The sequence below is a fragment of the Eriocheir sinensis genome, unplaced genomic scaffold (genome assembly GCF_024679095.1).
Source record: "Eriocheir sinensis breed Jianghai 21 unplaced genomic scaffold, ASM2467909v1 Scaffold588, whole genome shotgun sequence".
Lineage (NCBI taxonomy): Eukaryota > Metazoa > Arthropoda > Malacostraca > Decapoda > Varunidae > Eriocheir > Eriocheir sinensis.
Genome location: NW_026111929.1, coordinates 190,768 through 262,623, shown reverse-complemented (window position 1 = coordinate 262,623; position 71,856 = coordinate 190,768). Strand labels below are relative to the sequence as shown.

Genomic DNA, 71,856 nt, shown 5'->3' with positions numbered 1-71,856 from the left:
CTTGGTTGTTATTATGATACATTGCCTGCCAAGTTAGTAAAGACTAAAGGAGGATGATTTTTTACCAAGTAAAAAACATATGGCAAGTTGGCAACATTTCCGCAAGAGGATATAATAATGTAGGATTTTTTTAGTATATACTTTGAAGAGAATAAATAAATCATTGCACATGAATAGGTTGTTTTACTTTACCATCTTTGGAGCACATCATTTAACTTATGGAATGCTTTTAGTCAAAAATAAAATAATAATAAAAATAATGATTTTTATTAAAAAAAAATCAATGATTTAATCATATGATTAAATCAATTTGATTTAACCATTGCCAATACTGACCCCAATACACGACTCCTGACCTCTGCAGTGTCCACAACCTGACCTCATATCACCCAGGACCCCGTGATCTCAAATAACCCTCGACCTGGCTCACCAAAAGCTTAGTTAGTTACCGGAACAACAGCGACACAACCTTCCCCGCCCACCTATGGAAGCACACTGAAGCAGGTGGCCGGGCGGGAAACACCTGTGGACAGTCTCACCTTGAGGGAAGTTCGGCCGGGTTTATATTAATTTCCTATTTTCTTGGTGTTATCGCTTTTATGTTATTTATTGCTTTGTTCTTTTGTTATTATTTCTAGGTGACTTTAGTTTTCAGAGGTGTATATAGAATAAGAAGAAAAAGAAGAAGAAAAATAAAGAAGAAGAAGAAGAAGAAGAAGAAGAAGAAGAAGAAGAAGAAGAAGAAGAAGAAGATGAAAAAAAAGAACAAGAAGAGAAAGAAAAAAAAAGAAGAATAAAAATAAGAAGAAGAAGAAGAAGAAGAAGAGGACGAAGAAGAGGAAGAAGAAGAAGAAAAAAAGAAGATTATGAATACGAATAAGAAGTAAAAGTAAAAGAAAAAAATAATAATATTAAAAATAATAATAATAATAATAATAATAATAATAATAATAATAATAATAATAATGATAATAGTAGAAAGATAAGAAGAAGAAGGAAGAAGAAGAAGAAAAACATAAAAAAAGGAAGAAAAAGAAGAAGAAGAAGAAGAAGAAGAAGAAGAAGAAGAAGAAGAAGAAGAAAGAAGAAGAAGAAGAAGAAGAAGAAGAAGAAAGAAGAAGAAGAAGAAGAGGAAGAGGATGATGAAGAAGAAGAAGAAGAAGAAGAAGAAGAAGAAGAAGAAGAAGAAGAAGAAGAAGAAGAAGAAGAAGAAGAAGAAGAAGAAGAAGAAGAAGAAGAAGAAGAAGAAGAAGAAGAAGAAGAAGAAAAAGAAAAGAAAAAAAGAACAACAAGAAGAATAAAAAAGAAGAAGAAGAAGAAGAAGAAGAAGAAGAAAAAAGAAGAAGAAGAAGAAGAAAAAAAGAAGATTAAGAATAAGAAGAAGAAGTAAAAGAAAAATAATAATAATAATAATAATAACAATAATAACAATAATAATAATAATAATAATAATAATAATAATAATAATAATAATAATAATGATAATAATAATAATAACAAAAGTAATAATAACAACAACAACAATAGTAATAATAATAATAATAATAATAATAATAATAATAATAATAATAATAATAATAATAATAATAATAAATAATAATAATAATAAATAATAATAATAATAATAATAATAATAATAATAATAATAATAATAATAATAATAATAATAATAAAAAGAATAAGAAGAAGAAGAAGAAGAATAAGAAGAAGAAGAAGAAGAAGAAGAATAAGAAGAAGAAGAAGAATAATAATAATAATAATAATAATAATAATAATAATAATAATAATAAGCAGGTGAAGATAGCTACTAGATGATATTGAAACGTGAATTTTGGTCTGATACTAAAGCTTTTACCTTATTTTCCAAGCGTGTGTGTGTGTGTGTGTGTGTGTGTGTGTGTGTGTGTGTGTGTGTGTGTGAGAGAGAAATTATCTTCGAGATACCTTTTTTCCTCCCTTCTTTATTTTCCTGTCCTCACACCTCCCGTTTGATGTTTTCTCTCCTCCTTTTCCTCCGTCCCCCCCCCCCTTTTCCTCCATCCCTCCTCCCCTCTCCTTCCTCCTCCTTCTCTCCATCACTTCTTGCTACTTTCCTTTTTCAGTCCTACTTATTAATACCTTCCTATTTCCCCTCCCTACTTCCTTATTGTCTCTCTCCTTACTTCCTTCCTCCTCCTTAAACTCTTATTTCCTTCCTTCCTTCATTCCTTCTATACTCGCCTCACACTTCCTTCTCCCTTTCTTTCTTACTGTTTTCTCTCCTTTCCTTCCTTTTTCCCCCCAGTGTCTTCTTTTCCTAGTTTCTTCCTCCCTTTTCCTTTTCCTCCACTCTCAGCTTTCATCCCTCTCTCCATTATTGCCGTTCCTTCTCCTCAGTCCCCTTGTCCCGCCTCTTTTATTATCCAGCATTTAACTTTCTCTATCGTCCACTTTCTCTCTCGTCCCTACACTTTTTTTTCTCCCTCCAATCACACATTTTTCCGTAACTTTCCCAATATTTTCTCTATCTTTCTCTTCCTCCACTAACAGCTTCCTTTTTTCCTTCCCTTTCTTTCTCTTCCTCCTCGCATTTACACTTTCCTTTACCACCTTCCCTTTCAGTTTCTTCCCTCCACTTCTTCTCTCCTTCCAATTCAACTTCATTTTCTCCTTCCTTCCATTGATCTCTTCCGCCGGTGACGTCACGGCCGTAACCTCGGGACAAATACCAGTCGTATTACTCATTATTTCGCACAGTACTTAAGATGGTGGGAGTAAACAATTACTGAAGGGAGAAAATGCTCACTTCTTACCCCAAAGCGCCATTCTTTTAAACGTATCGGGCTGCCATTATGACTATTTCCCAAGGCCGCGGAGAAGCTTGGCCAAGTTGTCACGGGTGACTTTACCATTCATGATGCTGAAGGCGTGTACAGCCACCACTAGGGTCACAAAACAGTCCCCAGCAACTTCAACGACAGGCTTTTCAAACAGGTGAACCGAGGCGAAGATTACACCCAGCCAATCAGCTCCCGTAGCTAACATCTCTTTCCCTCCACCCAGCCAATCAGCTCCCGTAGCTAACATCTCTTTCCCTCCACCCAGCCAATCAGCTCCCGTAGCTAACATCTCTTTCCCTCCACCCAGCCAATCAGCTAACATCACCCTCCTTCAACCCAGCCGATCAGCTCCCGTAGCTAACATCACCCTCCCTCCACCCAGCCAATCAGCTCCCGTAGCTAACATCTCTTTCCCTCCACCCAGCCAATCAGCTCCCGTAGCTAACATCACCCTCCCTCCACCCAGCCAATCAGCTCCCGTAGCTAACATCACCCTCCCTCCACCCAGCCAATCAGCTCCCGTAGCTATCATCTCACTCCTTCCACCCAGCCAATCAGCTCCGTAGCTAACATCTCCCTCCACCCAGCCAATCAACTCCGTAGCTAACATCTCTGTCCCTCCAACCCGCCAATCAGCTAACATCACCCTCCCTCCACCCAGCCAATCAGCTCCCGTAGCTAACATCACCCTCCCTCCACCCAGCCAATCAGAGAGATGTGTGTTTGGGGCGTGAGAGGGGAGAGGTGTGTGGGTGGGACGTGAGAGGGGAGAGGTGTATCAAAGGGGCGTGAGAGGGGAGAGGTGTGTGGGTGGGGCGTGAGAGGTGAGAGGTGTATCAAAGGGGCGTGAGAGGGGAGAGGTGTGTGGGTGGGGCGTGAGAGGGGAGAGGTGTATCAAAGGGACGTGAGAGATGAGAGGTGTGTGGGTGGGGTGTGAGAGGGGAGAGATGTGTGGATGGGGCGTGAAAGGGGAGAGGTGTGTGGCTGGGGCGTGAGAGGGGAGATGTGTGTTTGGGGCGTGAGAGGGGAGAGTTGTGTGGGTGGGGCGTGAGAGGGGAGAGGTGTATCAAAGGGGCGTGGGAGGGGAGAGATGTGTGGGTGATGCGTGAGAGGGGAGAGGTGTGTGGGTGGGGCGTGAGAAGGGAGAGGTGTGTGGTTGGGGCGTGAGAGGGGAGAGGTGTGTGGGAGGCGCGTGAGAGGGGAGAGGTGTGTGGGTGGAGCGTGAGAGGGGAGAGGTGTGTGGGTGGGGCGTGAGAAGGGAGAGGTGTGTGGGTGGGGCGTGAGAGGGGAGAGGTGTATCAAAGGGGTGTGATAGGGGAGAGGTGTTTGGGTGTGGCGTGAGAGGGGAGAGGTGTATCAAAGGGGCGTGAGAGGGGACAGATGTGTGGGTGGGGCGTGAGAGGTGAGAGGTGTTTGGGTGGGGCGTGAGAGGGGAGAGTTGTGTGGGTGGGGCGTGAGAGGAGAGAGGTGTTTGGGTGGGACGTGAGAGGGGAGAGGTGTATCAAAGGGGCGTGAGAGGGGAGAAGTGTGTGGGTGGGGCGTGAGAGGGGAGAGGTGCATCAAAGGGGCGTGAGAGGGGAGAGGTGTGTGGGTGGGGCGTGAGAGAGGAGAGGTGTATCAAAGGGGCGTGAGAAGGGAGAGATGTGTGGTTGGGGCGTGAGAGGGGAGAGGTGTATCAAAGGGGCGTGAGAGGGGAGAGGTGAGTTGGTGGGGCCTGAGACGGGAGAGATTTGTGGGTGGGGCGTGAGAGGGGAGAGGTGTATCAAAGGGGCGTGAGTGGGGAGAGGTGTGTTGGTGGGGCCTGAGACGGGAGAGATGTGTGGGAGGGGCGTGAGAGGGGAGAGGTGTATCAAAGGGGCGTGAGAGGGAGAGTTGTGTGTTGGTGGGGCCTGAGAGGGGAGAGATGTGTGGGTGGGGCGTGAGAGGGGAGAGGTGTATCAAAGGGGCGTGAGAGGGGAGAGGTGTGTGGGTGGGGTGTGAGAGGGGAGAGATGTGTGGGTGGGTCGTGAGAGGGGAAAGGTGTGTGGGTGGGGCGTGAGAGGGAGATGTGTGGGTGGTGCGTGAGTGGGGAGAGGGGTGTGGGGGGGGCGTGAGAGGGTAGAGGTGTATAATAGGGGCGTGAGAGGGGAGAGATGTGTGGGTGGGGCGTGAGAGGAGAGAGTTGTGTGGGTGGGGCGTGAGAGGGAGGTGTATCAAAGGAGCGTGGGAGGAGAGGTGTTCAGGTGGGGCGTGAGAGGGAGAGGTGTGTGGAGTGGGCCGTGAGAGGGAGAGGTGTGTGGGTGGGGCGTGAGAGGGAGAGGTATATCAAAGGAGCGTGAGAGGGGAGAGGTGTGTGGGTGGGGCGTGAGAGGGGAGAGGTGTGTGAGTGGGGCGTGAGAGGGGAGAGGTGTGTGGGTGGGGCGTGAGAGGGAAGAGGTGTATCAAAGGAGCTTGGGAGGGGAGAGGTGTGCGGGTGGGGCGTGAGAGGGAGAGGTGTGTGAGTGGGGCGTGAGAGGGAGTGGTGGGTGGGTGGGGCGTGAGAGGGTAGAGGTGTGTGGGTGAGGCGTGAGAGGAAGGTGTGTGGGTGGGGCGTGAGAGGGAAAGGTGTATCAAAGGGGCGTGAGAGGGGAGAGATGTGTGGGTGGAGCGTGAGAGGAGAGGTGTGGGTGGGGCGTGAGAGGGGAGAGGTGTATCAAAGGGGCGTGAGAGGTGAGAGATGTGTGGGTGGGGTGTTAGAGGGGAGAGGTGTATCAAGGGGCGTGAGACAGGAGAGGTGTGTGGGTGGGGCGTGAGAGGGAGAGGTATATCAAAGGGGCGTGAGAGGGGAGAGGTGTGGGTGGGGCGTGAGAGGGAGAGGTGTATCAATGGGGCGTGAGAGGGAGAGATGGATGGGTGGGGCATGAGAGGGGAGAGGTGTGTGGGTGGGACGTGAGAGGGGAGAGGTGTGTAAGTGGGGCGTGAGAGGGGAGAGGTGTATCAAAGGGGCGTGAGAGGGGAGAGGTGTGTGGGTGGGGCGTGAGAGGGGAGAGGTGTATGAAAGGGGCGTCAGAGGGGAGAGATGTGTGGGTGGGGCGTGAGAGGGGAGAGGTGTGTGGGTGGGACGTGAGAGGGGAGAGGTGTATCAAAGGGGCGTGAGAGGGGAGAGGTGTGTGGGTGGGGCGTGAGAGGAGAGAGGTGTATCAAAGGGGCGTGAGAGGGGAGAGGTGTGTGGGTGGGGCGTGAGAGGGGAGAGGGGTATCAAAGGGGCGTGAGAGGGAGGTGGGTGGGTGGGGCGTGTGAGGGAGAGAGATGTGGGTGGGGTGTGAGAGAGAGGTGTGTGGGTGGGGCGTGAGAGGGAGATGTGGGTGGGGCGTGAGAGGGGAGAGGTGTGTGGGTGGGGCGTGAGGGGAGAGGTGTATCAAAGGGGCGTAGGAGGGGAGAGATGTGTGGGTGGGGCGTGAGAGGGGAGAGGTGTGTGTTTGGGGCGTGAGAAGGGAGAGGTGTGTGGTTGGGGCGTGAGAGGGGAGAGGTGTGTGGGTGGCGCGTGAGAGGGGAGAGGTGTGTGGGTGGCGCGTAAGAGGGGAGAGGTGTGTGGGTGGAGCGTGAGAGGAGAGAGGTGTGTGGGTGTGGCGTGAGAGGGGAGAGGTGTGTGGGTGGGGCATGATAGGGGAGAGGTGTGTGGGTGGGGCGTGAGAGGGGAGAGGTGTATCAAAGGGGCGTGAGAGGGGAGAGATGTGTGGGTTGGCGTGAGGGGAGAGGTGTGTGGGTGGGACGTGAGAGGGGAGAGGTGTATCAAAGGGGCGTGAGAGAGGAGAAGTGTGTGGGAGGGCCGTCAGAGGGGAGAGGTGTATCAAAGGGGCGTGAGAGGGGAGAGGTGTGTGGGTGGGGCGTGAAAGGGGAGAGGTGTATCAAAGGGGCGTGAGAGGGGAGAGGTGTGTGGGTGGGTCGTGAGAGGGGAGAGGTGTGTGGGTGGGACGTGAGAGGGGAGAGGTGTATCAAAGGGGCGTGAGAGGGGAGAGGGGTGTGGGTGGGGCGTGAGAGGGGAGAGGTGTGTGGGTGGGGCGTGAGAGGAGGTGTATCAAAGGGTCGTGAGAGGGGAGAGGTGTGTGGGTGATGCGTGAGAGGGGAGAGGTGTATTAAAGGGGCGTGAGAGATGAGAGGTGTGTGGGTGGGGCGTGAGAGGGGAGAGATGTGTGGGTGGGGCGTGAAAGGGGAGAGGTGTGTGGGTGGGGCGTGAGAGGGGAGAGATGTGTGGGTGTGGCGTGAGAGTGGAGAGGTGTGTGGGTGGGGCGTGAGAGGGGAGAGGTGTATCAAAGGGGCGTGGGAGGGGAGAGATGTTTGGGAGGTGCGTGAGAGGGAGAGGTGTGTGTGGGTGGGGCGGGAGAGGTGAGAGGTGTGGGTGGGGCGTGAGAGGGGAGAGGTGTGTGGGTGGCGCGTGAGAGGGGAGAGGTGTGTGGGTGGAGCGTGAGAGGGGAGAGGTGTGGGTGGGGCGTGAGAAGGGAGAGGTGTGTGGGTGGGGCGTGAGAGGGGAGAGGTGTGTGGGTGGGGCGTGAGAGGGGAGAGGTGTATCAAAGGGGCGTGAGAGGGGAGAGATGTGTGGGTGGGGCGTGAGAGGGGAGAGATGTGTGGGTGGGGCGTGAGAGGGGAGAGGTGTATCAAAGGGGCGTGAGAGGGGAGAGGTGTGTGGGTGGGGCGTGAGAGGGGAGAGGTGTATCAAAGGGGCGTGAGAGGAGAGAGATGTGTGGGTGGGGCGTGAGAGGGGAGAGATGTGTGGGTGGGGCGTGAGAGGGGAGAGGTGTATCAAAGGGGCGTGAGAGGGGAGAGATGTGTGGGTGGGGCGTGAGAGGAGAGGTGTGTGGGTGGGGCGTGAGAGGGGAGAGGTGTATCAAAGGGGCGTGAGAGGGGAGAGATGTGTGGGTGGGGCGTGAGAGCGGAGAGGTGTATCAAAGGGGCGTGAGAGGGGAGAGATGTGTGGGTGGGGCGTGAGATTGGAGAGGTGAGGGTGAGGGTGAGGGTGAGGGTGTGGGTGAGGAGTGAGAGAGATGTGTGAGTGGGGCGTGAGAGGGGAGAGGTGTATCAAAGGGGCGTGGGAGGGGAGAGGGTAGTAATAATAATAATAATAATAATAATAATAATAATAATAATAATAATAATAATAATGATAATGACAATAATAGCACTCACCCAAGCCTTGACGTAGATGCTATAATTCTTTATCTCTTTGTTCTTCCTGTTCTTGCGATAACAAACTTGGTGATAACATGGACTTGATCAATCTTACCATATATAATTATATAGCCGCAGACACATCTACGCACGCACGCACGCGCACACAAATTTCAAGGCCTTTTCTCACCTTCTTCTCTTTTACTTTCCTAACTCTCTCCATCACCACGTCCAGCACCACTTGGTCACCGGCACCTTCCCTGCACCGCGACGCTCCGGCAAACACGTAATTCGAGGTAAATTGAAAAATCCACCATTAACACTCACTCCCGCCATTCCCCCCTTCACTTTTCTCTTATTTCCAGCCTTTTATATGCTTTTCCACACGCTAGGATTGCCACTATAAGATCACTGGCACCTTTGCTTTCCTTTCCTCGCACTCGGCACTTTGGGATACACGTAAATCGCACGAAAACACGAAAAATAACGTTGGCACATCGGGTTAAGATCTTCCCTTCCCCCGCCATCTTCCCTTCCTCCCCACAATACGCCTTTACCTCCTTTTCTAAGCCTTCCCGCGGAAAAGGAATGGCACCCAAGTAATCTCTGGCACTTGTTATACTTGCTGTGGCGCCATGGCTCGCTGGCACCGCGTATTTACAGTAAAATGAACAAAAATGATTCGCGGGATCACACCGTCACGAGCAACGGGACGCCAAGCGGGAACTGCCGAGCCGAGCCGAGCCGAGTCGAAGGTTCTTCTTCTTCTTCTTCTTCTTCTTCTAATTCTCTCTCCTCCTTCTCCTTTTTCCTACTGTTACTATAATTCTTGCTTCTACTTACTATTTTCTCCTCCTCATTCTTCTTCTTCGCTGTTCATTTTTTTTTCCTCCTCTTTTATCTTATTTTCCTCCTCCTTCTCCTCCTCCTCATCCTCCTCCTTCTCCTTCTTCTTCATCTTCATCTTCTTCGCTGTTTTTCATCTTTTTTTCTCCTTCTCTTTCTCATTCGTCTTCTTCGCTGTTCATCTTTTTTCTCCTCCTCCTTTATCTTCTTTTCCTCCTCTTCCTCCTCCTCCTCCTCCTTCTCTTTCTTCTTCTTCTTCTTCTTCATCTCCTTCTTCTTCGCTGTTCTTCATTTTTTTCTCCTTCTCTTTCTCATTCGTCTTCTTCTCTGTTCATCTTTCTTTTCTCCTTCTCTTTTATCTTGTCCTCCTCCTCCTCCTCCTCCTTCTCCTTCTTCTTCTTCTTCATCATCATCTTCGCTGTTCTTCATTTTTTTCTCTTTCTCCTTCTCATTCGTCTTCTTCTCTGTTCATCTTTTTTCTCCTCCTCCTTTATCTTCTTTTCCTCCTCCTCCTCCTCCTCCTCCTCCTCCTCCTTTGCCCCAAAATTCTTATATTCATCAGGATCATAAAAGTACAAGGAGGAAAAACGTAAAAAAATATATATGCTGTGACTTTTCAAGCTTTCTTTCACCTCACTACGGCAACAATATTATTACCACTGTTATTATCATTATTTTTACTGTTATTGTTATTGTTATTAAGATTCGTCAAGGGAAAAGACGAGAGAAACATACATGGCCAACGTGAACAGATCGAGTCCCAATGGTAAGAAAGTGAAGACATTCCTCTTAAAAATGGTCGAGGTAAACACTTAACTCTCTCTCTCTCTCTCTCTCTCTCTCTCTCTCTCTCTCCGTGAAGGAAAACAAGGAAAGAAGAAAAAGCAAGAATATAGGTAAATAGAGAGAGAGAGAGAGAGAGAGAGAGAGAGAGAGAGAGAGAGAGAGAGAGAGAGATCGAAAGACAGAGGAAATAAATATATAAATAAATCGAGAGAGAGAGTAATAACTGGCATAAAGAGAGAGAGAGAGAGAGAGAGAGAGAGAGATTTACATAGATTTACATAGAAAATCAGACCACAGACCCATGGTCCAGACTTGGTGGTCTGTCCTTAAACCTAAGTGATTTTACATTAATCAGAAGACTCCAAAACGTTGCATTTCTACTCTAGTTGATATTAAGTTGAAGGAAGTGACGGTCGAGCTTATTTTGAAGGAGTCAATCGTGTTACACTGGACCACTGACGGTGGAAGCTTATTCCATTCTCGCACTACAACGTTGGTGAAGAAAAATTTGGTGCAGTCTGAATTTACTTGTCTACATCTGAGTTTTACGCCATTGTTCCTCGTGCGCAAAGTGTCATCGATCATAAACAATGTTGATCTGTCTACATTCGTGAAACCATTAAGTATTTTAAAACATTCGATCAGTTTTCCTCAGGCGACGTTTCTCAAGAGAGAACATGTTAAGGGTAGAAAGCCTTTCTTCGTAGGATTTGTTGCGCAAGGAAGGGATCATTTTCGTTGCCCGACGCTGAACACCTTCTAATTTAGCAATATCCTTTGCATGGTGGGGAGACCAAAACTGTACCGCATATTCAAGTGGGGTCTGACTAAACTGTTGTAGAGCGGGAGTATTACATCTTTATTCTTGAATACAAAGTTTCTTTTAATGAAGCCCAACATTCTGTTCGCTTTATTTGCTGCATCGATGCATTGCTGTGAGAATTTGAGGTTTGACGCGATTTTGACCCCCCAAGTCTTTGACGCATTGAACGCTTTTGAGTTTAACGCCGCGCATTTCGTATTCGAACTTCTTATTCCTCGTTCCAACTTGAAGGACCTGGCACTTGTCTACGTTAAAGGGCATCTCCCATCTATCCGACCAAGCTGAAATTTTGTGCAAATCCTCTTGGAGGCTTTGCCTGTCTTCGTCAGTGAGAACCGAGTTGCCAATCTTTGTGTCGTCTGCAAATTTACTAATGCGGTTATTGAGTCCAACATCCACGTCGTTGATGTAAATAATGAAGAGCACTGGGCCAGGACCGAGCCCTGAGGGACGCCACTAGTGACAGGCGCCCACTCTGAGTTAAATCCGTCAATCACTACTCTTTGTTGTCTGTTGCTCAACCAATTCGCGATCCATTGGTTTACTTGACCGTCAATACCTATTTGCTTTAATTTGTAAAGTAATTTATGATGCGGGACTTTATCAAACGCTTTCTGGAAATCAAGATAGACTACGTCCAGTGATTTGGTTACGTCATAAACAGTGAAGAGGTCGTTATAAAAGGTTAATAGGTTTGATAGGCAGGATCTTTTGTTTCGGAAGCCATGTTGTGAGTCCCCAATCAATGAGTGGCTTTCAAGGTAATTCACAATTTGTCTCTAATTATGCCCTCAAGTAGCTTACCTACAACCGAAGTTAGACTAATGGGCCTGTAATTACCTGGTACTTTTTGTCTCCTTTCTTGAAAATCGGTGTCACGTTAGACTTTCCAATCTGAAGGGACGATGCCTTGTCGCAAGGACATATTGAATACGGTTGTGAGGAGGAGGAGAGTATTTCGCTCTTTGTTTCTTTCAGCAGAGTTGGATATACTTTGTCAGGTCCAGGACTTTATTTGTTTTAAGTGAATGGAGAGCTTTAAGGACTTCATCGGTTGTTATTTCAAAATTAGGCAATGCATGCTCGAGATTTACAATAGTACTGGTGTTGGTGGTAGCGAGAGGAAGACTGTTAGTATTAAACACCGAGGAAAAGTAATTGTTTAAGAGGTTTGCAATGTGTTGGCTGTCAGTCACTAGTGCACCGTCGCTGTTTGTTCAAGGTCCAATACCCCTTTTGATCGCCTGTCTGGTGTGGATGTAACTGAAGAAAGATTTCGGATTATTTTACAGTTGGCTGCAATATTTTCTTCGTATCTACGCTTTGCCTGACCTACTAGTCTTTTTACTCGTCGCCTGGCATCATTATAAAGTCTAATGTTTTCGGGCGTGCTTTGTTCTTTCTTTAACCTGTAAAACAATTTTCTCTCATTGACTGATTGTTTAATTTCGCTATTAAACCACGGTGGGCTTTTATTAGTGTTAATTCGCTTCTCGCACAAGGGGACGAATGTGTTCTGCTGAGTGAGTAAGTGATTTTTAAGGCTTAGCCAGGCTTCCTCTACGTTGCCGTCATCTGATAGTTGTATTTCTGTTAGTTTTTGTCGGATTTCTACGAAGTTAGCTCTTTTGAAATTGGGCACCTTTACTTTATTTTCAGTCACTTATGATTGAGCTTTAATGTCGAGAGAGAGAGAGAAAGCAACGGACAGCTTTATTGGGGTTAAGAAGGGCACACCTCCAAGGTCAGGAGGAGGCGCCTCCCTTCCCTTCCTTTCCCATCCCTTCCCTCCCATTCCTCTCCTTTCCTTACCTTTTTTTCCTTTCCTTTCCCTTCCCAACCCTTCCCTACCCCTCTCTTCCATTCCTTTCCGTTCCCTACCCTTTTTCCCTGATCCCTTCCCTTCCCATCCTTCCTTCCTTTCCCTTCCTTTCTCATCCCTTCCCTTCCATTCCGTTTCCTTTCCCTTCCTTCCTTTATCATCCCATCTGTTCCCTTCCCTTCCCAACCTTATGCCCTTGCCTTCCTAACCCTTTCCTCCCTTTCCCTTCCCGACCCGTTTCTTGCCTTCCCTTTGCTTCCTCTCCCCTCCCTGCCTTTCCTTTTCCTCCCTTCTCATCCTCCCTTCCCATCCGTTCCCATCCCCTCGTCCCTTCCCCTTCTTCCTTCCCTTCTCAACCTATCCCAACTCATATACCTTCCCCTTCCCTTTGCTTCCCTTCCCTTTCATCCATCCTTTCTTCCTTCTCATCCCATTCCTTTCCTTTCTCATCCCATTCATTCCTTCTCTTCCCAATCCTTCCTTTCTCAACCTTTCCTTACCTTCCCTTACTAACCCTTTCTTTCCTCTCTCTCTCTCTCTCTCTCTCTCTCTCTCTCTCTCTCTCTCTCTCTCTCTCTCTCTCTTGTCCCAACAAACCGTTACGCTCTAGCCAATGTCATGAACCGACACACACTTTTGTCTATTTTTAGCTCTCCCAAACCACCTCCCTCCCTCTCCCCCCCTCTAGTGTAGCCTATTTAATAAGTAGGGGAGAGCGGTGATAATTCGGAGAGTGGGATGGTCCGGCCATAGCACTTATTGTAAAGTGTATGGGACTGAGTGCCGCGAGATTTTGTGTGAATGTGCAAAACTTTGTTGCCTTGGCCCACAAAGGGACAACCACGCCCTCAGAGCTGTTATTTTCGATGCAAGTCCTATTTTATGTTTTTTTGCATGTCGTATGTAATATTGTCAGGGTGTATCGTAAGCTCTCGCTTCAAAAACGTGCCAATTAGCGAGATGTAAATTATTTCGGTGACGCAGCGATGCCCGGCGAAGGTGTTGCCGTGTATCACCCGTGAAGCCTCGTGCTGGAAAAGGACGTGACCACACATTTGCTTTTTACAGAGTCGTGATGATTCGGACGGTTGATTTTTTCATGATTTTTATTAAATTTATATCAATTTAAACATTATAGGTGTTGCAACGATTATAAAAAGGTTAATTTGGTTGATTTATATTCAGATATTATGCTTGTGAAAAGAGAAGGAAGACATAATACCAAATTTCTTGAGATATTTCTTGTAGTTCTCCTTTTATTTTTTTCCCCTCTAAATATTGAGAGGATACTTTTGTCCTTATACAAATGTTTTGTAGAAGATATAATCTTGTTTATTAGCCAATCAAGCTTAAGTTATATTAATATTATGGCGAGTATTGTGAGTGTCCGTACCACCCACCTCCCTGGCCGAACCATCGCCGCGGGTGGGGATGGCTCGCACGATTTAGAGACTTGTCTCTCGTCGCCTACATCTGAAAACTGGAAATAGCTACGAGCGTCATATTAGCAGCCTAAAGAGCCAAATGATGGAGGAACATTTTGAGATCAACAAAATTACACTACTTCTTAAACTTCTTTTTATAAAAAATATTTTTATAAAAAGAGAAATGGAGAGAAAGAAAGGAAGAAAAGGAAACAAAATGGAGGAGATAAAAGAAGAGAAAAAGAGAGAAAGGAAGAAGAGAAAAGATACGAAGGGAAGAATTAAAGAGGAGAGAAAGGATAAGAAAGGAAGGAAGCGAAACATAAAGAGAGAAGGAGAGGAAAGAGAAACGGAAAAGACAGAGAGAAAAGAGAAAAACGATGCCATAATTAAGGTCTGATTATATTATCTTTATATTTAAACTAACTTAATATTCCTTGATTCAACCTTAAAAGTCATAATAAAAGATAATTAAGAGAAAAAATACATATAAAAATGAACCGCTAGAACGAGGAGAGGGATAGGAACGGAGGAAAAGAAGAGAAAGGAAGAAAGGAAGGAAGAAGAAAGCCAGAGAGAAAGGAGGAGAAAGAGAAAAGAGAAAGGAAGAAAGAAGAGAAAAAAAAATAGAACCGCTAGAACGAAGAGAGATATACGAACGGAGGAAAAGAAGAAAAGGGATGAAAAAAGAAAGAGCAAGGAAGATAAGGAGACAAAAGAGGAAGAGAAAATGCAAAGAGAAAGAAAGAAAAGAGGAAGAGACAAAAGAAAAAGGAAAAAGGAAACCGCTAGAACGAAGAGAGATACGAACGGAGGATAAGAAGAAAAGGGATGAAAAAAGAAAGAGCAAGGAAGATAAGGAGACAAAAGAGGAAGAGAAAAGGCGAAGAGAAAGAAAGAAAAGAGGAAGAGACAAGGGAAAAGAAAAAAAGGAGCCGCTAGAACGCGTCGACTCGGTTTGTTTACGTTTTGCCGCGGGGAGCTGCACGTGTGGGCGGCGTTCAAAAAGATCTACGTTTATTTTACGTTCCTGACCTCGCCCGCCTTTAAAAGTAAGTAGGCCTATGGGAGAGACCTTGGGGCATCGGTAAGCCTATAGTAGGGCGGTTTTGTGGAGTGGTAGGCCTATAAATATGGGTGCTAGGTGAGGGTAAAATTTTCTACCACGTTATTCTCTTCCTCCTCCTCCTCCTCTTCCTCTCTCTTTCCTCTTCTGCAGACCTTAAATTTGAGTGTAAGGTCAAGTTTAGGGCTTATGCTATAGCTGCTGCTACTACTACTACAGGTGCGCGTCGCCTCAGAGGTGGCACTGGAGCAGGCGAGCAGCCCTGTGTAGGCCATGCACCCGGCCTCTTGCAGTTTCCCTATGTTCTTATGTTCTTATGTTATGTTTGTCACATCCTGCGTGGCCGGCCTGAGGGGTTGTAACAGGGCGGGCGTGACATTAGCACAGTGTGCCTTCCCCAGGTCCTCGTTGCTCCAGAGCGTAGCTCCGTTACCCTGGGGGGGCTATAGGGGTGCGGGGTAGAGGCACCCATCGCTCCCCTTACCCAGGGGTCCTGAGGGAGGTACATCTTTAAACCCCAGGGAGGATGAACAGCTCAATACTAAGTTACATGAAGAGAGGAGGAAGGAAGTGAAAGAAAAGTTGAAATATATAAACGGATGATTGAAACAGCAGTCAATTGATAAGATTGACTTTGCGTAATACTGAGGAAAGCATACACAGCCACCTCTGGCCAAGATAATACTTACAACATGGATTAATTTTAGTCCCTGAAAGCAGTGCATTAACAAGGGACTTCCTAGAAATAAAAGGGGGTTGAGAGGGGGCAAAGTCCCCCTGTTTGCTAGGTTACGTAAAGTAAGGTTTGGTTAGTTTAAACATACTAGGCAGGCAGCGAGGGGTGGCGGGAATACACAGTGCAGGGCAGGGGTGGCCCACTATTCGGGCCAGTGTTGTGAGAAATGCCTGCTGCAGAAATGAGTGGCTCTGGTGTCCACCATGCATGGGGCAATACACAGCAGAAAACATTAATATGCCTGGTTTTGTTCTGGTTTGTCCACTTTTTTCCTTAATAAGCTTGGGTGTGATTCTAGAGATTTTGGATAAGTAAGTCGCTGACGTCCAACGCTCACTGGGGGAACACACACACAGCAGCAAAAAACAATAATTTGCCTGGTTTTGTTCTGGTTTGTCCACTTGTGATCTTGGTGAGCGCTGAGTATAATCAGTAAGCAAATTGAACCTCTCTGTCAGCTATGTTGAGGCAGTGGGAGGTGACGGGTGTACAACAGGCATTGAAAAGTCAATCAAATAGTGATATCTGGATATGAATACTATCTCCATAATAAACAGCATCATATTTTGTCCAGAAATAAGCAGTCAGCATCTCAAAATTAGTAGGCGACCCTCTCGTGAATAATCCCACCTGAGGTTTTGTGCCCCGGGAGGCCTGGAATGCCTGTAAATATGAGTTGATGGTGGCAGGAATGCATATTCCTGAAGTCTGTATGGGTGTGTTCCGCCTACCCTTGAACAGGGCAGGATAGATTAGTTTTTTTTTTTTTTTTTTTTTTACATCTCCGCCTGTAACTCCGTTAGGCTATCTTCAGGGGCCTGGATGGTGGTCGGCCCAAGGCTGTCATGGCGCAGGCAATTTTTATAGTGGCGCCAGTTATGCTTGGCTCATGCTGCCCCCTTGAACTCATTCTTGATTCACTGGGCGGTTTCTTCTAGAGTCTGGATTGATGGGTGGCCTTCTGGACAGCATGTGGGTAGTCTGTTGCCACTTGGCGGTTAGGCTATGTAAGGTTAGGTAGGAAGTATTACAGGTAATGTTGAGCGGGAATCACAATGAAAGTATTTTCCAGAATGGCCCGTGGTTAGTTTTCAAGTTATAGCCGAGCGTCTTCACTCAGGAACCACATACCTGCAGAGACTTCAGGAATATGCGGCCCGGCGGTGTGTTTAGGCAGGAAGGCAAGGCAGACAGACTGGTTACATTGATAGCACTGTGTCTCCTGATGCAGGCAATGCTATTTTGTTCCTGGTGGCTCCCCTGTCTCTCTGTTGGCACCTTTTGTTCTTACTTACACTAAATATAAAGTAAGAAAGAAGAAAGAAAAGCAAATGTGGTAAATGTATAGTTTAGTTCTGCCACCTCAAAATATCACCATGATGTGAGAAGGCACACAAAACTAACTTAATAAAGTAATGGTAAATAAATGACAGTAATAATTGATAAATAAATAATTGCTAATGAATTAAATCTTAGTTATGTCATAAGTGCCATGCCAATTATTATTATCATTATTATTATTATTATCATCATTATTATTATTATTATTATTATTATTATTATTATTATTATTATTATCATTATTATTGTTATCATTATTATTATCATTATTATTATCATTATTGAAGGAAAGAATATAAGGTTCTAGTCTTTGGCAATTGTTGCTACTACTTCTACTACTACTACTGTTACTAACTAACCTAAAGTAACCTTGATAGTTTTGTTTTCTCCCTTGAAACAGTGATTGCCCCAAAATAATCATAAAGGAAAAAAGGAAAAAGAAAAGTCAGTCCAGGTATATAAATGTGTAGCATTGTTCAGCCACCTCAGAAAGCCACAACAAAACTAACCTAACCTAACCTGGATAGTTTCGTTCTCTCTCTCTCCTGAAACTCTGAGAAGTTGTGCGTCAGTAAAACAGCCTTGCAAGCCTCCCTGCCTCATGTAACTGCCATGATGGGAAGGTTCACAAAACTAACGTAGCCTTACCTGGATACATTTTCTCTCTGTCTCTTTAAACTCAGAATCTTGGCATCAGTAACACAGCTTTCCTGCCTCCTGTAACTCATAACACCGCCATGGTGGGAAGGTTCACAAAACTAATGTTACCTAACCTGGATAAGTTTTATTTTCCTTCTCTCTGGAAAATAAACAATTGAAATACCTAAACAGAAATAAAGAAAGATGGCAGTGTGACCCTTCTGGTGTACCATGAACCTATAGGAAAGTATTATCATTATAACTCTGTGCCCTGTGTCCCCAGCTGTGTGAAGAAGCTGAGCAGCGTCTCCCTGGCCTGGGCGTGGAGTGAGCTGGTCCCTTCATCACCAGCACCATAGACCAGGGGATGAGGTGCTCCTGGCCCTCAGCACACCCTCCTGGGCGGACCAGAGGATGTCCACTGTGCTGGTGAGTGGCCTGACCCTTGCATCTCTCTGGGTCATTGTAGTGCTCCAAACTTGCTCTTTTTCTGTGGCCTGACCCTTGCATCTCTCTGGGTCATTGTAGTGCTCCAAACTTGCTCTTTTTCTGTGGCCTGACCCTTGCATCTCTCTGGGTCATTGTAGTGCTCCAAACTTGCTCTTTTTCTGTGGCCTGACCCTTGCATCTCTCTGGGTCATTGTAGTGCTCCAAACTTGCTCTTTTACAGTGGCCTGACCCTGCATCTCTGGGTCATTATAGTCCTCAAACTTGCTCTTTTTCTGTGGCCTGACCCTTGCATCTCTCTGGGTCATTGTAGTGCTCAAACTTGCTCTTTTCTGTGGCCTGACCCTTGCATCCCTCTGGGTCATTGTAGTGCTCAAACTTGCTCTTTTTCTGTGGCCTGACCCTGCATCTCTCTGGGTCATTGTCTCTCTCTCTCTCTCTCTCTCTCTCTCTCTCTCTCTCTCTCTCTCTCTCTCTCTCTCTCTCTCTCTCTCTCTCTCTCTCTCTCTCTCTCTTTTCCCCTTAAAAACAAGCTTGACCAACACTTCCTTCACCTCAGTATCACTAAAGTAGAAATGCAAAGTCTTGGTGCCATTTGATTAATATAATTTCACTCAGGGCAGGTTTAAGGGCAGACCGCCCAGTGTGGACCATAAGGTGTGTGTGTGTGGTTTGAATATCTGTGTAAATCTCTCTCTCCCTGAGATCAGCAGCAGCAGCAGGCAAGGTCAAGGAGGGTAAGGTCAAGGACTTCTGCCAAAATGTGTGACCCCAGCACGCAGTAAACTGTGATGAGGAACAATGTTTTGCCCTGTGTGTGTGTGCGTGTGTGTGTGTGTATTTACCTAGTTGTAGTTCTACAGGGCCTGGGCTTACGCTCGTGTGGTCCCGTCTCCATATCCATAATTATCCAACTTTTCCTTGAAACTTTGCACACTCTTCGCCGATACTATTTCTTCACTTAATCTGTTCCAAACCTCTATATTTCTTTGTGGGAAGTTATGTTTCTTTATGTCTCTTGAGCATCTTCCCTTCCTCAACTTTTTACTATGTCCTCTAGTATTCCTGCTGGAAGGTTCCTTTCTTAGTAGCAATTTCTCGTTATCTACTTCTTCCATTTTACTCAATAGCCTATATATTTGTATTAGGTCTCTTTCTCTTCTTCCAGTGTTGGCAAGTCCATTTCCTTTAGTCTTTCTTCATATGTCAGTCCCTCCAGTTCTGGAACCATTTTTGTTGCCATCCTCTGTATTCTTTCTTGTTTTACTATGTGTTTCTTCATATGTGGAGACCACACTGTTTCCGCGTATTCTAGTTTAGGTCTGATCATAGTAGTTATTAATTTTTTCATCATTTCTTTGTCCATGTAGTGGAATGCTATGTCTATATTTCTCACCATGTTATATGTATCACCGAAGATCCGATTTATATGACTTCCTGGTTCCATATAAACTTGCATTATTACTCCCAGGTCTCTCTCTTCATTTACTTTCTTTAATATTTCACCATCTCTCATTTTATATGTGTGTGTGTCTGTGTGTGTATTTAGCTATTAGTAGTCTAGGTGGCCCGAGCTAAGCTCTAGTAGTCCTGTCTCCATGTCTACATTCATCCAGCCTTTCGTTCATTTGCTGGACACTGCTTGCCTCCACCACCTCTTCCTGCAAGCTGTTCCATGTGTTAACACTTCTATGTGGAAAACTATACCTACTTTTTCAAGTCACTCAAACAGGTTCCTTTATGAAGTTTCTTTCCATGTCCTCTCAGCCCCTGCGTTCTGGCAGTAGAGAAGAGATCATCCCTATCCACCTCATCAAACTTATTTACCAACTTATACAGTGTGATCAGATCTCTCTCCCTTCTTTCTTCCAGTGTCGTCAAGTCCATCTCCCTCAGTCTGTCTTCATGCGTCATATTCCAGAGTTCTGGGACCATTTTAGTTGCAATTCTATATCATTTATTTGTCTGTAAAATGGAATGAACTTGAGAATGTAAGGAGTCTGCAAGAGGCCAGTTGGCCTATACAAGGCAGCTCCTGTTATATTTTGCATCTTGTAGGTTTTTCCAAACAGCTTGTTTATGTGCTTTTCTGGGGATAGTGTGTCTTGCATCGTTACTCCCAAATCCTTTTCTTCATGTACCACCTTTAAGTTGTCTCCTCCCATCCTGTATGTTTTCCTCAGTCTTTTTTTACTTTGCCCAATTTCCATAACATGGCATTTGTTTGCATTAAATTCCACCTCCCATAACTGGCTCCATCTGTACACTCTATCCAAGTCTTTTTGCAGCTCCTCACAGTCTTCCTCCGTCCTCACTTTTCTCATTAACTTTGCATCGTCTGCAAAAAGGCTCATATAACTTTTATAGCCATGGGCATATCATTTATATATATCATGAACATTATTGGTGCCAGAACTGAGCCTTGAGGAACTCCACTCTCTACTCTCCTCCAATTTGATTTCTCTTCTCTAATCACCGTCCTCATTTCTCTTCCCGTTATGTAATCCTTCATCCACTCTATAACCTTTCCGCCCATTCCTCCCCACAGTTGTAGTTTCCAGGTTAACCTTTTGTGCATAACCTTGTCAAAATCTTTTTTCAAATTGAGATACACACAATCAGCCCACCCTTCTCTTTCTTGCACCATGTCTGTTGCTCCTGAGTAGAAACACAGTAAGTTGGTGACACACGATTTTCCTTTTCTAAATCCAAACTGTCCTTCATTTATCATGTTTTCCTTTTCTAAATGATCAACATATTGTTTTTTATTATACTTTCACAAATCTTGCACATTACACTTGTCAAAGAGACTGGCCTATAATTTAGTGGTTCAGTTTTATCTCCACTTTTATAAATTGGTACAATGTTCGCTCTCTTCCACTCTAAAGGCACTTTTCCTGTATTCATAGAGCATGTAATTATGTCATGAAGTGGCTCCAGTAATTCATTTCTACACTCTTTTAGCACTTGACCGGAGATGTCATCCAGTCCCGTAGCTTTCCTTTCCTCTAAGGTTTTCATCAGGTGCAACAGTTCCCCTTTCTCAACCTTTACAGGATTTAATTTCCCTTCATTGCAATTTCCGAGCCCCAGTCAAAGTCAGTTTCTTTCGTAAACACTTTATGAATTTTTTATTTAATATTTCTGCAATTTCTTTGTCTGTTTCGTAGAATACATTTTTTTCTTTTAGCCTTTCCACTCCTTCATTTCTTTTCAACTTCCCGTTTACTAATTTATAAAACATTTTTGGTTCTTCTTTACATATAAAAACTATTCTTCTTTCAAATTTAGCTTCCTCCTCTCTCCTTATTTTCACGTAATCATTTCTTGCTATTTATATTTGTCCCTATTGTTCTTATTTGGTCTTTTCTTTAAATTCCTCCTTGCCTTATTGATATTTCTTCTTGCTGTTCCACACCTCCATCCAAACCATGTTTTCTCTCCTTTAGTTTTTACTGTGTAGTATGGAACATATATCTCTGTTCCTCTGTTGTAAATATTCATAAAAAAGTCATATTTCTCTTGAATATCAGTACTCCTCTTCATATCAGTCCAGTCTACCCCGCCGAAGAAAGTCTTGAGTCCAACGTAATCTGCCTTAACGTAGTTTTTCCTTTTTTCCTTATAAGCCTCATCTCAATATTCACATCCTTCCAAAGTTTTCATCTCCAATAGTTCATGGTCACTCTTTCCTAAGGGGCACTCGTGACTGACTCCTTCATCCAACTCCACGTTTTTTGTGAAAATTAGGTCAAGTCTTGATGGTTGGTGATCCCCTCTCAGCCTTGTTTCTCCTTGCACCCACTGCGTCACCAGGTTATCTGTTGCCAGCCTCAATAGTTTACTTCCCCAGGTATTTCCACCACCCTCTGTTGTCTAATTTTCACATTTCATTTATCTGCAATTTAAGTCTCCTGTTAATAATACCTTTTTAATATTTTTTATTTCATCTGTCAGTGCCTGTATTGTGTCTTCCAGCATAGTGTTATATCTTGCCTCATTCCAACCTTTGGTTTTAGGGGAGACATTGGCTGTTATTATGTGTATTTACCTAGTTGTGGCTTTACAGGGCCTGGGCTTACGCTCGTGTGGTCCCGTCTCCGTATCTGTATTTGTCTAACTTATCCTTAAAGCTTTGCACACTCTTTGCCGATACTACATCCTCACTTAGTCTTTTCCAAACCTCTATATTTCTTTACAGTAAGCTATTTTTCTTTATGTCTCCCAAGCATCTTCCTCTCCTAAATTTTTTACTGTGTCCTCTTGTGTTCCTGGTGTTTATTCCTTCTTTTAGTAGTAACTCCTCATTATCTACTTCTTCCATTTTGCTCAATAATTTATAAATTAGTGTTAGGTCTCCCCTTTCCTCTTTGGTCTAGTGTTGGTAGGTCCATCTCCTTTAGTCTTTCCTTATAATTATGTCAATCTCTCCAGCCCTGGAACCATATTTGTTGCCATTCTTTGTATTCTTTCTAGTTTTTTTGTGTTTCTTATGGGAGACCACACTGCCTCCGCATATTCCAATTTTGGCCTAATCATATTGGTTACTAACTTTTTCTTCATATCCTTATCCATGTAGTGGAATGCTAATCCTATATTTCTCACCATATTATACGTATCACTGAATATCCAATTTACATGACTTTCAGGCTGTTGATTATCTTGTATTGTCACTCCCAGATCTCTCTCTTCTTGAACTCTCTTTAGCCCGTGTTCTTCGGCTATGGGAAAGCCGAGAGGTGGCCGAGAAACGGCAACATTACACTGCATTTTGAGACTAAGAAAAGAGCATGGAACGTACATCAGAGTACTCCTCTCATAACCATAAAGCTGTTAAAAATGTTTACTTTTACTCCATTGTTATGGGCAGTGTTTGTTACAAAACAAGCAGTCGTGACGCGTGGCATCTAGCCGAGAGTCGCTTGTTGTCTACTTTAGAGAATTTAACAAGTGATTACTGTATGGGTAGCTAATTCAGTCTGCCATAACCCTACAACACAACCTGTGACAAATAAGCCCACCTCAAGATCACTCACCCACCACAATGACCATGCATGGTGGGTTGCACTATGCCGCCACCACCTACAGTTAGCTGGAATTAGGGGTCCATTTTGGTCTCCCTTCACTCTTTCCCATTTCCATTACATGACATTTCTTCACATTGAATTTCATCTCCCATTAAATACTCCATTTCCAAATCTTGTTCAGGTCATCTTAGAGAATTTTACAGTCTTTACTGTTTCTAGTATGTCTTAGCAATGCTGCATCATCTGCAAACAGGCTCGTATAACTGTCTGCCAGAGGTGGCGCGGTACTGAAAAATCATCAGTGTGGTTGTGGTGGTGCGGTAACTTGAAATTTGATTCTATTGTAAAAACTTGCTGGAACTTTTTGTTTTGCTCAGTCATGTCTTAAGGATCTTCAATTATCACATTCCCATTGCTCAGTCTTTCCATTGTTTCCCTTGGTGTGATCTTTCCATTTATGAATCTGTAAAACAGTTTAGGTTGTTCCTTGCACCTTCCACAATATCCTTTTCATGTCCCTTCTCTTCTTCCTTCCTTATTTTCACTTATTCATTTCTCGCTACCTTAAAATCTTCTTTATTCCTTTGGTTTTTATTTCTTTTGAATCTTTTCCAAGCTTTGTCTCTTTTCTCTTGCCTCAGCACACCTTGCATTAAACCAGTCCTTTTTTCCTTTTTCTTCAGGTTTGTATTCTGGTACAAATTTCATAACCCCTGGTTTATACGCCTCCATGAAAATGTCATACTTTCCTTGCACTTCACTTGTTCTCTTTAACTCATCCCAGTCCAGCTCTCCATAGTACTTCCTGAGGTTTTCCGCATCTGCCTTCCTATAGTTTAACCTGTTTCTTTTATAGGATTCATCCCCTTCACCTCCTTCCTCCTCTGTTACCATCTCTAGGATCATGTGGTCACTCTTACCCAGAGGGCATCCATACCTTAATTCACTCATCAAGTGCATTCCCTTTGTTAACACCAGGTCCAGTCTCGCTGGTTCGTCGTCACTTCTGTATCTTGTGTTTTCCTTCACCCATTGCATCATCAAGTCTACCATCGTCAATCTTAAAAACCTTTCCCCCCATGCTGTATTACCACCTACACTTTCAGAAATCTCCCAATCTACCTCCTTATACTTACAATCACCTCCTAGCAGAAGTCTTTTGTTTGTCTTGAGTAGTCTACTTAAACTCTGAATGGTATCCTCAATCATGGCCTCATATTCATCTCTACTCCATGAGCTAGTTCTTGGTGGTACATACGTTGCTATAATCGTCATCCTTTCTCTGTTTTTGTTCTCCAGATTAACGCTCACTATTTCTGCCTCTCCTTCTCCATATACGACTGATTTTACTAATACCTCCTTCCTCGTCATTACCACCACTCCTCCAGCACCTTTGCCCTTTCTGTCTCTCCTCCATACATTGTAGTTATTATCAAACACTATTTGGATGTCTTCACTTAGTTTAGTTTTTGTTAAGCATACTATCTTGGGCTCCTTTTCCTGTGGGTAGTCTTGTAATTCCAGTTTACTAGACAGTGTCCCGTCTACATTTGTATACATCCATTATTAGTTGCAATCTCGTCTAGCTTCTGTTGTCTTTCGGCTTTTCCCTTATGTACCATTTCCTCACCTGATCTTCCAGAACTCTCCCAAAAAATACCTCTTTTTTCCTCTTCAGATTTTACATTATTCCTGTCTTTTCCCTCTGCTAGAAGTTTGTTTCATTTCTTCCTTTCTTCTTCCTTTCTATTTTTCTTTATATATATTTCCTTGCATCCCTCTGTTTCCCTTAACTTAGTTGTCCTGTACAATAATTCCTCTGTTGCCTTCTGTGATCTTAATCTCACTTTGACTGGCCTGGTCTTCCCTTCCATGTAGGGGCCCATCCTATAGATTTCCTCCACCTCCTCCTCAGTGTTTTGCCGTTCTTCATCATTTAAGCTCTTAAGTAAGTCTTTTACAGATTTCCGTTCCTCCTTTTCCCTTCTTGGTGTGTATGTTATGTTCCTTTCCTTCATGCCAAACATCAGCACACTCTTGGTCTTGTCTGCCGCCTCTCACACCAGCTCCTCATGTTTCTTCAAGGCCTTAACCACCTCCTTCTCTACCCTTTCCTTGTCTTCTTACAATTGTTGTTTGATCACTTCTTTAAAAGGACTACATTTGCTTTTTCATTTTCCACCTTCCAAGTCCTTATTTCACCCACCACTTCCTCTTATAGTGTGTGTGTGTGTGTGTGTGTGTGTGTGTGTCGTCTCTCTCTCTCTCTCTCTCTCTCTCTCTCTCTCTCTCTCTCTCTCTCTCTCTCTCTCTCTCTCTCTCTCTCTCTCTCTCTCTCTCTCTCTCTCTCTCTCTCAAAATAACTACTCTATAGTACATAAAAAAAGTGAGACATTTTTCACTCCTTATATTCTTCTTCTTTTTCTTCTTCTTCTTTTTCTTCTTCTTTTTATTATTTCTAAGACAGTTTTTACCTCTCCTCTCCTGTCCCTTCATCTTTTTCTGCTTCTACTTTTTTTCTTCATCTCCTTCCTCCTCTTCATCAATGGTTTTGTTTCCCCTTCTCTTCCTTCCTGTGCTGTGAAATATAAAACAAGTAATGGTTTCTAAGGCACTTTTTTCCCTTCCCTCCTCCTGAACAGCTTCCCTCCATCCTAACACAGCCCTGCCTCCCTTTCCTAAATGTGCTATTTCTGTTTCTGTTTTCTAAGGCAGCGTTTACCTATCCTTCATATTCTCAGGCAATTTTTACTTATCTCTGTGAATTTCTAATACAATTTTTCCCTTCCCTCCTCCTGAACAGCTTCCCTCCACCCTAACACAGCCCTGCCTCCCTTTCCTAAATGTGCTATTTCTGTTTCTGTTTTCTAAGGCAGCGTTTACCTATTCTTTGTATTTCTTAGGCAATTTTTACTTATCTCTGTGAATTTCTTATACAATTTTTCCCTTCCCTCTTCCTGAATAGCTTCCTTCCACCCTAACACAGCCCTGCCTCCCTTTCCTAAACTTTTTACTTCTATTTCTGTTTTCTAAGGCAGCATTGACCTTTCCTTGAATTTCTTTGGCAATTTTTATTTATCTGTGAATTTCTAATACAATTTTTCCCTTCCCTCTTCCTGAGAAGCTTCCTTCCACCTAACGCAGCCCTGCCTACCTCTCCTAAACTTGCTATTTCTATATATGTTTCTATTTTCTAAGGCAGCGTTTATCTACCCGTGAACTTCTTAGACAATTTTTACTCATCTTGGTCAATTTCTACGGCAATTTTTACTTCTTGAATTTGTAAGGCAATTTTTACTTCTTGAATTTGTAAGGCAAATTTTACTTCTTGAATTTGTAAGGCAATTTTTACTTGTTGAATTTGTAAGGCAAATTTTACTTCTTGAATTTGTAAGGCAATTTTTACTTCTTGAATTTGTAAGGCAATTTTTATTTCTTGAATTTGTAAGGCAATTTTTACTTATCTTTGAATTTCTACAACAATTTCTACTTATCTTTGAATTTCTATAACAATTTTTACTTATCTTTGAATTTCTACAGCAATTTTTACTTATCTTTGAATTTCTACTTATCTTTGAATTTCTACGGCAATTTTTGCTTATCTTTGAATTTCTACAGCAATTTTTACTTATCTTTGAATTTCTACGGTAATTTTTACTTATCTTTGAATTTTTACAGCAATTTTTACTTATCTTTGAATTTCTACGGCAATTTTTGCTTATCTTTGAATTTCTACAGCAATTTTTACTTATCTTTGAATTTCTACGGCAATTTTTACTTATCTTTGAATTTCTACGGCAATTTTTACTTATCTCTGAATTTCTACGGCAATTTTTACTTCTTGAATTTCTACGGCAATTTTTACTTATCTTTGAATTTCTACGGCAATTTTTACTTATCTTTGAATTTCTACGACAATTTTTACTTATCTCTGAATTTCTACGGCAATTTTTACTTATCTCTGAATTTCTACAACAATTTTTACTTATCTTTGAATTTCTACGGCAATTTTTACTTATCTCTGAATTTCTACGACAATTTTTACTTATCTTTGAATTTCTACGGCAATTTTTACTTATCTTTGAATTTCTACGACAATTTTTACTTATCTCTGAATTTCTACGGCAATTTTTACTTATCTTTGAATTTCTACGACAATTTTTACTAATCTGAATTTCTACGGCAATTTTTACTTCTTGAATTTCTATGGCAATTTTTACTAATCTGAATTTCTACGACAATTTTTACTTATCTCTGAATTTCTATGACAATTTTTACTTATCTTTGAATTTCTACGGCAATTTTTACTTATCTTTGAATTTATATGGCAATTTTTACTAATCTCTGAATTTCTACGGCAATTTTTACTTATCTTTGAATTTCTACGGCAATTTTTACTAATCTCTGAATTTCTACGACAATTTTTACTTATCTCTGAATTTCTACGACAATTTTTACTTATCTTTGAATTTCTACGGCAATTTTTACTTATCTTTGAATTTCTACGGCAATTTTTACTAATCTCTGAATTTCTACGGCAATTTTTACTTATCTTTGAATTTCCGCGGCAATTTTTACTAATCTCTGAATTTCTACGACAATTTTTACTTATCTCTGAATTTCTACGACAATTTTTACTTATCTTTGAATTTCTACGACAATTTTTACTTATCTTTGAATTTCTACGACAATTTTTACTTATCTTTGAATTTCTACGACAATTTTTACTTATCTTTGAATTTCTACGGCAATTTTTACTTATCTCTGAATTTCTACGGCAATTTTTACTTCTTGAATTTCTACGGCAATTTTTACTTATCTTTGAATTTCTACGACAATTTTTACTTATCTTTGAATTTCTACGACAATTTTTACTTATCTTTGAATTTCTACGGCAATTTTTACTTATCTTTGAATTTCTACGGCAATTTTTACTTATCTTTGAATTTCTACGGCAATTTCTACTTATTTTTGAATTTTTACGGCAATTTTTACTTATCTCTGAATTTCTACGGCAATTTTTACTTATCTTTGAATTTCTACTGCAATTTTTACTTATCTCTGAATTTTTACGGCAATTTTTACTTATCTTTGAATTTCTACGACAATTTTTACTTATCTTTGAATTTCTACGACAATTTTTACTTATCTTTGAATTTCTACGACAATTTTTACTTATCCTTGAATTTCTACGACAATTTTTACTTATCTTTGAATTTCTACGACAATTTTTACTTATCCTTGAATTTCTACGACAATTTTTACTTATCTTTGAATTTCTACGACAATTTTTACTTATCCTTGAATTTCTACGACAATTTTTACTTATCTTTGAATTTCTACGACAATTTTTACTTATCCTTGAATTTCTACGACAATTTTTACTTATCTTTGAATTTTTACGACAATTTTTACTTATCTTTGAATTTCTACGACAATTTTTACTTATCCTTGAATCTCTACGGCAATTTTTACTTATCCTTGAATTTCTACGGCAGTTTTTACTTATCCTTGAATTTCTACGGCAATTTTTACTTATCCTTGAATCTCTACGGCAATTTTTACTTATCCTTGAATTTCTACGGCAGTTTTTACTTATCCTTGAATTTCTACGGCAATTTTTACTTATCCTTGAATCTCTACGGCAATTTTTACTTATCCTTGAATTTCTACGGCAGTTTTTACTTATCCTTGAATTTCTACGACAATTTTTACTTATCCTTGAATCTCTACGGCAATTTTTACTTATCCTTGAATTTCTACGACAATTTTTACTTATCTTTGAATTTCTACGGCAATTTTTACTTATCTTTGAATTTCTTAGGCAATTTTTACTTATCTTTGAATTTCTTAATCAATTTTTACTTATCTTTGAATTTCTTAGGCAATTTTTACTTATCCTTGAATTTCTTAATCAATTTTTACTTATCTTTGAATTTCTTAGGCAATTTTTACTTATCTTTGAATTTCTTAATCAATTTTTACTTATCTTTGAATTTCTTAGGCAATTTTTACTTATCCTTGAATTTCTACGGCAATTTTTACTTATCCTTGAATTTCTACGGCAATTTTTACTTATCTTTGAATTTCTTAATCAATTTTTACTTATCCTTGAATTTCTACGGCAATTTTTACTTATCTTTGAATTTCTTAATCAATTTTTACTTATCCTTGAATTTCTACGGCAATTTTTACTTATCTTTGAATTTCTTAATCAATTTTTACTTATCTTTGAATTTCTTAGGCAATTTTTACTTATCTTTGAATTTCTTAATCAATTTTTACTTATCCTTGAATTTCTACGGCAATTTTTACTTATCTTTGAATTTCTTAATCAATTTTTACTTATCTTTGAATTTCTTAGGCAATTTTTACTTATCCTTGAATTTCTACGGCAATTTTTACTTATCCTTGAATTTCTTAATCAATTTTTACCAGAGCTGGGACTACCGATTGACATTTGGGATCGGTACTACCGGCGGTAGATTACTGCTACCGATACCGATCATTCGGTATTTTGAAGAAACTACCGAATACCGCTACCGATCGCATGATTGGCAGTCAATCGGTATCGGTAGATTGAAAAAGCGAGCGCGGGACTTTTTTGTTAAGACTTAAGAGAAGACGACCCCGGCAAAATGAAACGGACAAGTTTCAACACGTTCGAGCGCATCTATGGGAAGCAGTTAGCAGGAAATTCCAGGTATTACTTTGACGTCATCACGCTTAGCCAATCACCGGCCGTTCTGGGCGTTCTCAGCCAATCAGAGGCAGCCACGACCTAGCAGATTCTCGCTCCCGCCAAAAGTTTTGGCGAGCCCCTTGTTTGGCCTGCCGACGCGAGAAGCCTACACCTACGCTCTAGCTCCTACGCTCTCGACAACGTGCTCAGCCTCATCGCCTAGTGTTTTAAGTGGCAGTGTTTTTAAGTCCACCGAAGTTAACCGAAATAAGAGAGAAATAACTTAAAAAGTGTGTTATGGGCCTTTAAAAGCATTTTTTTATTAGTATATAATTATAGAGTTTTTTAATCTACCGATACCGAATCTATACCGATCGGTAGATTTCTGAAAAATCTACCGATCTACCGATACCGATTGGACGCGGCTCGCTACCGACTACCGATACCGGTAGATTTTTTCCAGAATCCCAGCTCTGATTTTTTCTTTGAATTTTTGAATTTTACTTATCCTTGAATTTCTGAATTTTACTTATCCTTGAATTTCTTAATCAATTTTTACTTATCTTTGAATTTCTTAGGCAATTTTTACTTATCCTTGAATTTCTACGGCAATTTTTACTTATCCTTGAATTTCTACGACAATTTTTACTTATCCTTGAATTTCTACGACAATTTTTACTTATCCTTGAATTTCTACGACAATTTTTACTTATCCTTGAATTTCTACGGCAATTTTTACTTATCCTTGAATTTCTACGGCAATTTTTACTTATCTTTGAATTTCTTAGGCAATTTTTACTTATCTTTGAATTTCTTAGGCAATTTTTACTTATCTTTGAATTTCTACGGCAATTTTTACTTATCCTTGAATTTCTACGGCAATTTTTACTTATCTTTGAATTTCTACGGCAATTTTTACTTATCTTTGAATTTTTACAGCAATTTTAACTCCTTTAATTTTATACGGCAATTTTTACTTATCCTTGAATTTCTACAGTACTTTTTACTTCTTGAGTTTCTACGGCAATTTTTACTTATCCTTGAATTTCTACAGTACTTTTTACTTCTTGAGTTTCTACGGCAATTTTTACTTATCCTTGAATTTCTACAGTACTTTTTACTTCTTGAGTTTCTACGGCAATTTTTACTTATCCTTGAATTTCTAGGGCAATTTTTACTTATCTTTGAATTTTTACAGCAATTTTAACTCCTTTAATTTCTACGGCAATTTTTACTTATCTCTGAATTTCTACAGTACTTTTTATTTCTTGAGTTTCTACGGCAATTTTTACTTATCTCCGAAATTCTATGGCACTTTTTACTTCTTGAATTTCTACAGCAATTTTTACTTATCTTTGAATTTCTATGACAATTTTTACTTATCTTTGAATTTCTACGGCAATTTTTACTTATCTTTGAATTTCTATGACAATTTTTACTTATCCTTGAATTTCTACGACAGTTTTTACTTATCTTTGAATTTCTACGACAATTTTTACTTATATTTGAATTTCTACGACAATTTTTACTTATCTTTGAATTTCTACGACAATTTTTACTTATCTTTGAATTTCTACGACAATTTTTACTTATCTGAATTTCTACGACATCTTTAACTCCATGAATCTCTATGTCAATTTTTACTTATCTTTGGATTTCAACGGCAATTTCTACTTCTTGAATTTCTACGGCAATTTCTACTTCTTGAATTTCATCGGCAATTTCTACTTCTTGAATTTCTACGGCAATTTCTACTTCTTGAATTTCAACGGCAATTTCTACTTCTTGAATTTCTATGGCAATTTCTGCTTCTTGAATTTCAACGGCAATTTCTACTTCTTGAATTTCAACGGCAATTTCTACTTCTTGAATTTCTATGGCAATTTCTACTTCTTGAATTTCTACGGCAATTTCTACTTCTTGAATTTCTACGGCAATTTCTACTTCTTGAATTTCTACGGCAATTTCTACTTCTTGAATTTCTACGGCAATTTCTACTTCTTGAATTTCTATGGCAATTTCTACTTCTTGAATTTCTACGGCAATTTCTACTTCTTGAATTTCTACGGCAATTTCTACTTCTTGAATTTCTACGGCAATTTCTACTTCTTGAATTTCTACTTCAATTTCTACTTCTTGAATTTCTACGGCAATTTCTACTTCTTGAATTTCTACGGCAATTTCTACTTCTTGAATTTCTACGGCAATTTCTACTTCTTGAATTTCTACGGCAATTTCTACTTCTTGAATTTCTACGGCAATTTCAACTTCTTGAATTTCTACGGCAATTTTTACTTCTTGAATTTTTAGGACAATTTTTACTTTTTGAATTTCTACGACAGTTTTTACTTCTTGAATTTCTAGGACAATTTTTACTTCTTGAATTTCTAGGACAAATTTTACTTCTTGAATTTCTAGGACAATTTTTACTTCTTGAATTTCTACGGCAATTTTTACTTCTTGAATTTCTACGGCAATTTTTACTTCTTGAATTTCTAGGACAATTTTTACTTCTTGAATTTCTAGGACAATTTTTACTTCTTGAATTTCTACGGCAATTTTTACTTCTTGAATTTCTATGGCAATTTTTACTTCTTGAATTTCTAGGACAATTTTTACTTCTTGAATTTCTACGGCAATTTTTACTTCTTGAATTTCTACGGCAATTTTTACTTCTTGAATTTCTACGGATATTTTTACTTCTTGAATTTCTACGGATATTTTTACTTCTTGAATTTCTAAGGCAATTTCCCCTGCTCCTCTCCTGCTCAGCCTCTCCCCCTAACCAAGCCTTGTGTCCGCAGAGCCTGGACTACGACACATGCGTCACCTCTGCCTGGCTGGACGAGGAGCGCACGCAGGGCTACACGTTTGTGGTGAAGAAGGACGCGGCGCGCTGGCTGGTGGTGCTGCTCATGGTTCTTGTTGTGTGTGGGATTGACATTGCCATCAAGTCACTCTCCAAATGCAAATACTCCTGGCTCCAGATGTGTATCCTTGCTGCTGCTGCTGCTGGTGTGTGGGGTGGGGGGGGCGGGTAGGCTAGGCTAGGTTGGGAAGGGGGACAGAAGGGGGGTGCTGTAGGCTAGGTTAGGTGTGGGAGTTTGGCTAGGCTAGGTTGGGAAGGGAGATGGGTTAGGCTGGTTTAGGTGTGGGAGCTTGGCTAGGCTAGGTTGGGAAGGGGGACAGAAGGGGTTTAGGCTGTTAGGTGTGGGGGAGCTTGGCTAGGCAAGGTTGGGACGGGGGACAGAAGGGGGAGGGGTAAGGTGTGGGAGCTGGGCTAGGGTCGGTTGGGAAGGAAAGGGGAGGAGGGGCTACACGAGGCTCGGTTAGCTGTGGCACGGAGGTTCGGTTAGGTAAGGGGAGTGAGGGGATGGGAAAGATTAAAGATGCTGGTTACTCTTGCATTAGGGATTTGGACAGCTTAGGGATGAGCTAGAGTAGAAAGAAAGTTTGCAGGATGGGTCAGGCCAGGCTGGGTTAGGTTAGGAATGGGATGTTAGAATGAAGATGCTGGTTCACTCTGTATGGAGTACGCATCTCATGTGTGGGGGGGTCCACTCACACAGCTCTCCTTGACAGAGTCGAGTCAAAGGCTCTTCGTCTCATCAGCTCTCCTCCTCATACTTATAGTCTTTTACCTCTCAAATTCCGCCGCCATGTTGCCTCTCTTTCTATCTTCTATCGATATTTTTATGGTGACTGCTCTTCTGAACTTGCTAACTGCATGCCACCCCCCCTCCCGCGGCCCCGCTGCACACGACTTTCTACTTATGCTCATCCCTATACTGTCCAAACCCCTTATGCAGAAGTCAACCAGCATCTTCACTCCTTCATCCCTCATGCTGGTAAACTCTGGAACAATCTTCCTTCATCTGTATTTCCTCCTGCCTACGACTTGAACTCTTTCAAGAGGAGGGTATCAGGACACCTCTCCTCCCGAAATTGACCTCTCGCTTTGGACACTCCTTTGACCTCTGTTCAGGAGCAGTGAGTAGCGGGCTTTATTTTATATTTTTCTTTACGCCCTTGAACTGTCTCCTTAGCTGTAAAAAAAATAAAAATAAAAAATAAGGGATTTGGACAGCATTGGGATGAGCTTGAGTAGAACAAAAGTTTGAAGGCTGGGTCAAGCCAGGCTGGGTCAGGTGTGGCATCTTTGGATAGGTTGGGACGGGGAGTGGAGGGTGATGAAAAGAATTATGATGCTAGTAAATGATTAACAAATGAATACTGTCTTAAGCTTCCCGCCAACTTTCCTTAGCCGGGCCTCAGACAGTGACTGCGGGGTGCAGCAGGAGGCGCTAACTCTCCCCTACCTGCTGTTTGTCGCGCTGAACATTGGCCCGGCGCTTGTGGCTGCCTTCCTCGGCTCTTATGTGGAGGTGAGTGTGTCCGGATATGCCTTGTTGGAGTAGACACAAGTTGAGTTAAGTCTTGTGTTGATCTTTTGAGTTTTATGTGAGGGTTTGTGTGTCTGTATTTCTCTGTTTTACACTAACTCATCCCTGTGCTGCCAAATCCCGTATGCAAGAGTTAACCAGCTTCTTCATTCTTTCCTGCCCTTATTAAACCAACCAATCCCACTGTCCCCTCCTCTTCCTAACCTAACTCAGCCCCCCACACCTAACCCAGCCTGGCCTGACCCATCCTGCAAACTTTTTTTCTACCTCATCCCTATGCTGTCCAAATCCCTTATGCAAGAGTTGGCTAGCTTCCTCACTCTCTCACCCCCTTCCTAACCTAACCTAGCCTGGCCTGACCCATCCTACAAACTTTCCTCTGTAGCTCATCCCTATCCTGTCCAAATCCCTCATGCAAAAGTTAACCAGCTTCTTCATTCTTTCACCCCCTTCCTAACCTAACCCAGCCCCCCCCACACCTAAGCTAGCCTGGCCTGACCCATCCTACAAACTCTTTTTCTACTCTAGCTCATCCCAATGCTGTCCAAATCCCTTATGCAAGAGTTAACTAGCTTCTTCATTCTTTCACCCCCTTTCTAACCAAACCCAGCCTGGCCTGACCCATCCTACAAACTCTTTTTCTACTTTAGTTCTTCCCTATGCTGTCCAAGTCCCTTATGCAAGAGTAAGCAGCTTCTTCATTCCTTCATCCCCTTGCAGCAGTACACAGGCTTTGAGTCAATGCTGTGTGATGCTGTTGCTCTCATGTGCCCAGCGATATCAAAAAGTAAGAAAACGTCACTAGCTCTGAAGCCACTATTTTGGGGACCATTCTGCGGCCCTCACTGACACTCCTTCCCTCCTCCCCTCCGCCTCACAGCCCGTGGCTGCCGGCAGTGGCATCCCGCAGGTCAAGTGTTACCTGAATGGCGCCAAGGTGTCCTGCGTGGTGAGGATCAAGACCCTGATGAGCAAGGCCGTGGGGGTGACCTTCTCTGTGCTGGGAGGCCGGGCCGTGGGAAAGGTGGGTGACTGAGCCGCAGAGAGAGAGAGAGAGAGAGAGAGAGAGAGAGAGAGAGAGAGTGTGTGTGTGTGTGTGTGTGTGTGTGTGTGGATGAATGTAAAGTCTCAGTTGAGTGTTCCTGATAGCAGACTAGCTCCATGGTTTGAGGCCAAAGGTCAAGTGATCCTTTCAGGTACCTGCAAATCATACTTAATTTCTTCCTAAACAAGAGCAAAGTGTTAAACCTGGCCCACATAATTTTGTTAATTATTATTATTATTATTATTATTATTATGAAAAAATAGATTGCAGCACTTATGAGCCTCCATCGGCACACTTGTATTCATATTAGCTAATACAACACCCAAAAGGAACTCCTACAAACACTGATATACATTTACTAGGTTTATGACAGACAAATATGAGAAGATTTCTGTACTGTCTCTTAACATCCATTAGTTGTGAACAGCATGCAAATAATATTTTCCACCACGGACAAGTGTCCACTTTTCCAGTCAGTCCCTGTCTGTCACGCTGCCAAACACTGAGGACCACACGGAGGCTGAGAGGTCTGTGTCTGGCAGGCTTTCCAGGGTGTCAGGATAATCAGCAGGGTTGTTGTGGGGGCGTTGTGGAGACACATTGTCACTCCTATATTAAAACATTTTGTTAACCAAGTTCACATATTTGGCAAGGCTTTCCTAGGAGTTGTGAGCATTTCCAGGGGTGGTTTTATGAGCCCGGTGTTAGTTTGATCCTTCTTCTGTAGCATGAACCTTAAAAACACTCATTAGAACCTGAGTGACCCCCTCTTTGACCTTCAGAAATAGCCGATGTGAGAAGCCAAAGTGTCTTATAATACCGAGCACAATGAGATGGCTTGGTGCTCACAGGAGGTGGATCTACGGCATCATGCCTTGGATACATTGCTTGTGGAGCACTGGGCTAAGATTCCCCTGACGTGCCCTGCTGCTGGGATGTTAAGAATTAGATGAGGCTTGACACACCCATTGTTGGCTGTGGTGTAGTACTTGCTGCTCTTTAGGTTCAGGTACAGGACGAATTGAAGGTCTGCTATAGCACATGCCCCAGACTGTACCTTAGCACCTCACCCAGCGGACAAAGGAGTTACTGGTACAAGGCTGGAGCGGGAATACCTGCCTCTGAACACAGTCTTTAGTGGTGTCTTCCATGTCATATTGCCTCCCCCAACTTCTGAGTCAGAGAAGCGCAGGAGCCCTAGGCTTGGAGTTTTTTTATCATTTCCTCAGCCTGCGGGTGTCCCACAAAGCCCAAGGCTCTAAGGCTGTGCTCCTTGGTGACCTTCAAAGAACCACTCCCAAAAAGTTAAGTTCCGTCCTGACAGAGGCTCCTTGCAGAACCATGACCATGACATGTTAGTGAAATCTTGTACTTGAGGACTCCTGAATGCCTTTCCAGCTAAGAACTTTAGGTTGTCTTCTGTCAAGCCTCTTCCTGTGTCAGATTGGAATTTGGCATCAAACACGTCCAAAACCTGTGGCCATGGAACCTTCTGAGGCAGTGTGTGCGCCCTTGCTTGGCAAATGCATCATCCCAGCAGACTGTGGGCCAAGCATGAGGCTCCTGGCTGCCATGAACACTGCAGGCAGTGACACACTTGGAACACCACCTCACCAACACTGAACTGTGCCTGGAAGAGTAGGGAAAACTTGTCATCCAGAACTGAGTCCGCGTCCTTCTTCTCAGCTCTCTTTATTTTCATGTCTCGGAAACTAAGGGAGAGCTGCCTTGAGCCCTGGTGATGCTCCATGCTGCCAGTATTGTTGAGAATTTCCCCTGACATTTCAGCTTTGCTCATTGTTGAGGAGAGCATTGGCCGGGGCCTCACTCATGATGGGCAGCCTCACCTGAGGTGGGTCGTGGTCACCTGCCACCCACCACTAGACGCACACTTGATGAGAATCTGGTGTTTGGCTTCATGACGTGATGTTTGTTCAGTACTGGAGAGCAAAGGACTCACTCCTGTTCTTGACACAACGGCCTGAGGTAATCTGATGTTTCTTGGTGCGGCGAGGCAGGATGTGTGTGTGTGTGTGTGTGTGTGTGTGTGTGTGTGTGTGTGTGTGTGTGTGTGTGTGTGTGTGTGTGTGTGTGTGTGTGTGTGTGTGTGTGTGTGTGAGAGAGAGAGAGAGAGAGAGAGAGAGAGAGAGAGAGAGAGAGAGAGAGAGAGAATATCCCATATCATAGTTTATACTTTTTCAGTTAATTTTTTTCAGATTAATCTCTATATATATATATATATATATATATATATATAGAGAGAGAGAGAGAGAGAGAGAGAGAGAGAGAGAGAGAGAGAGAGAGAATATCCCATATCATAGTTTATACTTTTTTAGTTAATTTTTTTTCAGATTAATCTCTTATATATATATATATATATATATATATATAGATATATATATATATATATATATATATATATATATATATATATATATATATATATATATATATAGAGAGAGAGAGAGAGAGAGAGAGAGAGAGAGTTACATAGATTTACATAGAAAATCAGACCACACAGACCCCATGGTCCAGACTTGGTGGTCTGTCCTTAAACCTAAGTGATTTTACATTAATCAGAAGACTCCAAAACGTTGCATTTCTACTCTAGTTGATATTAAGTTGAAGGAAGTGACGGTCGAGCTTATTTTTGAAGGAGTCAGTCGTGTTACACTGGACCACTGATGATGGGAGCTTATTCCATTCTCGCACTACAACGTTGGTGAAGAAAAATTTGGTGCAGTCTGAATTTACTTGTCTACATCTGAGTTTTACGCCATTGTTCCTCGTGCGCAAAGTGTCATCGATCATAAACAATGTTGATCTGTCTACATTCGTGAAACCATTAAGTATTTTAAAACATTCGATCAGTTTTCCTCGGAGGCGACGTTTCTCAGAGAGAACATGTTAAGGGTGAAAAGCCTTTCTTCGTAGGATTTGTTGCGCAAGGAAGGGATCATTTTCGTTGCCCGACGCTGAACACCTTCTAATTTAGCAATATCCTTTGCATGGTGGGAGACCAAACTGTACCGCATATTCCAAGTGGGGTCTGACTAAACTGTTGTAGAGCGGGAGTATTACATCTTTATTCTTAAATAAAAAGTTTCTTTTAATGAAGCCCAACATTCTGTTCGCTTTATTTGCTGCATCGATGCATTGCTGTGAGAATTTGAGGTTTGACGCGATTTTGACCTTTAAGTCCTTGACGCATTGAACGCTTTTGAGTTTAACGCCGCGCATTTCGTAATCAAACTTTTTATTCCTCGTTCAACTTGAAGGACCTGGCACTTGTCTACGTTAAGGCATCTCCCATCTATCCGACCAAGCTGAAATTTTGTGCAAATCCTCTTGGAGGCTTTGCCTGTCTTCGTCAGTGAGAACCGAGTTTCCAATCTTTGTGTCGTCTGCAAATTTACTAATGCGGTTATTGAGTCCAACATCCACGTCGTTGATGTAGATAATTAAGAGCACTGGGCCAAGAACCGAGCCTGAGGGACGCCACTAGTGACAGGCGCCCACTCTGAGTTAAATCCGTCAATCACTACTCTTTGTTGTCTGTTGCTCAACCAATTCGCGATCCATTGGTTTACCTGACCGTCAATACCTATTTGTTTTAATTTGTAAAGTAATTTATGATGCGGGACTTTATCAAACGCTTTCTGGAAATCAAGATAGACTACGTCCAGTGATTTGGTTACGTCATAAACAGTGAAGAGGTCGTTATAAAGGTTAATAGATTTGATAGGCAGGATCTTTTATTTCGGAAGCCATGTTGTGAGTCCCCAATTAATGAGTGGCTTTCAAGGTAACTCACAATTTTGTCTCTAATTATGCCCTCAAGTAGCTTACCTACAACCGAAGTTAGACTAATGGGCCTGTAATTACCTGGTACTTTTGTCTCCTTTCTTAAAATCGGTGTCACGTTAGCCTTTTTCCAATCTGAAGGACAATGCCTTGTCGCAGGACATATTGAATACGGTTGTGAGGGAGGAGAGTATTTCGCTCTTTGTTTCTTTCAGCAGAGTTGGATATACTTTATCAGGTCCAGGACTTTTATTTGTTTTAAGTGATTTGAGGGCTTTAAGGACTTCATCGGGTTTTATTTCAAAGTTAGACAATGCATGCTCAGGATTTACATTAGTACTGGTGTTGGTGGTGGTGGTGAGGACTGTTATTATTAAACACCGAGGAAAAGTAATTATTTAATAGGTTTGCAACGTGTTGGCTGTCAGTCACTAGTGCACCGTCGCTGTTTATTAAAGGTCCAATTCCACTTATGATCGCCTTCCTGTTGTTTATATAACTGAAGAATTTCGGATTTTTTTTTTTTTTCAGTTGGCTGCAATATTTACTTTATATCCACGCTTTTCCTGATGCAGTAATCTTTTTACTCGTCGCCTTGCATCATTGTAAAGTCTAATGTTTTCAGGCGTGCTTTGGTCTTTCTTTAACCTGTAAGACAATTTTCCTTGACTGAGTGTTTAATTTCGCTATTAAACCAAGGTGGACTTTATTAGTGTTAATTCGTTTCTCACAGGGGCCAAATGTGTCCTGCTGGTGAGTAAGTGATTTTAAAGTTTAGCCAGGCGTCCTCTGCATTGCCGTCATCTGATAGTTGCATATCTATTAGTTTTCGTCAGATTTCTACGAAGTTGGCTCTTTTGAAATTGGGCACCTTAACTTTATTTTCAGTCACCGATGTTTGAGCTCTAATGTCAACGCACTAGTTTATGATCGCAGGAACCGGTGTTCTCCTACCGTGAGAGAGAGAGAGAGAGAGAGAGAGAGAGAGAGAGAGAATATCCCATATCATAGTTTATACTTTTTAGTTAATTTTTTCAGATTAATCTCTTATATATATATATATATATATATATATATATATAGAGAGAGAGAGAGAGAGAGAATATCATATCATAGTTTATACTTTTTAGTTAATTTTTTTTCAGATTAATCTCTTATATATATATATATATATATAGAGAGAGAGAGAGAGAGAGAGAGAGAGAGAGAGAGAGAGAGAGAGAGAGAGAGAGAGAGAGAGAGAGAGAGAGAGAGAGAGAGAGAGTTAGATAGAGAGAGAGAGAGAGAGAGAGAGAGAATATCATATCATAGATTATACTTTTTAGTTAATTTTTTTCAGATTAATCTCTTATATATATATATATATATATATATATATATATATATATATATATAGAGAGAGAGAGAGAGAGAGAGAGATTTTTTTTTTTTTGAGATCTTGCTATTAAAGCAGCGTAGTGGATTAAACTTGAGCCTTGCCCCTTCCTGGCCAATTAGTTATCAGTGGTATTTGCTGGAAATCACCTCCATTCTTTTTCCAAAGGTCAGGTCGTGGGCAGGTATGTGGCGTGAGCTGACCACCAAGATGCTGCTGCCCACGGTGCCAGCCATGGCCAAGGCAGGGGCAGGACTACAGATGATGGGCCACTCCTAGACAAAGTGTAAGAGGGAGCATGAAGGGCTGCAAGGGTTTGTTCAGGATGGAAGGCGAGGGAGAGAGAGAGAGTGAAGGGAAGGACAGCTTAGGGAAGACTAACACAGGAAGATCAAAGAGAAGGATAACATGTGTGTGTGTGTGTGTGTGTGTGTGTGTGTGTGTGTGTGTGTGTGTGTGTGTGTGTGTATTTACCTAGTTGTAGTTTTACAGGCCTGGGCTTTACGCTGGTGTGGTCCCGTCTCCGTATCTACATTTATCCAACTTTTCCTTAGCACACTCCTCGCCAATACTACATCCTCACTTAGTCTGTTCCAAAGCTCTATATTTCTTTGCAGGAAGCTATGTTTCTTTATGTCTCTCAAGCATCTTCCTTTCCTCAATTTTTTACTGTCCTCTTGTGTTCCTGGCAGTAATTCCTTCTTTTAGTAGTAACTCCTCGTTGTCTACTTCTTCCATTTTGCTCAATAATTTGTAGGTTTGTATTAGGTCTCCCCTTTCTCTTCTTTGTTCTAGTGTTGGTAGGTCCATTTCCTTTAGTCTTTCCTCATGTGTCAATCCCTCCAGCTCTGGAACCATTTTTGTCTTTTTAGTTTCTTTATGTGTTTCTTCTTATGAGGAGACCACACTGCCTCCACAATTCCAACTTTGGTCTGATCATGGTGGTAATTAACCTTCTCATCATATCCATGTAGTGGAATGCTATTCCTATATTTCTCACCATGTTATACGTATCACCGAATATCCGATTAACATGACTCTCTGGCTGTTTGTTATCTTGCATTGTTACTCCCAGATCTCTCTCTTCGTGTACTTTCTTTAATGTTTCACCATCTTCCATTTTATATGTCCATTTTGGTCTTCCTTCACTTTTTCCCATTTCCATAACATGACATTTTTTCACATTTAATTTCATCTCCCATTCCATAGTCCACTTCCAAATCTTGTTTAGGTCTTCTTGCAGAATTACAGTCTTTATTGTTTCTTACATGTGTGTGGGTGTGGGTGTGGGTGTGGATGTGGGTGTGTCTGTCTGTGTGTGTGTGTGTGTGTGTGTGTGTAATTCACCTCTTGGTCTGCTGCGGGTCTCTCTCGAGACAGCCAGCCGTTCCCCTACGGAGGAACACAGAGCTCATAGTACTGATCTTTGGGTAGGACTGAGACCACTCACACACAACACACCGCGACAACGAGGTCACAACTCCTTGCCTGACGTCGCGTACCTACTCACTGCTAGGTGAACAGGGGCTACACGTGAAAGAAGATAAACCCAACTTATCTTAACCCGGCCGGGGAATTGAACCCCGGTCCTTCTGGGCCAGACGCTCTACCCCTGAGCTACCGGGCCGTGTGGGTGTGGGTGTGTCTGTCTGTGTGTGTGTGTGTGTGTGTGTGTGTGTGTGTGTGTGTGTGTGTGTGTGTGTTTACCTAGTTGTGACACAGGAAAAGAGCTACCCTCGCGCTGTCCCATCTCCATATCCTCTTATCCAACTTTTTCTTAAAATCATGAATGTTTCTTGCACAAACCACCTCCTCCTCCACTCCATTCCACAGCTCAATGCTTCTGTTTGGGAAGCTAAACTTTTTCACATCTCGCCTACACGTGGTCGCCCTCAACTCTCCATGTTCTCTCGTTTCTCTCTCGCTCCACACACACAGGTCCTCTCTGTCCAGATTCTCCACCCCACTCACCACCCTGTACACCGCTATCAGGTCTCCTCTCTCTCTCTCTTCTTCTCTCCAGGGTTGTGAGCCCCATGCTATTGAGTCTCCTCGTAAGTCCGATCCCTAAGTTCCGGTACTACCTTAGTTGCCACTCTGCACTCTTTCCAGCTTTCTTATGTTCTTCTTTTCATGAGGAGACCAGACCACTGCTGCATACTCCAACCTTGGCCTTATCATTGTAACTATTATTTTCTTCATCATCTCCTCGTCCAAAATACACAAATGCTGTCCTTATGTTATCCTGTTGATGTGTTTGTCCGGTCACATGTTCTCTGAGACAGTCACTCCCAAATCTTTTTCTTCCATTCCTCTGCATATTATCTCACTTCCCATCTTATAATTGTATTCACATCTTCTACCACTCCTACCAAACTCTTTTTTTTTTACATATCCCAAGGTTGTTCTATCTGCCATGTACCACTCCACTCCCATATTTTGTCCAGGTCCCTCTGCAATGCCTCACAGTCCTTCACATCATTGACTCGTCTCAATAGCTTTGCATCATCTGCAAACAAACTCACATAGCTGGTCACTCCCTCCACCATATCATTTATATAAACAGCAAACATTATTGGCGCCAGCACTGAACCTTGTGGGACCCCACTCCTCACTGGGCACCAGTTGGAAACCTTGTCCTTGATTATTGTCCTCATTTCCCTGTTAGTTAGAAATGTGTGTGTGTGTGTGTGTGTGTGTGTGTGTGTGTAATTCACCATGATCTCATCACACAATAGACTCAGGATTGTCCGTCACTACCTTCCCCGAGAAGGCATGAAGCTCATAAGTGACAGATCTCTGCATAGAGTTTAGAGCCCCCCCTGGGGAGGAAGGGCACAGCCCCCGTTGATACGTGATACCCATTCAGTGGTGGGTGTAGAGGAGACTCAGGTTAGGGGAGGCTGCCCATGGTGCCCACTCTGGCCAGGACTTGGCCCTGGAGAGAGCCCTGGAGCTGGTCAGCCAGTCTGTGGGCAGTGCTGAGCCTTACTCCCCCAGCCTCGTGGCTCAAGAGGCAGGAAATGGAGAATTCTGGACTAGTTTCATATACATTAAAAAGTGGTTATGCTACTAAGTATCTCTGTAGTATCTTGTACAGGGAAGGTGTCCTTAGTTTTCAAGGCATTACAATAAAACTCAACATCAGCTGTTTGCCTTAGTAACAACAAGGAAGAATGGTTTTGCTGCATGTGATGAACCTGTAAATATTCCCACAAGCAGTGTATGGCATGACAAATAGCATTGACCAATTCCCTGCCCGGCTGACAAGACTCATGCTTGGTTTCTCTCCTCACAGGCGGCGGGGAAGAGGATGGTTAAGACACCTTGTGCATGTTAATACTCTCTCATACTTGTGCCAAGGCCTAACACTGTGTGGCCAACACTCTCAGCAGGGGCTTTGTCTTGTGATGTATGTTGTTCATTTTGTATTTTATTCTTTGTAGCTGTGTGAACTGCCTTAAAGTGAGTATTTATGCTCACTTTCATGACAAGAAAATGTTTTATGTTGCTGGCTGCCACAGGCTCTATACAATCATGAGTTGTTCATCAATCCACAGGAATATTTTATTGGCTTTACATTTTTACATTATAGTTTGCTGGAATGTTCTCTTCCCTGCCTGGTGCTCAGCCTTCATCATTTCACAGGCGGACTGATTGAGGGACGGCAGTGGGTACTGAATTCAGTAATGTTTTCTGTTGACACGGTGCTCATTGCAGAAAATGAAAGTGACCTACAAAACTTGGTCACTGTTTTTGACAGTGTCTGTAACAAGAGCAAGAAAGCTGAAAGTAAATGTCAACAAAAGTAAAGTGATGGTTTCTGAAAAGCGAGGTTGTAGATTTTGTATGCCCATATAGAGTGGAATTGAATGTGAAAAAGAATGCAAAATAATTTTGAATTTTGAAGAACACAAAGACACAAAGGAAGAACAAACAACAGCAGACCTGCTGGTCCTTACGAGGCTGTTTGTGACAAGCTACACTAACTATCTAATCAGAGGTGGAAGATGAAGGACAGCAAAGGCGAAGGCTCCCTCCAGCCAAAGCTGGCAGTAAAAGAAAAAGAACCATGCAGCATGGAAAAACTGCATGGAAATTATGTAGGAAAGAGGAAAGAACTACCATTACTGCTACCACTAACCGGGCGATAAAAGCGGACAAGGACACCAGTATTCGAAAGAACTTAACGTTATTACGACAATGAGTAATATCTTAGTTGCTGGTTGGATTCAAAACACTTGTCTAATCTATTATTGAAGGCCATAACTGTTGTACTATCAACGACATCACAGGGTAGAGAGTTCCAACCTTAACAACTCGATTGAAGAAGAAGTGTTTAGCTTCGTGTGACGAGAATCTTTTACCACTTATCTTCAAATTGTGATTTCTTCTTGTTCTATTTGATCGATCAACTGTAAAGTAATCTTCCGCATTAAATGGTGAAGGTCAATGAGTTTAAGTACCTTGGATCAGTTATGTGTAAGCATGGTGGTACGGAGGGAGAGACAAGAGAAAGGGCATTGCAAGGAAGAAGGGTGGTAGGGTCTTTGGGACGAATCATGAATGGCAGAAGTGTGAGCATGGAGGTAAAGAGGGATTTGAGAGATACAATAATAGTACCAACCCTCACATATGAAACGTGGGCCTGGAATGAAAGTCTAGAGTGCAGGCAGTGGAAATGAGTTATTTGAGGAGTGCTTGTGGTGTGAGTAGAATGGATGGAATGAGTAATGAAAGTGTGTACAAACGTTTTGGAATGTGTCACAGGGGTTAAGGGAAGAAGTGTGGAGTGGTGGAGGAAGTGAAGCGACAGACCTTAAAGTGGTTTGGCCACATGGAGCGAATGGAGGAGAGTAAGATGACCAGAAGGGTGTATGTGAGTGAGATAGAGGGAGGGAATGCTAGAGGACGACCTCCAGTGAAATGGAGGGATAGGGTGCAAGAGTACGTTAGGAAGAGGGGGGGAATATCTTTGATAAACTTTGAGCAGGCAAGGAGGGAGTGTCTGGATAGAGAAAGGTGGAAGCTCTTCTGCTGTCGCCATCCCCTGCTGGGAGCTCCTAGGAGCAGGCGTCGATGAAATGATGATGATGACTGAGAGGGGTATTTTGATGTGTCTTGAGAGCTTGGATAACAGTGACTGAGGGAGAGATTTCAGAATCAAATAAATATATACCCATTACTTTTTTTTTTAGTGTGTGTGTGTGTGTGTGTGTGTGTGTGTGTTGCAGTTATTGCTGTATATAAGGTAAGTGTTGCAGCAGGCTTATTGTAATGGACTGTTTTTGTTGGTATTTATTTTTTCCCTTGAGCTGCTTCCTCTACTGTAAAAAAAGAAAAATTGTGACAAACAGCAATTAGATACAAAACTCACCTGCTTACCGTACCTTTCTGCCTTTCCTCAGGGACCTGGACACACTGTTCTGCGGCACCAGCAGCAGCAGCCTGCACATCCATGGCCTGCAGGAGGAGGACGAGGGGACGTACAGGTGCCGGGCGGAGAACAGGGACCTGGACACACTGTTCTGCGGCACCAGCAGCAGCAGCCTGCACATCCATGGCCTGCAGGAGGAGGACAAGGGGACGTACAGGTGCCGGGCGGAGAACAGGGAGGACTCGCTCGACGCCGTGGCCCACATACAGGTCCAAGGTGAGACAAAACTATGACATATATATTTTTTTACAGCAATGAAAGCGTTCAAAGGCAAAAAAACAATGAAAACAATAAAGCACTGCTCCTATAAAGAAAAAAATGAGAGGTTAATATTGGGTGTAGAGGTCATAGGCAGGAGGAAATACAGACACATGATGGCTGTTCCAGAGTTTACCAGTGAAAGGGATGAAAGAATGAAGATGCTGGTTAACTCTTGTGCTTTGTGTGAATAAAGTTTGGCATGGTAAAAATCTTTGTGAATTATATGTTTGTCATAGGAGATGAAGTCGTGAAATGGATGGTCAAGATATGTGAAGTAGCATGGGGGGGGGGCAGCAGACTGGACGAAAGCCATCACTGTCCCAGTTTACAAGGCGAAGGGCAGGAGAGGGGAATGTGGGAGCTATAGAGGTATAGGTCTCCTGAGTATACCCGGAAAGGTATATGGAAAAATCATAATAGAGAGGGTACAAAGACTTACAGAAGAGAAAATCAGTGAAGAGCAAGGAGGCTTCAGGAAGGGAAGAGGATGTGTGGATCAGATATTTGCCTTCAGGATGGAAGTAGAAAAAATAATAGTAAAAGGAAAGAAACTATACGCTGCCTTCATGAATATGGAAAAAGCTAGAGCTAATACAGTCTCTCTATATGATGATGCATCTGCATGTGTCAAAATTACTGGAGAAACAAGTGAACATTTTGAGATAAAAGTGGGCTTAAGACAAGGGTGCATCATGTCACCAGGGTTATTCAATATTTATATGGATGGTGTCATTAGAGAAATGAAGGGCAAAGTTGGAGAAGATGGAGTAAGACTGTTCGATGAGGGAAGGAAGTGGGTACTGAATTCGATACTGTTTGCTGATGACACGGTGCTCATTGCAGAAAATGAAAGTGACCTACAAAATTTGGTCAGTGTTTTTGATAGTGTCTGTAACAGGAGAAAGCTGAAAGTAAATGTCAACAGAAGTGAAGTGATGGTTTGTGAGCGAAATAGAAGTGAGGTTGTAGATTTTGTATGCCCATATAGAGTGAGAATTTAATGTGAAAAAGAATGCAAAATAATTTTGAATGGTGAAGAAATGGAGGAGGTCAATGAGTTTAAGTACCTTGGATCAGTTATGTGTAAGCATGGTGGTATGGAGGGAGAGACAAGAGAAAGGGCATTGCAAGGAAGAAGGGTGGTAGGGTCTTTGGGACGAATCATGAATGGCAGAAGTGTGAGCATGGAGGTAAAGAGGGATTTGAGAAATACAATAATAGTACCAACCCTCACATATGAAACGTGGGCCTGGAATGAAAGTCAGAGGTCTAGAGTGCAGGCAGTGGAAATGAGTTATTTGAGGAGTGCTTGTGGTGTGAGTAGAATGGATGGAATGAGTAATGAAAGTGTGTACGAGCATTTTGGAATGTGTCACAGGGGTGAAGGGAAGAAGTGTGGAGTGGTGGAAGAAGTGAAGCGACAGACTTTAAAGTGGTTTGGCCACATGGAGCGAATGGAGGAGAGTAAGATGACCAGAAGGGTATATGTGAGTGAGATAGAGGGAGGGAATGCTAGAGGACGACCTCCAGTGAAATGGAGGGATAGGGTGCAAGAGCACGTTGGGGAGAGGGGGGAAAGATCTTTGAGAAACTTTGAGCAGGCAAGGAGGGAGTGTCTGGATAGAGAAAGATGGAAGCTCTTCTGCCATGGCCATCCCCTGCTGGGAGCTCCTAGGAGCAGGCATCCAGGAAATGATGATCATATGTTTGTCTCCGTTACTAGTATTGAAAATGGTATAAGAAAGACTATTCATATCTTTGTGGTTTGAGTATATAAAGTTTGGCATTGTGAAAGGTTAGCATTTGCCAGTTATCGTTAAGTTAGGTTAGGTTAGATGTTTGTCTCAGTACTAAAGTGTTTTCAGTGATATAACAAAGACTGCATATTTTTTTGTGATTTGTGTGGATAAATTTTGCCATTGTAAAAATCTTAAGTGTTTGTCAATCATTAAGTTCCTCTCAGTTACTAGAGTGGTAAAATGTTGAAAATGGAATAACAAAGACTAGCGATATTTTGCGGTTTGAGTATAAAGTTTGGCATAGTAAAAATCTTAGTGTTCTTCAGTCATCATGTTTCTCTCAGTTACTAAAGCTTGAAAATTGTGTGACAGTTGCTCCGAGGTTTCTGAGGCAGCCGGCCAACGCTCTCGCCTATGAGAAGGAGAACGTGGAGCTGGAGTGCAGCGTGTACGGCCAGCCAGAGCCCTCGCTCCACTGGCTCAAGAACGGCGAGCTGCTGGTGGAGACGGAAAACCTTCAGGTGAGCCGGACTTCTGTGGCAGTGTGGAAATTTATCGCTGTTACAGGTTTAAAAGGACAGAGATATGTAGATTCATAAGATAGATAGATTGGTGTATACATACATACATACATACATACATAAGGGAAAGGAATGTAAGGCCCTAAATCAGTGGTTCTTAACCTGGGGGTGCACCCTCTGAGGGGGCACAGTAATTTCAGGGGGTGCGAGCCCTAGGGGAAAACTAGGAATTTCTCTAATTATATTTGCTATTCTCTTACCAAGAGCGTGGGCTAATATTGAGAAGTTTATGAACAAATGCAAAAGTATCGCCATTACTTCAGTTTCCTATAGTCTACTTAGGGCTTGCCAGTTTCTTTAACATCTGTAAGGAAATTTTATTGCTAGATGCAAGGGGGCGTGGAGGGACGGACTACTTCCTGGAAGGGGCGGGGAAGTAAAAAGGTTAAGAACCACTGCTCTAAATGGATGCATAAGGTATGTAAAGAGATACATTAGAATCCATAAGGTTCCATGCATAAGGTTCTAAAGAGATAAGTAAAGGAAAAGGGATACAAGGTTCTAAGTAGATACATAAGGGATTTCAGTAGATAAGGGATATAAGGCTCTATGCAGGGAGATAAATATAATGCTGTCAATAGCTACACAAAACACAGCTGTGTTGTGTTAGGTGTGTGTAATGCCAAGCCTCCCTGTAGAGTGTGAGCGGCAACAACCTGTAGATCCTTGGCCTGGTGCGCCAGGAGTACACTGGGATGTACCAGTGTGTGGCGCACAGCTCGCCGGGGACGCCCAGCTGTGTGTCCTTGAGTCAAGTAAGCAGCGGTGCCGTGGGGCAGACACTGTTCACACTGTAGCCCTTTGTTTGCATTCATGAGTACTGATGTATTGTTGTCTGCATTGGACACAGGCAGTGACTAGTCCAGATAATTCCAGGTTGCTAATAAGCCCAGACGCAAACATTTACAAGGTTACTGAATGTATTCCAATGTTTCTGGCGGGCAGCTGCAGCCGCTGGTACAGACGCTGCAGTTTTAAAAAGTGTACATTACCCAAGTTATTGATGTTGATGCATGTGATTTTCTTAGCATGGCTGTAAGCATAACCCTTTGTTGTGTTTATTATTCCTTGAAGACTGAATAAAATGCATAGATTACACTGTGGGCAAAGCACACGTCTCCAGTAATGTGTTCATATTTGATTGTCCTGAAGTTTGGAAATATCAAAGCCGGTGCTGAGTGTTACTGACTCACTAAAATGTGATTTACCCGAGAATGACTATTTTGTTGTGGTATTTTGATAATACGTTGTCTGGGCTCACCTCCAGGGAGGAGCAGCATGCCCCCACCCACGCACAAGGCAGGTCACAGACACAGTAAGTGGGGCAGCTCAGGCACACCACTACTACTACTACTCCTTGTTTTCAATACTTAGAATGTCTGCTCATTGTTGACACAGCTTGTTTACATCATTTGCCTTCTCTTGGTGTGGGCCTTGACAGTCACTGTGCCTACTAGTCTTTATGCTGTTCACAATAATTATTCCTGGGATACTCAGTCGTCTACAAGCAGGAAGGATCACTCAGGTCAGAACCAAAGGACACAACCTGGGAATATTTATTGCATAAAAAATTCAACACAATACTACTACTGTTAAGATGTATTTAGCAAATACAGAGTTATCCAACTGCCATTCCAGTGATTATAAAGAAATAATAACATTTTAGCGAGTACATATACAACATTTCATCAAAAGTAAGTAATTCTCACATCACTTTCCTCACTTCTCTGCAGAGAACGCGTCCAGAACGTGAGTGCAGCTCCTCCAGCGAGGGACGGGATGAATACAAGACCCAGATCAGCGACCTAAGTCCCGGGAGTAACTACATGGTGCGGGTGGCGGCCCACACCTCCGGCGGCCTGGTGGGCGCCTCCATACACGAGGTGCGGGTGTTCACCAAGCCGGACCTGGACCTGCCCTCCGCCTCAGAGTCTGAAAGTTGTCTCCACCTCACCCACCAGTCTGGAGGCCACTTGGTCGCCGCCCGTACTGGCCAAAACGCCCATCACGGGATACACCATGTTCTATACGCAGGTGTGGACGGCCTTATAGAACTGTGTGCTAAATGTGGAGTCCCTGTTGCCTAACAAAAGTCTCCCCATATCCTTGTGTGTCATTAGTGACCTTCCTTTGAGTAGAGGGTGACCATAGCCGTGTGTTTGTACAAGTCCCAGTGTGTATCTTAACCATTGTCTCCCTTGTAGTTTTCTCCTCAGGTTGGGTCAGCAGAAGAACACGAAGTAAAGGTCACTGGTACGTCACATGACCTCCAAGGCCTGGACCAGTTCACTGAGCACAGCGTGTGGCTCACCGCCGTCAACAGTAATGGCGGGGGAGACGCCACCCCGGAGGTCACTGCCAGAACCTTCTCAGACGTGCCCTCAAAGGAGCCTCAGAATGTGAGCGTTGAGGCTGCCAGCTCAAGGGTGAGTTGTGGAAGGCTTCCAAGGCAAAGATACATTGTGAAACTCGTTTTTAAATAGCTTTCTGCTCTGTTCGTTTCCTTCACATCATCTCTACAAGTTGCACATTCATTGTTTCAGTATTTTTAACCCTTGCACATTTATTATATTTGACCCGTCCGCTGCGATTGGCACGGATTTGGCCTTCACTGGTAGCCTGAAAACATTTACTCCCATGTCTTTCCCTGGCTCTGTGGTGGATAGTGGAGTGTATCCAATGTGGCATTGGTGCGCAGGATATCCCCTCCCAAGCTGCAGGACTTTACATTTTTCTCCACTGAATTGTAGCAGCCGGTTTGTGTTCCATTCCTGTAGCTTGGTGAGGTCTTCTGGTAGGAAATCCACAGTCAGGGGGTTAAGTTGAAGCATTCATGGCCTCACACAATGTTCAAACTTTTTAAGATTGTATTTTGATAATTTATCGTATAACTTTTTTCCCTCACACGGCCTTTCCCTTCAGAGCCTCATCATCTGCTGGGAGCCTCCGCTGGCCGAGCACCAGAATGGGATCATCACCAGCTGCAAGATCCGCTACAAAGAGCGCGGCGAGTCAGGTTCCTCCAAGACCAAAGCCACAGACGGAAACAGACGACTCTTTGCCCTCAAGAAAAGCACCACATACTCCATAAAGGTTTAACCCGTCTGCTGCGATTGGCACAGATTTCACATTCACTGGCAGCCTGATAACATACAGTCCCTGGTCTTTCTCTGCCTCTGTGGTGGATAATGGAGTGTTTCCCATGTGGTATTGGTGTGCTGGATATCTCTTCACTGGTAGCCTGATAACATACAGTCCCTGGTCTTTCTCTGCCTCTGTGGTGGATAGTGGAGTGTTTCCCATGTGGTATTGGTGTGCTGGATATCCCCTCCCATGGTGCAGGACTTACCTTTTCTTCATTGAATTGTAGCCACAGATACTTTTTGTTCTCGCTGTTCATTTCCCATTTCCTTCTGGTTCTCCTCCTCCTCCTCCTGTAACCCTCTCTTTCCTGTCCCTACTGATCATGTTCTCTTTTTTCCTCTTGCTGTTCCTGTGTCCCCGCCCTGCCAAATATTCTCCCGCGTCCTGCTTCTCGGCATTTCCTTGAGCAGGTTAGTGCAGAGAGCGTACACAGCTTAGGGTCGGAGAGGCTTTGACGGAGCTCAACCAACGTAATGTACAGACTGAAGCGAAACAGCGCCACAAAGAGAGCCCACGAGACCACAATTACACACTGTACACATATAACATAAACTTGGGCGAGGCTGTGGATTTTGATGCAGCGGATGTACATTTTGATCCAATGACCCTGATAACCTAAAACCGGTGAATGTATAGGAGGCGAAGCTACACACGCACACGCACACACACACACACACACACACACACACACACACACACACACACAATAATACAATACCCGTCAACATTACAAAGAGAAAGTATTCTTCCCATGATAAATACTGATTAAAAAGTCTTGTGTGTGTGTGTGTGTGTGTGTGTGTGTGTGTGTAATTCACCTCGGCCTGATCACGAGTTGGACTCGGTCCCGCCAGCAGGTACCCTCCCGACGTGAACAAGTGCTCATCATCATCGATCTCTGGGTACTGCCAGGACCTCACACACCACACCCCCCATCCCCCTTGCTCAAGGGAGGACAGTAACCACTCCTTGTCAACAGAAAGAATCCGGCCTGATGGGGGCTCAAACCGCTGCCTGTTTGGCCGTAAAGCCTTGCAGCGCAGCGCTCTACCGATTGAGCTGTGTGTGTGTGTGCATGTGTGTGTGTGTGTGTGTGTGTGTGTAGCCTCGCCTCCTATACATTCACTCTGGTTTAGATTAGCAGCTGCTGCAGTCTGACTCGACTCGCTCTCCTGATCATTACTGCCGCAGGAAATGACATAACTGTCTTCTCCCACACTCTACCTTCTCTTCCTCGCTTTATTCTTCATTATTACCATTACCAGAAGCTTTATTACTCTGTTCCCCGCATAAGGAGGACGAGGGGACAGACACATGCGTTTGGCTTCCTGATCCAATACATATTATCAAGGGAAGCATGATAGCAAGAGAATATTGAGCTACACACAACTTTTACTACCATTATTATTGCCAAGATTGTCACGTGTAAGGAGGACGGGGAGCCAGGGACATGGGTTTGGCTTCCTGACACAACACGCATCATCAGAGGAAGCAAGGCAGCAAGCGAATAATGAGCAGCACACAACTATACGCATACAATTCCAGCACTGCCGCCAGGTAAGACCACGAGAGACTAACAATGAGGAGCCCAACAACATCGTTACGTCCGCATTGCATCGCTCCACATCTTATCCGCCCCCAGTTACCAGCGCATAGAAGCTCCTGCCCTTCCCCATTACGCGTATATCATTAGCCAAGCGAAAAAGCCACTCCTCCATCCCTTCAACTCCGGATACTTGTGATTGGGGGATTTTTTGGGAAAAGATGGTGCTGGTTAATGGTATTTCCTTGGCTGGGGATATCCGCCAAGGTAACCTGAAGAGTTTTTAGTGAAGGTACCATAAGGTTGAAGGCGGATTTTCTAATGGTAACAACAATAAGACTGACACTCGTTTACTCCTTTTCCTTCTGCCTCACCAACTACTTCTGTGAGAGTCTATCAATTGCCATATGTGTTTCTACCCCTCAATCTACATTCTATCTCACGTTAGTTCACCGCAGTATCACCAACGCCATCACCACATATATCAACAAACGCCACAACATACCAACATACCACACACCAACACATTCACTAAACACAAACCAGAAACTTCAAACCATCAACACACGTAATGACAGACTTACTCCCTCATAAATGGACACTCGGCCTCGATTCATTATACAAATACGCTCATTATTCTAAGAAGCCTAAATTATTGGTAACGTTAAACCCGGTGTGTGTGTGTGTGTGTGTGTGTGTGTGTGTGTGTGTGTGTGTGTGTGTGTGTGTGTGTGTGTGTGTGTGTGATATATATATATATATATATATATATATATATATATATATATATATATATATATATATATATATATATATATATATATATTGATATATATATATATATATCTATATATATATATATATATATATATATATATATATATATATATATATATATATCTATATATATATATATATATATATATATATATATATATATATATATATATATATATATATATATATATATATATATATATATATATATATATATATATATAGATATATATATTTTTGGCTTAATAGTTATATACATATTGGTAAATTACAAATGTAGTTTTTATTTTAAGCCAGGGCCATTAAGCCGAGGCTTTCTTAGGACCTGAAGACTCGTAAAGAAAGTACATAACAAGGGACAGGTTTAGGCCACATAAAGCATAATAACTTACATATATTTCAACAATGTATAAATGTATAGGTCAGTCGAAGTGAAAAATGTATACAATACGAACATGTGAAAAAAAACTTAGATGACATCACTCTAGCAGTAAACAAGTGTACATGTGAAATAAAAACTTGAAAATAGCCTGATTATTATTGAAATAATGAAATTTACAGCAATCAGTCGGAGTTTGCAAAAATAATGTGAGAAAAAAAAACGCAATGAACCATTCAAAAACACTATAAAATAAATTCAAAAATCAATGTGACCATAAGTTCTCATAGGTACTAAGAAGCCTTTTTATTAATTTGGTTTGAACAATCTTATATTCTCATCAGTTTTTAAGTGTTGTGGTAAGTCATTCCAGATTTTAGCTCCTCTTGATAGGATGCCCTTTTTTTTTTTTTTTTTTACAACAAAGGAGGCAGCTCAAGGGCACACACAAAAACAATAATAAAAAAAAGCCCGCTACTCGCTGCTCCTAAAAAAGAAACAAAAGAGGTGGCCGAAAGGAAGATCAAATACGGGAGGAGAGGTGTCCTGATACCCTCCTCTTGAAAGAGTTCAAGTCGTAGGCAGGAGGAAATACAGATGAAGGAAGATTGTTCCAGAGTTTACCAGCGTGAGGGATGAAAGAGTGAAGATGCTGGTTAACTCTTGCATAAGGGGTTTGGACAGTATAGGGATGAGCATGAGTAGAAAGTCGAGTGCAGCGGGGCCGCGGGAGGGGAAGAGGCATGCAGTTAGCAAGTTCAGAAGAGCAGTCAGCGTGGAAATATCGATAGAAGATAGAAAGAGAGGCAACATTGCGGCGGAATTTAAGAGGTAGAAGACTATCAGTATGAGGAGGAGAGCTGATGAGACGAAGAGCCTTAGCCTCCACTCTGTCCAGAAGAGCTGTGTGAGTGGAGCCTCCCCACACATGAGATGCATACTCCATACGATGTGATGTCCTGCACAATGGTATTAATAGGTCATGAGGTCTCCGGGTAACATTGCCAGGCATTGCTGTAAAGCCAGAGTCTATGGAGAGAGAGAGAGAGAGAGAGAGAGAGAGAGAGAGAGAGAGAGATTGTCGCTATGTAGTACGGTTCTTATGGGCCAAAGTCTTTCGCTCCACCAGACGTGATGCAAGTGTGGATAAATTATGGCCTTATCTTACGTAATTTAGGGCACTGATGTCAGAAATCACCCGTCCAAGCATCCTTCTCCTGTCAGAGAGGCGCTATACGACAACATAAGCGTGGATAGCCTTGGCTTGAGTTTTAAATTTTCCGCAAAAAAAAAAAAATATTAAGCATTTAATGACCAAATATACTCAGGACTTAAATAATTCACAAAGAGTTTTTCAAGTCACTTAGTTATTTTACATGCAATCTATTGCTTAACATTCATGATTTCATTAATATATTTTTTCTCTACTTCTACAAATTTGTTTACCGACAACACGATTTGAAGAAGTAAATAACGAAGAAAACGTATTTTAAGGATAGACTCGTATTAAAAACTCGTGTTGAAGCGCTGCGACTGTTTACATAATCATATCTACCTCAATGACGACGCAAAGGCTGTCAGTGAGTTATAGCAATATTGCCAATATATGTGTGGAAAGCTTAGACTTGAGTTATTCATTTCATGCTTATTATTTACCGGCAGTTTAAGAGAACATCATGTAGATATATGGAAACTTACACTATAGCAAGACCTTTAATTTAACATTAATCAATATATATATATATATATATATATATATATATATATATATATATATATATATATATATATATATATATATATATATATATATATATATATATATATATATATATATACAACATAGGAAACAGAGCACGGGCACCCAAAAAAGGAAACAATAATAAAAATGCCTCTACTTACCTCTCCTAAATATAATCAAGAGGAGGCCGAAAGAGAGGTCAATATCGGAAGGAGAGGTGTCCAAATACCCTTCTCTTGAAAGAGTTCAAGTCGTAGGCAGGATGAAATACAGATGCAGGAAGATTGTTCCAGAGTTTACCAGCGTGAGGGATGAAAGAGTGAAGATGCTGGTTATCTCTTGCATAAAGGGTTTGGATAGTATAGGGATGAGCATGAGTAGAAAGTCGCTTGCAGCGGGGCCGCGGGAGGAGGGGAGGCATGCAGTTAGCAAGTTCAGAAGAGCAGTCAGCGTGGAAATATCGATAGAAGAGAGAAAGAGAGGCAGCATGGCGGCGGTAATTAAGAGGTAGAAGACTATCAGTATGAGGAGGAGAGCTGATGAGACGAAGAGCCATATATTTAGTAGGAGTAGGTAGGAAGACACCTACCGAACGGGCGTGAGCTACTTCCGGTGAGGATATATGAGAAGCGAGGAGGGTGCTGAAGCCCTACAAAGACCCTTCCCATAGCCTCACTAACCGTTTCCCTTTTGTCTCATTAACACCAGAGAGCAGTTCAGCATGCTCTCTAAAGACAGTTCCTCTCTCTTTCTACACCACACTACATTCACAAAACACAAACACCTTTTCCCAAAATTCAAAATTCAAAATGGCTAACGAAAACACTACCTCGGAGTCCCCACCTGGGGGGGGGGACCATAAATTCCCCCAGGGAGGACTCCCCTTCTGGCTGCCGACTTGAGAGGTGTCCTGATAACTCCTCGAACCTCCTCCTTATCAATTTCTGCAACATTTGCGGCCTCCGTTCTAATTTTCATTCTGTGGAACACCATCTCTCCTCCTCTAAACCTCATCTACTCTTCCTCACCGAGACACAGGTTTCTGAGGCTACTGACAGCAATCTCTACTCTGTTCCCTCCTACTATCTCAATCCTAAATTTCAATCCAAAGCTGGATGTTGCGCCTACGTGCGCAACGACATCACTTGCTCTCGTGCCCACGACCTTGACTCTTCTGAATTTTCCACCATCTGGCTAAGACTTCATTGTCATTCTATTACTAAATACATCTGTGCTGTTTATCTTTCACCTAACTCTACTAACTATGTAAAACTCTTTGACTATTTGAACTTTAAAGTGGAGCACATCTTGACCCACTCTCCCTTCGCTGAAATCTCCATCTTGGGAGATTTCAATGTTCACCACCAGCTTTGGCTTTCATCCTCTTTCACTGACCAGCCTGGTGAACAAGCATACAACTTTGCTCTCCTCAACGACCTGGAGCAGTTGGTTCAGCACCCTACTCGTATTCCCGACCGTCTTGGAGACAGGCCCAACATTCTAGACCTCTTCCTTACCTCTAATCCTTCTGCTTACTCTGTCAACCTGTTCTCTCCGTTGGGCTCCTCCGATCACAACCTTATTTCTGTATCCTGTCCTATCACTCCTGTACACCCTCTGGACCCTCCAAAGAGGCAATGCTTCTGGCATTTTGCTTCAACTCGGTGAGACGACCTGAGGATGTACTTTTCCGATTTCCGATTTGCTTCCAGGATAGAGACCCCTCTGTGTGTGCTCAGCGCATCACAGAGGTGATTGTCTCTGGAATGGAAGCATACATTCCACGTACTTTCTCTACTCCCCATGCTAAAAAACCTTGGTTTAATCACGCTTGTTCTCGTGCTGTCAAAGATAGAGAGGCAGCTAACAAAATGTACCAAGGCCCTCGAACTCCCTCTAACCATGATCATTACATTTCCGCCCGGAATCGTGCCAAATATATTCTTCGACTTATCAAAAAAACTCCTTTATCCATAGAAAATGTCAACACCTTGTTTTCTCTATTTCTTCCAGAGAGTTCTGGCACTTAGCCAAAAATATCTCCTCCAATTTCACTTCTTCCTCTTTCCCGCCTCATCTTAACCCAGACAGCAGCACTGCCGTCTCATCTATCTCTAAGGCTGAACTCTTCGCTCAAACTTTCTGTAAGAACTCCACTCTGAACGATTCTGGGCATGTTTCTCCTACTCACCCCCCCTCTGACTCCTTTATGCCTGTTATTTAGATTATTAGGAATGATATTTTTTATGCCCTCTCTGGTCTCAACTCTCAGAAGGCTTATTGACATGATGGAGTGCCTCCTATTGTCCTTAAAAACTATGCTTCCGTGCTGACACCCTGCCTGGTCAAACTCTTTCGTCTCTGCCTATCAACAGCTACCTTTCCTTCCTTCTGGAAGTACGGCTTCGTACAGCTTCTGCCTAAGAAGGGTGAACGTTCCAATCGTTCAAACTACCGCCTTATAGCTTTACTTTCCTGTCTATCTAAAGCTTTTGAATCAATCCTTAACCGGAAGATTCAAAAGCACCTTTCCACTTCTAACCTTCTATCTCATCGCCAGTATGGGTTCCGCAAGAGGCGTTCTACTGGCGATCTTCTTGCTCTCTTAACTAATTCTTGGTCATCCTCTTTTAGCCGTTTCGGTGAAACTTTCTCAGTTGCACTAGACATATCGAAAGCCTTCGATAGAGTCCGGCATAAGTCTTTGCTTTCTAAACTGCCCTCTTTCGGATTCTATCTTTCTCTCTGTTCCTTTATCTCCAGTTTCCTTTCCGACCGTTCTATCTCTGCTGTTGTAGACGGTCACTGTTCTTCCCCTAAACCTATTAACAGTGGTGTTCCACAGGGCTCCGTCCTATCACCCACTCTCTTCCTGTTATTCATCAGTGATCTTCTTTCCATAACAACCTGTCCTATCTACTCATATGCTGATGACTCCACTCTGCATTATTCAACTTCTTTGAACAGAAGACCCTCTCAACAGGAATTACATGACTCCAGGCTAGAGGCTGCAGAACGCTTAACTTTATATATATATATATATATATATATATATATATATATATATATATATATATATATATATATATATATATATATATATATATATATATATATATATATATATATATATATTTCAGATTTACGATGGCAGTGATGTCACTAATATAGGCTGTCTGGTGTAACATTAGATAGTATCCTCTGCTGTAATCAGGATCGATGCCAGACATTGTAGACATCGGGGACTTAAACCCTGTCTGGCAATGGGGAGGGGTCCGGGTGTATGCTCCCCTGGGAAAAAAAATAAAAACATCCCCATAGATTCTTCTTCTTCTTCTTCTGGAGACATAAGGGACTTTGGTATAATGACAAAATGAATTTATGATACGTCCTACACTAGAATCAAGTTACTGTATAATGAATTAAGTAAAAAAAAATATCTTAACACCTTAAAACCTTAAAGAAAGATCTGGGTCTTTTGGTGAAAGATCTGGGGCTGAAGCCCTAAAGCCACCCTCCCCCGCCGCCTATGGTTGTAGTAAATGAGTGGGCCCAAAGAGTTTTATAACTATAAATGTTGTAGTAGTAGATGTCCTACCTTATCCTCATGTTTACTGAATTATGAAACCCATATGAAGAGCAAGGAAACCATATAAGTCTATCGTTAAACCAGTTTTCCAATCTAACTTTTTATAAACGAATTGTTAAATTGATCGATTCTTGATCGTCATGAAAATTAACCTATTACCAAGTCTTCACAATAAAAAAAACTATAACATTACATTGCGTGTGGTAACAAAAATTTAATGTAAGAACTAAATAAACGTTAAAAGTTGACATTTTACTGTAGTCTCTAAACAAGCATTACTTCATCCGTTTTCTGTCATCGCTACCCCATTATACGTCACAGCTATACCTCCCATCCCTCCCTCATACTCCCTCCCCCCGATGCTCGTGTCCTGACATTCCTTATAATGACATTGACCAGCTTCATGTCACACTGGGCGGTTTCGCCGCGCGGCAGCGCCAACTTCAAGGTTGTTTGTGTCCTTGAGGCAGAGGGATTACTTAAGAGTCCACATGTCTGAGAAATTGGGTTCACCCATTTCATGCTTGGAGGAAAACAAGAGAAAAGTTTGAGAAGTTTTATGAGAATAGGGGGTGTTAGTGAGCTCTGCTCTTGGTCCAAGGGCACAATGCATTCAAGCTAGAAATCGAGCAAACAGGGTACTGGGTTTTATTTCAAGGAGCGTAATCAATAGAAGCGCTGAAGTCTTCCTCAAACTATATGTAGCATTAGTTAGACCTCATCTTTGTTATGCTGTTCAGTTATGGTCACCTTACTATAGAATGGATATCAAAATGTTAGAATCGATGCAGAGAAGGATGACTATGATGATTCAAGGGCTACGAAACTTGCCATACAAGGAAAGACTGAAACAGTTAAACATGCATTCTCTAGAAGGCGAAGGGTGCGTGATCGAGTTTTATAAATGGATGAAGGGCTTTAATAAGGGGGATATTAATAAGGTTATGTTGGTAAGAGAACCAGGTAGGACACGTAGTAATGGGTTTTAACTGGATAGATTCAGATTCAACAAGGACATAGACAAAAATTGGTTTACTAACATTGTAGATGAGAGGAACCGGCTAAGCAGTCATGTGGTGAGTGGCAATACAACTGTCGCATTAAAAAAAATAGATTAGACAAATTCTTGGACAGTGATATCAGGTGGGGTTAGATTCACTGGAGCTTAGGTTCAAAGGAGCTGCCTTGTACAGGTCTATCGGCCTCTTGCAGACTCCGACGTTCTTATGTTTCTAATTGCCGAATGACCAAGGTCATTTGATAAATTGCTGCAAGTTCTAAGGCCTCACATCTCCAAACAAAACACACAGTATTGGAGGGCAATATCTGCCGGGGAAAGATTGACAATTACACTAAATGAACTATCAAATCAACATCAAGCATGGTGGTCGACCGCGCGGCAGAACCACCTTGTGTGACCACGTGCATTGAATTGTGTGTTGTGTCCTCAATCGCGGCGGGCAACGGCAGCGCGGCAGGGCGATTCTGCCGCAGCGTGCTGCGGTGTTGGGCGGCTGCCGCGTAATACCGCGCGGCAAAACCGCCCAGTGTGACACCGGCCTTAGTAAGGGATCTATTTTCGCATTATCAACATCATCATCGTCATCATCAAACACGAAGGGTCTATTTGTCTAATTAACTCCTTCCTTGTTGTGGACGTCTCGGAGCCTCAGATCTCTCCCTAACTCGCCGGAATGTTGTTATCCCCTCAAATTATACTGAATTTCCAATTCTACACACACACACACACACACACACACACACACACACACACACACACACACACACACACACACAGGGTAGAGCGTCTGACTCACAACCAGAAGGTCCGTGGTTCAATTCCAAGGTCGGGTGAAGATAAGTTGGGTTTATCTTCCTTCACGTGTAGCCCCTGTTCACTTAGCAGTGAGTAGGTACGCGACGTCAGGCAAGGAGTTGTGACCTCGTTGTCGCGGTGTGCTGTGTGTGAGTGGTCTCAGTCCTACCCAAAGATCGGTACTACTAGCTCTGTGCTCTTCCGTAGGGGAACGGCTGTCTGTCTCGGGAGAGACCCGCAGCAGACCAAGAGGTGAATTACACACACACACACACACACACACACACACACACACACACACACACACACACAAAGGCAGGTTAATTCACAAGATGCAGAACAAGTATCCTGTGAGTGGGGACATCCATAGCTCGACTGGTTACCGACTTTGTACTTATGTTCGCGAAAGTTAAGTTCTGATGTTTTAAGGGAGTTATTTTTAAAGTAAACTGCTAAGGTTAATGACATCCTTTAGTTTATTTCTGTAATATCCAGCTTTGAACTACATACCAATGTGAGTCCAGTTTATGTACTTGCAGCAGTGTGACACGGTGAGTGCTTAAATAGGAATTTTTTTTTTTTTTTTTTATCAACTGGGGCTATGTGGAACACCCGCTGGGGCAAAGTGGAACACCCTCTGGGGGTAATGTGGAACGGGCATCTACACAATGCAAATGAACCTCCTTCAAATTTTACAGCGATAGGCACCAAACAAACAGATCCCAGTCTGCAGCCGAGCGTTGTGGGTTACCAGTAGTCACAGAGCTACACTGTTGCCATTCCAGCGAAACAACTCTCTCTCTCTCTCTCTCTCATTAGAGAGAGAGAGAGAGAGAGAGAGAGAGAGAGAGAGAGTTGTTTCACTGGGTTGGCAACAGTGTAGCTCTGCGACTACTGGCAAACCACAACGCTCGGCTGCAGATTGGGATCTGTTTTGTTGGTACCTTTCCCTGGAAAATTAGAATGAGGTTCATTTGCGTTGTGTAGATGGCCGCTCCGCATTACCCCCAGAGGGTGTTCCACATTGCCCCAGCGGGTGTTCCACATAACTAAGGTTAATAAAAAAAAATAATAACTTTCCTATTTAAGCACTCACCGTTTCACATTGCTGCAAAGGCATATCTCAGGACTACCACTGATCTGGCATCCCACAATGTCATCCCCTATACTGCTAGTATATGTGACCTGTGGTACCATTTTTTTCACTTTAAGTGTTTCCTTACAAAGGAGTTCCTTAATCCCCAGGTAGTAGCAGAGAAGGTAGGGGAGGGACCGTCCGGGGCAAGCGACTGTCTCGGGCAGGACACCCCTACCCCTCTGCTACTAACTGGGGATTAAGTAAATCCGTTGTAAAGAAACACTCAAAGTCAAGAAGGGCACCACAGGTCAAATTTATTAGCAGTATAGGTGATGACATTTTTAATGCAGGTGTCTCTACCACTTTAAGATTGATCAACATTGGGTAGGCGGTGGCTCAAGTGGTACCGTGCTGGGCCCACATTCACCGCGTGATGGACGACAAGAGTTCGAATCCTCACGCTACCACCTCGGAATTTTCAGTCACCTCCGAGTGGTTTAAAACTACCCACATGCTGTCCTGAAGACCACCCACCACCCCGGACTCTAGAGGAAGCAGTCCAAGAATCCAGAACGAGTTCCGGGGGGCAGCATGAGCCAAGAGAAGATGGCGCCACTGTAAACACCTGCCTGCGCCATGACGGGCTGGGATCGAATACCATCCAGGCCCCTCAAGCAAGCCTACTGGCGCAATAGGTACATACATTAAAACAAAACAAAAAACATTGCCCTAATTTAGCATGTCCCACATTGCCCCAATGCCTGTGGTAGAAAATGTTTTTAATTATGTTGAATTATGGAAAAAGCATTTAGAGTATCATTATTTTCAATAGATGTATATGAAAGTACATAGTTTTGTACGTCTTTTCATATGAAACAAAGCATTTCAAATGTTACAAGATTTTCATTTCAGACCCTAGTAACCCCCAAAACATGAAAAAGTGTCCCACATAGCCCCGCTCTGCAGTAATTATATATATATATATATATATATATATATATATATATATATATATATATATATATATATATATATATATATATATATATATATATATATATATATATATATATATATGCAAATATTTATAATGGAATTATAATAGCAGTAACTTTATACGCATTGATATTGGAAGCCTATGAAGGAAATCTCAGGTCTCAAGCAGGCCTAACCTGCGAATACTTTTGGCACTCCGTGACAACACACCAAAGCATTTTTGGGAAGAGATTTTTTTTTTTACGTCTACGCCTTTAGCGCTGGTAGGCTTGCTTGAAGGGCTTGGATGGTAGTCGGCCCCAGCCCGTCAGGGCGCAGGCAAGTGTTTATGGTGGCGCCAGTCCTCCCTCGCCCTAGGCCGAGGGAGCGAGCTCACTCTTGTACGAGGTATCGCCCCATGCAGGTGAGGGCAGAGCCGCTCTCAGTGTTCAATATACTTTGACTATAATATTATATATGAGGACTCTTATACGAGGTATCGCCCCATACAGAGGCGTAGAAGCAAGTCTGTCTGATAGTAGGCTGGCTGGCCGCCGTCGGGACCCAAGCCAGCATGTTGTGTGCAGCAGTGTGCGGGAGGAGGAGAGAGGGAAAAGGACAAATGGTATGTGTGTCATTCTCTGGGGTAACAACGGTGGAATGCAAATACTCACTAGTTGTAGTCAAGGCTCCGTGCTGTTAAAACCGAGTGAGCAGGTAACATGTTACCCCATGTTAGTGGGAACACTTGCTATGTTTTCTTGGTGTGTCGGTGCTACTTATTTTCGTGTTTATATGTTAGTTTAAACTGATAGTTTATCCAGTGTGTTTGTGCTGGTTTATAAGTAATTAAAGTAAGCTCTAAGTGTTACAGTGACACAATTTAGTCTCATAAGGCTGGACCCTGTCCCTTGACCCCTAGTTCACCATCAGAATCTCACAACAATTATAGTTACTGCGGTCTCCACCTCCCCTTTAAAACGCGCCACTTGTTATCCACCCAATGTCCCATACACAAAAAGACTCAGACAGTAGGTGGAAGGGAGCTTGGAGCCCGCCTAACACAGGGAATCGTACATCTCCATTTGGAAGGTATTTTGCCATGGCTTTAGTGCGGTACGACGCATCGGACAGGTGAGTACTGAGGGCATCAGGTATCAAACTGAACGACTTTCTCGCGCCGAATAGCCGATGTTTAGTCAGAAGGGCACGGGTCTCAACAGCTCCACGCAGGGGTGCGGGGCCGGAATCACGATACCCACCGGCATCCGCACCACAGAGAATCGAGTATGAGCTTTTCGACCATGGCCTGCCATAAAGGCAGCGGCAGAGTACTGCATGTTTGCTTCTAATCATACTCATAATATGGTACGCCCCGTGGCTTAAAGCAGTCAGTCTGCACCGGGTGGCGAAATGCGCGCGATTGAAAGGTCTCCGGGCGCTGAGAAAAGGAAACGAACAACGTCGTCACGGCTAGCACTCGCGGCAATCACCTCCCGGCTTAACGCAGTCCTGCTGCACCTCGGGGGGTCTGTTACTTGGGGTTGGGCAATTAGGCGCGACAACCTCTAGCCGCTAACCCATTGCTGGGGTGCCTAGCCCCGTTTTCATAGGCAGCAGCTAATGTTCCCCTGCCTGACCAATCACAGCAGCGGGGCCTGGACCCAACCCAGAAAGGCCCAGGTATTTGCGACAGCTTAACCGCCCAAGTCTGCACCATCGTGTTAACCACGTAGGCTTTTTCGCAGACCCAGCACTGCCGCAAAAAACTTTTTACGGGTCCAGTTTTACAAAACTGGAAGGCCGACACTCTGTGCTGTTTTCGGATGCGCGTCCGTGGCTTTATCGCTTCGTAGCTACCATAAGGTAACCTCGACGGCTACGAGCACCACGGACTTTACCACTCGAGTCAATTCAGAGGATGGGCAAGAGTCTTCCCCGAAGCAGCGAGGCAACAGGGAGATATTCAGAACCCTCCACAACCCGAACGCCCGGGTAGGCACCCCAGGGCGCTACCCTATACGCCCGGCGTGAGCCCGCAAGGCCACAGTGCCGGGCAACTACGCCAGGGCCCTCCCACCCTGGATGTGGGTGGGAAGGAAAACCAGGTAGGCAAAGATCTCCTGGCGCATCCGCTTTCGCGGTAAACCAGTGACTGTTTAGTCACACTGCGTTGCTCTTACGAGCCAGGGGCGGGTAGCCCCTGCGCAGTGCGTCCAGCGGGACCACGGGGAGTCCAGTCACCAGAAGTAACCATGTGTTCTAGCCAGCCCGCACCACCCAGACGAGCTGGCCCACGGGACTCTCGACCCCTGCGGGCCCCTTTACTCGCCTTACCGCAAGCATAAGTCAAACCTTCTTTCACAAGTGGGACCGAGGGCGGTACATATCCGCATTTCTTATTCCCCCCCACTCCCGCAGGAATGTTGGGCTACCCGCACGCCTTCTCCACGGGGACGGAGCCCTACTCACCTAATCCAGTCTGTGGTTCAGGCAGGCTACGAGTTAAGCTCGGGCACGCACTGTGCGCTCCGTTAACAGTTTTTTGACACTCCCGCCATTTGAACCTGCGCTGCCTTGACTCTCGTCACTTCGATATGGTCTGCAGCGCTCGGCAGGAACGTTATTTTGTCTCAGTACTGCGGGACACACAGCTTTCCTGCGAACCTTTGCACCAAGAGGCCATAAACCACGCTGCGTGCAAGCTGGGGCGCGCCTTACGGGTGGTCAAGGGGGCTGAGCGTGCTCGGTTACCCCAAGGGAGTCATAGTTATTCTCAAAGTCACGCTACCTATATTATTTGACAGATGATAATCCTGTGTTCGATAACGGTGCCTTATAAGACTTGGTAAATAAACTACTAATTTTACTTTCTGGTTTAGATGATCACTAATTTAGCTGCTTTGAAGTATAATGAGCCTACATAATTAAGGAGTGCCCATGAAAGGCACGACATCCACACACCCCAAACAGCTGCTTACAGTCAGTCCTGAGCACTCGTTGTCTTCCCCAGCCACCCACTTCTTCCCCTGCAGCCCTGCCACCCCTGTCTAGATCAATACCGGTGTGGTGTCATGAGACATCCCAGTGTTATTATTATTATTATTATTATTATTATTATTATTATTATTATTATTATTATTATTATTATTATTATTATTATTATTATTATTATTATTATTATTAATATTATTATTATTATCAGAACTAGGAGGGAGCCCCAAAGAATAGTCAAAATGACTATAACCCCAAACGTGATTGTGTCTCTAAGGAGGGCCCAGCATAGCTATGGAAATGAGATGTGATGTTTTAGAAGAAAGGAGTTAACCCTATTTTTCAATAAATTAGATGAACAGGAATTAACAACCTCTTCTGGAAGAGAGTTCCATAGTTTCTTTAGGGCAGGGATTAATGATCTTGAAAACTGATTAGTATTGCATCGTATATATATATATATATATGGTAAAGCTCTACTATTAAGGGATTATGTGAACCTAGTAGCACGAACATGGTTAAAAGGTGGGGGAAGTTTACTATGAAGGGGATGGTCATTAGTACTAACAGTTTTATATAGAAATGTCAAACTTCCTACCAACCGGCGATGCTCTAATGTAATGTTAAGATTGGGTAGTAGGAATCTAATATTATTGAAGGCCATCTCCAAAAGATGAAAATGGGGGTTTGCAGCTGAAAGCCATTCAGGGGAGCAATATTCAAAGGAAGGGAGGATGAATGAGTAAAAACTCCGTAAAATAACTGAATCATCCTGATCTATCTTCTTGCATTTACGAAACAACCCTGTTTTGGGGGAAATTGATGCCACCAACTGCCGTGTGTGTTTTTCAAAAGTTTATTTAGAGTCAAAAGTAACACCAAGCAATGTTAAGGATGTGCAATCTCTAATACGTGTATCATTAATAATAACAGGAGGATGAACAGGCTGGTAGGTCCTAGATCTACTAATAATAGACTCCGGGTCATAGACGGGTTTAATTTCACCCCCCATTGATTGCACCAGGACATGATTTTATTAATGTCATCTTGGAGAGTCTCGGGAACAATTTTTCTATGTTGGGGCGAAGATATAGGTATGTACATAGAGGCTGGTATCATCGGCATAAGCAATCATTTTTGATAAAACACCATTCCACATATCACTAGTAAAAAAGATAAAAAGCAGTTGACCCAATACACGGCCTTGGAGAACGCCTGACCTAACAGGGCGAAAAGATCCAAAAGCATCATCAATTGCAACTCATTGACTACGACCAGTCAAAAAGTCTGTTAAAATGCTTAAAAACGAACTGCCTACATCCGCGGATTGTAATTTAACTGTGAGGAAGGGGAGGGGAGGGGAAGGGAAGGGAAGGAAGGAGGGAAGGGAGGGAAGGAAGGAAGGAAGGCAGATCTGAAGGAAATAACGTAGGAATGACTGACTGGCTGACAGACTGACTGACTGATTGAAAGAATGAAAGGAGGGAAGAAAGAAAGAAAAGAAGGAAGAGAGAAAGGAAGGAAGGAAGGAAGGAGGGAATGAAAGAAAGAAGGAAGGAAAAGGTAAGAAGACAAACAGACGAGCAAACGGAAATACAAACACACAAACACAAAAAACTTACATCATAAATAACTCCTACTACTACTACTACTTCTACTATTACCACTGCTACTACTACTCCTACCACCACTACTACCCCTCCTCCTCCTCCTCCTCATCCTACCAATACTACTACTACTACCACTACTACTATCACTACAAGCATTTTACGGCGCTTCTATATTTCCCCGAGGTGTAAATTTTGTCAAGTCAAGGTTAATGGCCGTACCTGTGCTATTGTGAAACGCCTTTACGCCCCCTAAATAAGAGTGGAGGTGCTTCCTCTTGACACACGTGGAAGTGGGCCCTCACGCACACACACATACACACACACAAACACATAGTATTTCACTCTTTTTTTTTTTTTCCTTCTCTCTCCTTTTCTTCGTTTTCTCACTTTCTTTTTCCTTTTTTCTTTCTCTTCTTCTTTTGCGTTTTCCCCGTTTCTTTCTCTTTATCTCCATTTCTGTCCTATTTCTCTTCTTTTTTTCCTCTTCTCTCCTTCCTTTCTTCTTTACCCTTTCCCTTCCATTGTAACACAGGGTCAGTTTCTCCTCCTCCTCCTCCTCCTCCTCCCCCTCTTCCTCCTCCCTCTCACACCCTCTCCCCGCTGCCCGCTTCACACTCACAGACGATTAAGTTTTGGATTGCCCGGGAGAGGAGGAGGAGGAGGAGGAGGAAACATGGACTAGCAGGCAGCAGAAAGCCTGTTGGCTCAGTACTAGGCTGCCTGCGTTCAGTGATTTAATCAATCCGTTTGCCATAGGAGTGGCTTGCAGGGAAGGATTAAAGCACTTGTGTATCTACTCTTGGGTACATTCAGTTCACTCCCGATGCAGCAAAGTGACGATCAATGCGTTTCTTGAAGGAGTTGATGGTCTCTGCGCTAACCACTGCTGCAGGAAGGCTGTTCCAGTGGCGAACAACTCTATTCGATAAACAACTCCTGCCGATGTCGGTATTGCATCGCTTTGCTTGAATTGTTTTTCCGTTGTTTCTTGTTCTCAGGTTAGTTTGTAGTTGTTTCTTGTTCTCAAGTTAGTTTGTATCTCAGGTTAGTTTGTGGAGGAGGAGGAGGAGGAAGAGGAGGCGGAGGAGCACAAAGTAACACAAAGAAAGAACAAACAACAGCAGACCTGCTGGTCCTTACGAGGCTGTTTGTGACAAGTTACACTAACTATCTAATCAAGGTGGAAGATGAAGGACAGTAGAGGCGAAGCTCCTCCCCCATCCCTCCAGCCAAAGCTGGCAGGAAAGGAAAAAGAACCATGAAGCATGGAAAAACTGCATGGAAATTATGTACGAAAGAGGAAAGAACTACCATTACTGCTACCACTAACCGGGCGATAAAAGCGGACAAGGACACCAGTATTCGAAAGAACTTAACGTTATTACGACAATGAGTAATATCTTAGTTGCTGGTTGGATTCAAAACACTTGTCTAATCTATTCTTGAAGGCCGTAACTGTTGTACTATCAATGACATCACAAGGTAGAGAGTTCCAAACATTAACAACTCGATTGAAGAAGAAGTGTTTAGCTTCGTGCGACGAAAATCTTTTACCACTTATCTTCAAATGAGGAGGAGGAGGAGGAGAGATGAAGAAAAATGAAGAGGAGAAAAGAGACAAACTACTCCTCGAGGACTCTCTCTCTCTCTCTCTCTCTCTCTCTCTCTCTCTCTCTCTCTCTCTCTCTCTCTCTCTCTCTCTCTCTCTCTCTCTCTCTCTCTCTCTCTCTCTCTCTCTCTCTCTCTCTATATATATATATATATATCCATCACCCTCTATCTATCTCTATTTATCTATATATCTATCTATTCAGATTCTCACGCAGGGCTATTCTTGGGTACATCTTGAAGTAAAGGTTTTTGAGGGTCCTCACGCGGAAGGCACCCACCAAGACGCGCTTCAAGCCTCCCTCCCTCTCTCCTCGTGTCCCGCCTCAGGGCCAGCACGCACAGCCACGCGCCTCTCGCTCCCCTCCCTGGCTTGTCTATCCTACCGAGATGTGAAGAATGGGGGAAATTGTATATGTAGGACCGCGATGCCTGTTGATAAATATGTTTGGGCGGTTATCTTTGCCCAAACATAATATACATAATGATCTGGGAGAGTGAAGCTTGGCCTGGGCTCTCTCTCTCTCTCTCTCTCTCTCTCTCTCTCTCTCTCTCTCTCTCTCTCTCTCTCTCTCTCTCTCTCTCTCTCTCTCTCTCTCTCTCTCTCTCTCTCTCTCTCTCTCTCTCTCTCTCTCTCTCTCTCTCTCTCTCTCTCTCTCTCTCTCTCTCTCTCTCTCTCTCTCTCTCTCTCTCTCTCTCTCTCTCTCTCTCTCTCTCTCTCTCTCTCTCTCTCTCTCTCTCTCTCTCTCTCTCTCTCTCTCTCTCTCTCTCTCTCTCTCTCTCTCTCTCTCTCTCGGTCTCTATCACTCTCTTTGTCTCGTTCTCTTTGTGTCTGTTAATATTTATTTGTCTCCAGGTTTCGGTGTCTAGGTCTTTCGGTTCCTTGGTCTCTCGTTGTCTAGGTCTCGGTTTCTTTCAGGTTCGGTTTCTCTCGTTTTCTTGGTCTCTCGCTCATTCGTTCTCTCTCGCTCTTTCGTTTGCTCTCGTTCCCTCTCACATCATCATTTGCATCATCATCATTTGCATCATCATCATCATCATCATCTTCTTCCATTGCTACTCATACAGCCATACAAGTCATACAGGCTTGAATTCAGAGTAAAAACCATCTTCAGATTCGAGTTAGTTGCAAAATGAGGAAGCATAATGTATCAATTCTCAAAGCAAATAAAATTAAAAGAGACAATGACCACCACCGTAGTCGGTCTCTCTAAAATACACCACTGAAGTCTGCTAAATAATCCGATAACTCTGTATAACAAATTATCCTAACCTAAAAAAAGAAAATAAACTTGTCTTCGTATCCCAAATTAACTAAAAAAAATATCGCCGCTCTTCTAACGTTTCCCTACACACTGACATCTAAATCCAACCTCCTTTCCCCCAAGCAGCCGCCTTCTATAACAATGGATGTAGCTGTGGAGCTTCTTGGAGGACGAATCTATTTCTCATTCGTCTACACTGCATAGGATACTTACCGTGTTGTATATTTGTTAAGGTCTTAGTGCGTTGCTGACCCTCCTTACCGTACATAAATTTCCAATAGATGAAGATAACACACACAGCAGTAAATACATAATACATAACAATCTCAATACAACATAAAACCAAATACATAAAATTGAATACAGATGATTAATATGATGGTAAAATAGTACGTGCAAATACCTAAGAAATAATGCAGGATAAATAGATAAATAGAGATAGATAAGAGATAGATAGATAGACAAGCGAGAGAGAGAGAGAAAACTTATCCATAACGAGACGAGAAAAGACTCTGTAGACTCTTCCGAACGAGTGAAGTGGACAGATGGAAGAAGATGGAAGAGGAGTAAAACATGGAAACATGAAAACATGGACTAGCAGGCAGCAGAAAGCCTGTTGGCTCATCACTAGGCTGCCTGCGCTCAGTGATTTAATCAATCCGTTTGCCATAGGGTGGCTTGCAGGGAAGGATTAAAGCACTTGTGTATCTACTCTTGGGAACGTTCAGGTCACTCCCGATGCAGCAAAGTGGCGATCAATGCGTTTCTTGAAGGAGTTGATGGTCTCTGCGCTAACCACTTCTGCAGGAAGGCTGTTCCAGTGGCGAACAACTCTATTCGAGAAATAACTCCTGCCGATGTCGGTATTGCATCGCTTTGCTTGAATTGTTTTCCGTTGTTTCTTGTTCTCAGGTTGGTTTGTAGCGTGAAGAGTTTGGAGTGATCAACGTTGCTGAGCTTGTTCAGGTACTTAAAGACTTGTATCATGTCTCCCCGCAGTCGTCTCTTTTCCAACGTGAAAAGGTTGAGTCGCTCGAGTCGCTCTTCATAGGGCTTCGTCCTCTGTGATGGTATCGTCTTCGTGGCGCGGCGCTGTACTCTCTCAAGTAA

The 71,856-nt window shown here is 42.9% G+C and overlaps 1 protein-coding gene, 2 long non-coding RNA genes and 1 pseudogene across 4 annotated transcripts in view; 2 read left to right on the top strand and 2 right to left on the bottom strand.

Moving 5' to 3' along the window:
• LOC126993231 (uncharacterized) overlaps window positions 1-8,647 on the bottom strand; it is a 17,856-nt gene extending 9,209 nt beyond the window's left edge. The window contains exon 1 of the long non-coding RNA XR_007747534.1: window positions 7,962-8,647. This is a non-coding gene — a long non-coding RNA (uncharacterized LOC126993231). The remainder of the gene's footprint in view (window positions 1-7,961) is intronic.
• A 26,856-nt stretch (window positions 8,648-35,503) lies between these two features.
• LOC126993234 (signal transducer and activator of transcription 5B-like) lies at window positions 35,504-37,197 on the bottom strand (annotated as a pseudogene).
• A 7,106-nt stretch (window positions 37,198-44,303) lies between these two features.
• LOC126993235 (uncharacterized) lies at window positions 44,304-48,161 on the top strand. Its single transcript, XR_007747536.1, has 3 exons — window positions 44,304-45,701; window positions 45,804-45,862; window positions 48,019-48,161. It is a non-coding gene; the product is annotated as an uncharacterized LOC126993235 (long non-coding RNA).
• Window positions 48,162-48,853: 692 nt separating this feature from the next.
• LOC126993229 (netrin receptor DCC-like) lies at window positions 48,854-63,173 on the top strand. Of its 2 annotated transcripts, XM_050852096.1 has the most exons (5): window positions 48,854-48,982; window positions 49,961-50,261; window positions 50,432-50,653; window positions 51,150-51,320; window positions 62,777-63,173. In XM_050852096.1, the coding sequence occupies exons 2-5, from the start codon at window positions 50,247-50,249 to the stop codon at window positions 62,987-62,989; spliced, it is 621 nt and encodes a 206-aa protein (XP_050708053.1). In that variant the 5' UTR covers window positions 48,854-48,982; window positions 49,961-50,246; the 3' UTR covers window positions 62,990-63,173. The 2 variants fall into 2 exon arrangements, with proteins under 2 accessions (XP_050708053.1, XP_050708054.1); XM_050852097.1 differs by lacking the exon at window positions 62,777-63,173 and having other exon boundaries at window positions 48,855-48,982; window positions 51,150-53,069.
• Window positions 63,174-71,856: the final 8,683 nt, after the last annotated feature.

Coding starts and splice junctions, on each gene's coding strand:
- LOC126993229 (XM_050852096.1), top strand. Junction 50,654..51,149: donor TTGAGGCTGCCAGCTCAAGG/GTGAGTTGTGGA, acceptor CTTTCCCTTCAG/AGCCTCATCATCTGCTGGGA. Junction 51,321..62,776: donor GCACCACATACTCCATAAAG/GTTTAACCCGTC, acceptor CGGAATTTTCAG/TCACCTCCGAGTGGTTTAAA.